Source organism: Lepidochelys kempii, chromosome 2 (assembly GCF_965140265.1).
Source record: "Lepidochelys kempii isolate rLepKem1 chromosome 2, rLepKem1.hap2, whole genome shotgun sequence".
NCBI lineage: Eukaryota > Metazoa > Chordata > Testudines > Cheloniidae > Lepidochelys > Lepidochelys kempii.
In genome coordinates this window covers 100,285,681-100,346,628 of record NC_133257.1, presented here as the reverse complement: position 1 = coordinate 100,346,628, position 60,948 = coordinate 100,285,681, and the positions used below count along the sequence as shown (strand labels likewise).

General features: G+C 44.1%; 1 protein-coding gene across 2 annotated transcripts; it reads left to right on the top strand.

Moving 5' to 3' along the window:
- Positions 1 to 3,113: 3,113 nt before the first annotated feature.
- Positions 3,114 to 31,625, top strand: CYB5A (cytochrome b5 type A). 2 transcript variants are annotated; one of them, XM_073331768.1, is made up of 5 exons: positions 3,116 to 3,330; positions 11,500 to 11,628; positions 25,123 to 25,152; positions 29,015 to 29,049; positions 30,308 to 30,471. In XM_073331768.1, exons 1-5 carry the CDS (start codon positions 3,196 to 3,198, stop codon positions 30,384 to 30,386), a joined length of 408 nt encoding a protein of 135 aa, XP_073187869.1. In that variant the 5' UTR covers positions 3,116 to 3,195; the 3' UTR covers positions 30,387 to 30,471. The 2 variants fall into 2 exon arrangements, with proteins under 2 accessions (XP_073187868.1, XP_073187869.1); XM_073331767.1 differs by lacking the exon at positions 29,015 to 29,049 and having other exon boundaries at positions 3,114 to 3,330; positions 30,308 to 31,625.
- The last annotated feature ends 29,323 nt before the right edge of the window (positions 31,626 to 60,948 follow it).

Below are 60,948 nucleotides of genomic sequence, written 5' to 3'. Positions count from 1 at the left end.
AACACTCACTTGTTCAGGAGTCACTTGCAAAGAGGAAAGCTCTGCCCTCACCGGACCTCCAAGGTGGCTCAGGGTTCACTGATGGAAGCTGTTTGGCAGCTTGAGAATGCCGTTCAAATACAGTTCAAACAACTGCTTAGTTTGCCCCAACTATTTAATTTCACCCCAGCTATTTCTTTCCCCAAATCCTTCTACAGGGGCGAAGACTGCCCCTCGCTGGCCACCACCCAGAGCAACTTCCAGCCCACAGGAGCAACGTTTGGGACGCTTTGCTTTGGACTTAGAGCATGAGGAAGGGGGGGCACCTGCTGAGAGATTTATCAGATGGGCTATTGATCCTCCCCTTTCTCCAAAGTGTGAATGGGGTTAGTTCGGGTGTGGGGGGGGAGGGTTGTTCCTCCCTCCCCCGGAATAAAGCTGCGGTAAGCAGCTTCCCTAGGGCTGAGGAGAAGGACCAAGCCGCCGGCCACTCCTGCTAGTGACAAGTGAATCGGGGGTGGTGGGGTGTCAAATGGAGGGGCAGGGACGGAAGCAGGCCAGGGCAGCCCCGAAACCCTGTCCCCACGCCGAACCTCGCCTCAGCGCTACTCTCCTGGGGGTGGGGGGGAGGGTACGACTCGGCGTTCTAACCGCGCGTGCCCACCTCCGGTCGCTTCGCGCCTTTCCTCCCGCGGCCTCCTCCCGCCTTCAGCGCGCGCGGCTTCGAGCAGCTCCGCCGAGGTGCGCGAGGCTGCTGCGTATGCGGGCGCTCGGGACTCGATGGACTAAGGAGCCTGGTGGGCGCGCGCGCCTGGGGGTGAGCGCCGAGCTGGCGCGGGCAGCTAAGCAGCGTCTAGGTAGAGGGTGGCTGCGAGGGGCGCCAGCAGCAGCAGCGTCCTGCTGGGTGATGGGGCCGGGTGTTAGCGCGAGGCGCTGAGTTCCCTCCCTATGCAAAGCATATACCGAATAGGGAGATGTGTATGGGGCCCAAACATGCGCCGTAGATATAGCCCAGCACATGACGAGAAAACCGGCCTCCTGCTAACAGCAAGCTGCTGCGGCTGTCACCTTGCGCCCCAGATCATTGCCGTGGCGCTTCGGAGCTCCGCCTCGCTGCTCTCCCGCCAATTTTCAAGATTTGAGTTTGCCCTCTCCTCGCCCAAGGCCGGGTACCAGGGCAATGCAGACCACACAGCGCCCCTGCAGTCTAAGCCGTCCCATGCCACACGGCATGTCTGGCAGGAAAGGAGGAATCACATTAAAGCCCCCCAATTTTTCCTGAAGGGCCACATTCTGCGTCAGACTGAAACGAAAGGCTGCCTGCACTATGCGCACAGTGCGACGGCCGGGCTTCCGGGGCACTGGTAAATCATCGCCACGTGGCTGAAACTATGAAATTTACAATCGCCGGATTCCCTTCAGGCCAGGTGTAGATAATAAGTTGGAGGTAAGGCCATTGCCATCCATTAGTGTTGCTGAAGTATAGCTTGAATTTAATTAATAGAAGTTGTCCAAATAAATTAGCAAAATGAGATAGGAGGGGAATTACATATTTCTGTGGCAATATTTTAGGATTACTGCATTTCCTCTTTTCATTGAAGCGTTGACTGCTAATTGATACTGAAGAGTTTTAACTTCACTGATTTGTGTAGGTGTGACAATCCCGCTACAGTTGTAAATGGCATAACCAGGGTCATAACGTGGTTACTGAATGGCTTGGAGGCAAGGAAAATGACATTTAAGGAGATGATCAAATCATCAGTACAGAATTCACAAGTCAGTGTAATGAAACGGATTTGCATGGCTAAAAATTTAAGTTTTGCCAAGCTAAACAGTTACAGATAGTTGGAAAAAATTGATGAAAAACAGACAAAAATGTTTTCATGTAATTTTACCCTCATTTTCAACCAGTTTCTTCAAGCTAGGGGCCCAGAATAGGACTTCATTTTAGGCAGTAGTATTCTGCACAACATGCCTATTTGGTGGTAACATCTATTTCTAAACTGGCAATAGGTTGCTGCCCCCATACTGAACTATTTATTCTGTTTTTTTCACTTCTTCTGAAGTTATGCTCATTTTTTCTCTATTTTTAATGTGAGATTTCTTGGTTTACAGATTTCATTGCGGAATTCCCTCCTTACATCACCGCTTGCCTTCTCTGGCTTCTCCTGTTAAGTGGGACTTCTCATACTTCAGGGGAATTTTTTTATGAATGCGGTGTATTGAACTGTTTGGCACAAACTGTCAGCATACCACACTGTACTGAACTGGTACACAAGGATGATTGGGATGTGGCCTTGGGAGATGAGAGATCAGCAAGGCCTATGGAAAAGGGAGCTTCAAGGGGAGCTCTAGCTCCAAAGCAGCCTGAGGAGTGAGGTGTCACCAAGAGCAATTGACAAGAGGAGACCACCTGTGGAGGGGGGTGGTCCTGGAGACAGGGATCCCATTAACAGTAGGTGGGATGCAGGGAACTGTTCCCCTAGGAAGCAGCAGCTCTCAGGGCCAGATCTTTTGCTGGAGGGTGGGGGCTGCGGAGGGGGCAGGGTGACCAGACGTCCCGATTTTATAGGGACAGTCCTGATTTTTGGGTCTTTTTCTTATATAGGCACCTGTTACCCCTCGCTCCAGTCCCGATTTTCCACATTTGCTCTCTGGTCTCCCCAGCGGAGGGGTCCTTTGGAGGAAGTGAAAAACAGGACTCTGCCGGACACAGCAGCGTGGGCAGGTGTCAGCTGGAAGTGGGGGGAAGGGCGGAATGGGAAGGGGGCGGGGCTCAGAGTCTTAGGTACTGCTTAGGGCGTTTCCCTCTCGCAGCCGCACGTGACCCCGAGGTCGATGACGGCCCGCTGCTGGGGGGAGGGGGGGGAGGGTTGGTCGGAGGGCGCGAGACTGTGTCCCTTCCCCGCCCCTGTTGTAACCAAACGGCGACGCAACAGTTTCTTAGAATTAAAGGAGAAAACAGCCCGTAGTACTGGGAAAAGCCTGTAATTCATCGTTCGACCAATGAGGGGCCGGCGGGGAAAGGCGGGGGAGACGGGCTCCGATAGGCCGGGCGCTGCCGGAGATCCAATCAGCTTGCGCGCGGGGTGACAAGACTGCCCCGAGACGGGCTGAGGGGGGGTGGGGGGAGAGTCACTCCGCCGCCGCCGAGGGCCGCTGCTAGGAGTTGGGGGGGCGCGCGCGCGCGCACGCTGCTGCTGCTGAGCAGGGGCGATGGCGGCGGGTGCCTGCGAGGCCTGGCGGGGCCGTTACTACCGGCTGGAGGAGATCCAGGCGCACAACCACAGCCAAAGCACCTGGATCCTCCTGCACCACCGCATCTACGACCTCACCAAGTTCCTGGAGGAGGCGAGTGCCGGATCCGGGGCGCGCTGGGATCGGCAGGCGGCGGCGCTCGCCCGGGCTGCTGGAGAGTTTAAATCCCGAGGCGGAGGGTGGGGTGCTGGGGGCGGGCTGGGCACTCGCAAGCCGGGGACGGGGGGTAGGGGCGAAACTTCTGACCACCTGTATCGTAACGTCCCGCTGACGCGTAGGCCTCTGGGGTCAGCGCCGGAGCAAAGATGGTTGCGTCCCCGCGTAGGGGGAAGGGTGCGGTCCCCCCGTTGGGAGCACGTGGGGATATCCCTTTACATCAGTTTGAAGAAGTACCCGGTGTGTGGAGGAGGATCAGGAGGGGCTAGACTGGGGCAGTTGCTGCTCAGCGTTGCTTTTGAGGCTGTTGGTTTGGACAAGTTAGGAGGGCTTGACAATTGCAGTTGGTTCTTGTGCAGCGTTTGCTAGAAAGCGTCTTCCCCTCTGAGGGGGAAAGGGCGATAGGTTTGTCGGCTCGCCGGGGTAGAGAGGTCAAAAACATAACCTTGCCTAATTCTTTGTGCAGTTAAGCGCATGCTCTCCGAAGCCCGGGACCGTGCTGGTTTCAACACACGAGTCCCCAAAACGTCACAGTCATTCTCCTGAAAACCTGACGTGTTGAAAACTTGATGTCTAGGGCATATGATATCCTCTGGTTTCACTCTGTGCGTTTTAATGCTGTCTGCCTTTTTTCCCTTTAAAAGTCCCTTTAAACAGCATGGAAAAGTTACATTTAAGAGAATGTTAATGTGATAAAGTTAATGCTCACTCACTAACTGCCAACAGTTAAGCCTGTAGGCTTGTGTTAGAGTAATCTTTAACTGCATGATCACTTTTCTTTTTTCAGGTTTCAGAGTAGCAGCCCTATTAGTCTGTATTTGCAAAAAGGAGGACTTGTGGCACCTTAGAGACTAACCAATTTATTTGAGCATAAACTTTCATGAGCTACAGCTCACTTCATCGGATGTAGCCATGAAAGCTTATGCTCAGATAAATTGGTTAGTCTTTCTAAGGTGCCACAAGTACTCCTTTTCTTTTTTCAGAGCCCCTGACTTATTTAGGAATGAATGTGATGGTGCATAATTGACATTGTTTCCAATAACTTAATAAAGCAGCAATGAAGAGAGCAATTGTGTACTGTACAAATTCCCTAACCAATTTTTTGAAAGAATCTTCTTAATTATGATTTTAAAATGAAATTATCTAATTTGGCAATGCATTCATCTTGTATCCTTGGTTCATTCACTGTGAAGTATTCAATTTATATATGATCAAAATTTTGCTCTGCTATTCAAAATATGTACAGGTGTGGCTTCAGTTAATTCAAGGGAGTTATTCCAAATTTACTGTAACTTTGAATAGACTTTGGCTCAGAATATGCGGGTCTGTAGAACTGAGGCCTCCAATTATTTCAAAACCCTGCTTTGGAATTTAAATTGCTTATGTCCTGAAGCACAAGTATTTAAAGCACGAGTACTCTAAGGTTTTGTCAGAACAAAGGTACCTGGTTTCAGAGTGTTAGCCCTGTTAGTCTGTATCAACAAAGTACCTGTAGCTTTAACTAACCGCTGGTGCAGCTTTACTGGTAGAAGCTGTAGCGTAGACAGAAGGTAGTTGTCTTCGCCACCATTTATGTGAAATGCTCAAGTCATATGTCTACAGTAGTGTCCACTGTATGAGTGATGCATTACTGGTGAGACACATACTAGTGTAGAGACAGCCATAGAGAACTCGGATTGTTATGATTTGAAACGTGGGGGCTTAAAAGACACTTAAGGACTATATAAAAGTATGTGACGCTTGCAAAGTAAAATGCTCAGGCTTACAAAAGTACAGGATTGAGTTCCATGTGTTCATTAGTAACCTTTAACAGAGTACTGAGTCATATTCTGTGTGAAGAAGGGTTTATCTGCTGTTGAAGGTAACATTTAAAATACTATCAACTAAAAGATTAGAGGAGAAAAAATTATCTGCTCTGCAATTTAGATGATACATAGAACCCAAGCCTTGTTAATCTACAAATCTTTGCCCCGTTGGGGATGGGGGTTGTATTAAAGTAGCATAAATCTGAATAGGCTTAGATGTGGTGAGTACATGAGACCTGCCTATAATGTAGCTACTGCTGTTGCTATCACAAGTGGAACTGCACCTGTGGTGAACGATGGCCATCATACTTGCTTGTGCAGACAAGGCCCATGTGTAACTGACGACAAAATGCTGTGGGTGAAGAGATTTCATGGAGCTACTGAAATTAGTAATATCAGATTTCAGAGAAGCAGCTGTGTTAGTCTGTATCCGCAAAAAGAAAAGGAGAACTTGTGGCACCTTGGAGTCTAACAAATTTATTTGAGCATAGGCGTTCGTGACCTACAGCTTTTCCACTGAATGCATCCGATGAAGTGAGCAGTAGCTCACGAAAGCTTATGCTCAGACAAATTTGTTAGTCTCTTAAGGTGCCACAAATCATCCTTTTCTTTTTTAGTAATATCAGAGCGGCGCGTTCCGAAGGACATGCTGGCTGCTGCTCTCCGCAGCCCCCATTGGCCTGGAACGGCGAACCATGGCCAGTGGGAGCCGCGATCTGCTGAACCTGCGGATGTGGCAGGTAAACAAACCAGCCCTGCCCGCCAGGGGGCTTACCCGAGCGGGCCACGTGCCAAAGATTGCTGATCCCTGCATTAAGCTATTAAGGTAAACTAAGAATTTTCACCCAACTTGGAAACTTGACTTTTGATGACTTTGTAATGGAAAAGTCATTTCTTTCAAGCCTAATCTCCATTGACTAGTTCTTACATTTCTCACTTTCATTTAAGAGGGTGTAGTACAGTATTATTTTTCTTTTTTTGTCTTCTACAGAGCACTGAGCACTTCAGTGGGGATGTTTGTAGGTATGTGAGTTTGTCCATTTAATGAGTAAGATAAATGGGAAGACCTTCACTGACATGTAAAGTTTTGAAACATCATTTATATTTAATAAATGTTTAGCAGGTCAAGGTACAAAGAAATCATTGGGTTGTGTATTTAGTCTACTGTATGGCTGGCAAGTATGTATGACTATCTGAAGTTTTGATTTACTGTTAAGTTTTACCAGCATAGCTGTCAGTAGTGTGAAAAAATTACAACCCTAATGGGGGTTGTCAAGGTTCCTTCCCCACTCTGAACGCTAGGGTACAGATGTGGGGACCTGCATGAAAACCTCCTAAGCTTATCTTTACCAGCTTAGGTCAAAAACTTCCCCAAGGTACAAAATATTCCACCCTTTGTCCTTGGATTGGCCGCTACCACCACCAAACAAATACTGGTTACTGGGGAAGAGCTGTTTGGAAATGTCTCCCCCCCCCCCAAATACTTCCCAAAACCTTGCACCCCACTTCCTGGACAAGGTTTGGTAAAAAGCCTCACCAATTTGCCTTGGTGACTACAGACCCAGACCCTTGGATCTTAAGAACAATGAACAATCCTCCCAACACTTGCACCCCCCCCCCTTTCTTGGGAAATGTTGGATAAAAAGCCTCACCAATTTGCATAGGTGACCACAGACCCAAACCCTTGTATCTGAGAACAATGAAAAAGCATTCAGTTTTCTTACAAGAAGACTCCTAATAGAAATAGGAGTAAATAGAAGTAAAGAAATCCCCTCTGTAAAATCAGGATGGTAGATACCTTACAGGGTAATTAGATTAAAAAACATAGAGAATCCCTCTAGGCAAAACCTTAAGTTACAAAAAAGATACACAGACAGAAATAGTTATTCTATTCAGCACAATTCTTTTCTCAGCCATTTAAAGAAATCATAATCTAACACATAACTAGCTAGATTACTTACTAAAAGTTCTAAGACTTCATTCTTGGTCTATCCCCAGCAAAAATAGCATATAGACAGACACAGACCCTTTGTTTCTCTCCCTCCTCCCAGCTTTTGAAAGTATCTTGTCTCCTCATTGGTCATTTTGGTCAGGTGCCAGTGAGGTTACCTTTAGCTTCTTAACCCTTTACAGGTGAGAGGAGTTTTCCTCTGGCCAGGAGGGATTTTAAAGGGGTTTACCCTTCCCTTTATGTTTATGACCGGGGTAGATGCAATTCTACTGGCAAAAAATTCCATTTGCTGGTGTAACTTATTACATTTGGGGAAGTGGCTCAAACTATACCAGCAAAAGAACTCTTTGGCTAGTATCAGCTGTCTCTCTACTAGGGAGGGCTGTTCCATTGTATCTGTATTGGCAAACCCTTTTAAATGTAGACAAGGCCTAAGTTACTTGCTGTGGATAAGAGATCCTACTTTTAGAGTCTAAGAAGTCTTTCCACTAACTTCAGCATGCTTTGGATCAGACCCGATGTGTGGATATAAATATACATGCTCCTAATTGGTTAAGAGCCAGCATATTTTCATTTCCTTTTATTATTTGGTGATATCTTGAGCAGATAATTAGTTTAATTGTTTCCTTCCCTCTTTCTCAAGAAAGCATGTATTCACTTAATGGCTGATATAATACTATTCATGTTTTCTGAAACAATGTTTGTCTGAAGTGGCTTTCTCTTCTATTTGGGGGCTATTTATTTCCAAGCATAGTATATGTAAAAATACTCAAAGCATTTCTTTAAAGCTGGATTAACCCTTTCTGAATACTTTTTTGTTATGCAAGTAACTTTGCTGTCCAACAGGTTCTGTTGATTCAGTTTGTTAAACATACTGTACATTTTAAAGGTAGTCAAGTTTAGTGCTCAATTAAGACCTTTGTCCTGGCCTTTCACCACATAGTTATCAAAACTGATTCATGGGCAGATTTGTAACGAGTGCCTCATCTGCCTTGTGTAATCTCTCTTCTGCATACCCTCTATTAACCTTTTTTGGCTCAGTTGCTAAGCGTAATCTTTACTCTTTGCACTTGTTTAGCCTCTCCCTCTTTTGCTTAGTCATTGTGGATAAGCATAGATCGGACTTAAAAGAACTTCTAAGGTTACACAATAAACATATTTAAAATAATGAGAATTAGTACAATTTATGGGCATTTTGGCACTGCCACGCTACTTGAAACTCTGGTAGCAGCAACTATTTCCTTGTGGTAAGAGTGAGCAGGGATTATTTTCTTAACTTCAGAAGATGGGCAGGGGCAGTAGGCTATAATGCCTGTACACACAGTTCAGAGCAGCTCAAGTGTGTAAACGGAGCTTTTTTTCCTGTGCTTCAACTATAGGGCCTTTCTGTCCATCGTGGCTCAGGCATGGCTGAACTTGGATAACAGGAGGAAACGTGTCTGCCACTAATTTTTATTAATTCATACTTATATATAATATACAATTATATCCCCGAATCTACATTAAAAACATTGTGCTTGCCAAGTAAAACGCTTGAAGGTTAGATTGCCTATGTAACTTTAATTTGGCTCCCTAGTGTGTTTGCATTATGGTACATGATTACATACTATTTTTTTCACAGCATCCCTGCCTCATTCTGTGACTGGCTTGTTATGCCATATTTCTGTCCTTCCCATTCAATGTTTGGCCTCCGGCTTTAATTAGTGCACATCACCTAAACTCTGCTGATTTCAAAAATAATTTCCTCATAGGCATTTTTCTGGTGCTCTGATCATAGGATCTGACTACTATGCAGACGTTAATTAAACTTCACAACACTTCAGTGAAATTAGATGTATTACCCCCATTTAATAGTTGGGGAACTAAGACATAAAGAGATTAAGGCTGAAATTGTCAATGTTCGCTAGTTTTGAGAGCCCAAATGACTCCTTGAGTCCAAGGGAGACTCCTTCTGTACTGCTGCTAGTGGCGGCGCTGCCTTCAGAGCTGGGCGGCCAGAGAGCAGCAACTGCTGGCTGGGAGCTCAGCTCTGAAGGCAGCGGCACAGAAGTAAGGATGGCATGATATGTTGTTGCTACCCTTACTTCTACACTGCTGCCTTCGAGGCTGGGCTCCTTGTCAGCAGCCACTGATCTCTCACCACCCAGCTCTGAAGGCAGTGCAGAAGTAAGGGTGGCAATACCCTGACTCCCCTACAATAACCTTGCAATCCCTGCACAAACCACTTTTGGGTCAGGACCCCCAGTTTGAGAAAAGCTGGTCTCCCCTGTGAAATCTGGTCTTTTTTTGTACTTTTACCTTATACTATACAGACTTCACTGGGGAGAACAGATTTCACGGTCTGTGATGTATTTTTCATGGCCGTAAATTTGGTAGGGCCCTAGTCCTAGATACTGGCTGGTTTAGGGGAGTGGTAATAGGATGAGGTTTTCAGTTAGTTTACTGCTTTATGATTTGGGTTCAGTGTAATTTAATTATCAATTACATACAAGTCCACTTGGCCATATCGGCAGAGAAGTGTTGAATGGATGTTGTGAGAACAGTTCTCCTCGTTCTCTTTCCAACCCTGTGGTACATCCAGTATAGTTCAAATGAAAAGTGAGAGGAAGCTTGTATTGCTTTTGGCTCTGCTACTTCTCTCTTATGAATAAGTAGAAGGCTTCATTCTCCTGTAACCTGTGGACATCTTACCGGAGCGCTGATTTTGCTTTTAAAACAGTGTCATCAATTGTGCATTTCAGATTAACGCTGCCTTGCTGTTCTTGGATTCTGTCAGCTGAAATCTCACTGGTCTGACTTGTACTGATTATAGTTCTCAGAAATAACGAAGAAGCGAATACTCTTCTCTTTTTCATGATTAGTGCATTTGATAGCTCTTATACACAGCAGTAGCAGATTTTTTTCATAAAGAAAATATGGCTGTGAAACCACATTCTCAGAGAGAATTGAGCAGATGTAATCATTTTGAATGCCAGCATTCCTTTGCGTTACATTATGTGTAGCTATAAGAGTTATTAGGTAACATTTTCAAAAGCAAGGTTTCTAGTTTTGGTTTACAGATACTAGGGAGACTCTAAAGATATATAAAGCTTTAATAAAATAAAAACTCATTTGTTGCCCTCATTATTGAAGTCCATATCATGTAGTATGGTAGGATTTGTTTCAGCTGTCATAAGAAGTGTAAATAATCCCTATGTAGGAAAAGTGTTGTAGCATTGTTTAAAGTTAATTTGCTTATGTATTTAACTTTCTGTCATGCCTTGACTAATTCTGTCAGGAATGTCAGATGCTGCTTCTAGCAATTGTAGTCCTCCAAGTGGAAGTTTTGAATGAAAAAATTATAGTTTAGAATGTAGGCAAGAAATCAGTTTTGCAAAAGGGAATTGGGGGGAAAAAATAAGGGAAAGGATTTTATTTTCACTGTGTGTAAACCATGGGGCTCTTTTTAAAATATTTAAGAAAACTGAATATCCTTTAGAACATGCCCAACACATTTTTTTTCATAATTAAAGTCTGGTTTTGTTACCCAGGGTTCTTTCAACCCAAAGCTCTTGGTAACTTTTACTCTGTGCGAGGTGGTGTCAGGAAATAAATCGGGGGAGACAGGGCCGTCCCACCGATAGATGGCTGGCACAAACAGGACAACACGAGTGCTTTCACTTAAAGCTAAACTTTACTTAGTCTCAAACACTTACACATGTCCTCAACAGGTTAGTAAAACACCCCCAACCCTTGATAATTAGCAAAGCTGAGTGTGCCTCTCAAGTGACACAGCGGCAGGCTTCCGGTGGCCAAATCTTCCGTCTGTCAGTGGGGCTGCAAGATGTATCCAGAGAGAGAGTCCAAAAAGAATTCAACTACCTCAAACTTTCTCCCCTTATTTATACATTAGTAATAGAATGACATGTCCCTTAAAGAAAACTTATTAAGTAAGCATTTTCAATGGTCAAGCAAGAGATTCCTTCTGATTATCGATTAACCAGAGTTTGCAGCCTTGAGGCCCCAATAGGCATCCCTGGGGCACATCCTGCTCTTCTAAAATGCATGTATCAGCAACTTCAACACAGTTCTTATCAGGAAGGACACGGGGTCAAGCTGCCTGTTCTGTGGCACCCAAAACCCCCTCCCCTCCTGCCTTGGTCAAACAGAGTGCTGAATGGCCAATTTACAGCTTGCTGACTTGGCTGCTTTTTAGCAATAATCCATAGTGGTTTCAGTCACTTTACTGCTTTGCCAAAGTCTCCCCGTTCAGTTTGACATCTGAAAAATCCTTCCACCTTCTGTGACTTCTGGAAAATACTAGATTTTCAGTAACGGTGTATGAGTTCTGAATTTTTTATTCTCTCACAGCATCCAGGTGGTGAAGAAGTCCTAAGGGAACAAGCTGGAGGAGATGCTACTGAAAGCTTTGAAGATGTCGGCCATTCCACAGATGCCAGAACACTGTCTGAGACATTCATTATAGGGGAGCTTCATCCTGTGAGTACATTATCAGTGTACAAATATTAATGTCACTGCAATTTTCAGTGTTTAGACATTTCTGTGATAAGCACACTAAAAATAGAGCTGGTAACCATCATGCTAGCAGACCTCCTTATTCCACCATAGCAGCTAACTTTGGGTGAAGCCAGACTGCTCTTTCGTGCTCAGGCAGAAGCTGAGAGTTGAGCACTCTGAAGTGCTCAGATAATGTGGTATCAAATCATGGTAAGGGTACAGTTTATATCTCCTCTTTGAAATACATTACAGCTGGAGTTTTAACTTAGGTTGACAAATAACACTACAGAACACTAAATCATACTGCACTCTCCAATCTGTACATCATGATCTCCCTAAAGATAAGATATAATTCTTTAAAATAGTATATCTGTGAATTTGTGTAAATCTTTTATATCTACTGTACTGAAGGAAGTATTCAATTTTCATTAACCTCTTGCAGAGGATATATAAACTGAAATTGGACAGGGTCTTGTGTAGTCCATATCTGTGCCATTATTCATTGGAACAGAAGTGAATTTCAGAATCTATGCTTCGTTACTTTGGTTGTCAAGATAATATTGAAAACATGAGGAGACTATAAATGATTAAACTGTTAAAACAGAGTTCTAAATCTTCACCTCCAGCTTCTTTTTTTGATCACCATGAAAAACACTGCCATCCGATCTGTCACTCGGGCCTATAACCTGGGCATCATCTTTGATTTAGACCTCTAATTAGTTCCTTGCATCCAGGCTATCTTTAAGTTTTGCTGATTCTTTTACATAACATCTCTAAGGGTATGTCTACACTACGAAATTAGGTCGATTTTTAGAAATTGATTTTATACAGTCGATTGTGTATGTCCCCCCAAGCGTATTAAGTCAGAGTGCGTCCTCAATGCTGTGGACTTACGGAGCGGTGCACTGTGGGTAGCTATCCCACAGTTCCTGCAGTCTCCGCAGCCCGTTGGAATTCTGGGTTAAGCTCCGAATGCCTGGGCAAAAACATTGTTGAGGGTGGTTTTGGGTACATGTAGTCAGTCGCCCCTCCCTCCGTAAAAGCAACGGCAGACAATCGTTTCGTGCCTCTTTTCCTGAGTTACCTGTGCAGACGCCATAGCACAGCAAGCATGGAGCCCGCTCAGCTCACCACTGCTGTTGTGAGCATTGTAAACACCTTGCGCATTATCCTGGAGTATGTGCAGTTCTGGGCTAAGAGACGCCAGCATGAGGACGATTGTGAGGAGGACATGGACACACGTTCCTGAAAGCATGGGCTGTGGCAAGTAGGACATCATGGTGGCAGTGGGGCTGGTTGATACAGTGGAATGCTGATTCTGGGCCCGGCAAACAAGCACAGACTGGTGGGATCTCATAGTGTTGCAGGTATGGGATGATTCCCAGTGGCTGCGAAGTTTCGCATGCGTAAGGCCACTTTTCTTGATCTTTGTGAGTTGCTTTTCCGCACCCTGAAGCACAGGAATACCAAGATGAGAGCTGCCCTGACCGTTGAGAAGCAAGTGGCGATAGCCCTGTGGAAGCTTGTCAGTCGGGAATCAATTTGGAGTGGGCAAATCTACTGTGGGGACTGCTGTGATCCAAGTAGCCAATGCAATCACTGATATTCTGCTATCAAGGGTAGTGACTCTGGGAAATGTGCAGGTCATAGTGGATGGCTTGCTGCAGTGGGGTTCCCTAACGGTGGTGGGGTGATAGATGGAACGCATATCCTTATCTTGGCACCAGACCACCTTGCCAACCAGTATGATAACGGCAAGGGGTACTTCTCACTGGTGCTGCAAGCACTGGTGGATCACAAGGGGGGTTTCACCAACATCGATGTGGGATGGCCGTGCATGGCACTCGCATCTTAGGAACTCAGGGCTGTTTGAACAGTTGCGAGAAGGGACTTACTCCAGTAACCGCTGGGGATGTTGAAATGCCAATAGTTATCCTTGGGGTCCCAGCCTACCCCTTAATGCCATGGCTCATGAAGCTGTACACAGGCAGCCTGGACAGTAGTAAGGAGCAGTTCAACTATAGTCTGAGCAAGTACAGAATGGTGGTAGAATGTGCCTTTGGATGTTTAAAAGCTCACTAGCGCTGTTTGCTGACTAGGTTAGACTTCAGAGCAACCAACATTCCCATTGTTATTGCTGCTTGCTGTATGCTCCTTAATATCTGTGAGTAAGGGGGAGATGTTTATGGCGGGGTGGGAGGTTGAGGCAAATCACCTGGTGGCCAATTTTGAGCAGCCAGACACCAAGACTATTAGAAGAGCGCAGCTAGGCGCGCTGTGCATCAGAGAGGCTTTGAAAACCAGTTTCATGACTGGCCAGGCTACGGTGTGACAGCTGTATGTGTGTCGTTGCTGCAAACCGGCCCCCTTTGTTGATTTTAATTCCCTGTAAGCCAACCACCCTCCCCCTTTGATCACAGCTGGCAAAGGAAATAAAGTAACTATTGTTTTGAAACCATGCAATAATTTCTTTATTAATTAAAAAAAAGTGAGATTCGTGACAAGGTAGTTCGGGTGGGCTGGGGTGCAGGAGGAGGGAATGACAAGGCCACATGGTTTATTGTAGCCACACTACAAATCAAAACAGTTCAAATGACAGCCTTCTGTTGCTTGGGCCCTCCTCTGGAGTGGATTGGCTGGGTGCTTGGAGCCTCCCACCCCCACGTTCTTGGGCATCTGGGTGAGAAGGATATGGAAGTTGGGGAGGAGGGCAGGCAGTTATATAATGGATGCAGCGGGGGTCTGTGCTTTTGTTGGCTTTCCTGCAGCTCCAACAGACGCTTCATCATGTCCATTTGCTCCCCCATTAGCCTCAGTATTGCCTCCTGCCTCTGCTCTTTGTGCTCACTTAATGCTTTACTGGTCTCTGCCACTGCATGCCTCCATGCGTTAAGCTGTGCCCTGTCAGTGTAGGAGGACTGCATGAGCTCTGAAAACATGTCATTACACGTGCTTTTTTTTCACCTTCTGATCTGCGATAACCTCAGGGTTGGAGATGGTAGGGGGAGCATAGAAAAATTTGCACTTGGGGGGAGATAAAAAGGGAGAGTAAAATTTAATGTGATACCTTTCTGAGAACAAAAGGGAGACTTTCACAGTGAATCAAGCAATTCACAGCACATGTGCTTTAGGTACAAGGTCACATTTTGCCTTTTATATTGAGTGCCTGCTGGTATGGTGGCACATCACACACGGCTGGGCAACAGAATTCAATTTCTAGGCAGCCATGGTAAGCCTTTTGGTATACGGGGTTGGCTTCTTCCACCTTCATAACATGTGGGAATGGTTTCAAACAGTACCGCCATCCTTTCCCATAGCAAACAATGCTGCTTGGGTTTCACATTTAAAAGGAGGGGCTATGGTTTTGGGGTGGATGTGCAGCACACCCCTCCCCCTCCCCCTGCCGCGTGGCTATTCTCCAGGATGAGCCCTTCACCCCTCCCCCTGCCGCGTGGCTATTCTCCGGGATGAGCCCTTTTAGCCAATCGCAAACAACCCAACATGAACAGGGTCCTTTTACTGTTCCTTTACAAAAACTCTCCTATTTCAACCAGGTGACCATGAATGACATCACTCTCCTGAGGCTAACACAGAAAGATAAAGACCAAATGTTGCTTGAATGTGACCAAATCCCAGGACCATTCGCTGCCATGCTTTGTGCTGCAGTGATTCCAGACTACTTGCTACTGGCTTGGCATGGTAAAGTGTCCTACCATGGAGGACGAAATAAGGCAGCCCTCTCCAGAAACATTCTGCAAAGGCTTTCTGAGTACCTCCAGGAGAGTTTCATGAAGATGTCCCTAGAGGATTCCCGCTCCGTCCCCAGACACGTTAACAGACCTTTCCAGTAGCTGTACTGGCTGCAAATGCATCCCAATTCTTCAGGGCAAAGCAAATATTAAACACTATTGCTTTTAAACCCTGTACTGTAGTTACAAATATGCACTCAGAAGTGCCTTCTCTGGCTTCAGTGTTGGGGATCCCGCCTTGGGAGGGTATTGGCTCCAGGGTGAGGAAAAGGTTCTGGCTGCCGGGGAGAATGGATTCACGGCTTGCCTGCTGCACATTCTTCTCCTCCTCCTCTTCCTCATCCACAAAATCCTCCTCCCTGTTGCGTGAGAATCCCCCCCCCTTGCCGGTGTCCACGGACAGGTGGTGGGGTAGTGGTAGGGTCCCCCCCTAGAATGCCATGCAGCTGATCATAGAAGCAGCATGTGTGGGGCTCTGACCCAGAGTGACCATTTGCCTCCTTTTGCCTTTTAGTAGGCTTGCTTGAGCGCCTTAACTTTCATGAAGCACTGCTGTGTGTCCCTGTTGTAGCCTCTCTCCACCATGCCCTGTGCGATTTTTGGCGTATATGTTTACATTTCTTTTTTAATCAGGGTTTGGCCTGCACAGATTCTTCCCCCCATACAGCAATCAGATCCATTGTCTCCCTTTTGGTCCATGCTGGAGCTTGTTTGCGATTCTGGGGGGACTGCATGGTCACGTGTGGTGCTGAGCTCGCCACTCTGACCAAACAAGAAATTAAATTCAAAATTTCCCAGGGCTTTTCCTGTGTATCTGGCTAGTGCTTCAGAGTTCAAAGCGCTATCCAGAGTGGTCACACTGGAGGACTCTGGGATAGCTCCCGGATGCCAATACCATCGAATTGTGTCTGCACTATCCCAAATTCGACCCAGCAAGGTCAATTTTAGTGCTACTCCCCTCGCCACGGGGGAGTACAGAAGTTGATTTTAAGAGCCCTTTAGGTTGATGGAAGAGGGTTGGTTGTGTGGACGCACTCATTTTAAAATCGACCTAATGCGGCTAAATTTGACCTAACCCCGTAGTGTAGACCAGGGCTAAGATACAACCGTTCCTGTTTATCCACTCAGCTAAAATTCCTCCAGACTCTTATCAACTCATGTCTCCGTTACTGAATACAATCTTTTTCTCTGGCCCAGACAAATGTAATCGTGCCCCATTCATATCCATTCAGAAGCTGCTGCAAAGGTCATTTTCCTAGCCCACTGTCTCTTTGACCATCTCACCCTGTTTACATCCCTCCACTGACTCCCTTTTCTCTTTCACATCAAACATAAGTTACTTTCAAGGCCCTTCATTGCCTATCCTAACTCTCCTTTGCTCTGATGCCTAGAAAAATTGGTCAGTGTTCAGGTTCGCTGGTGTGTTGATGCCACTGCCTATTGTGTTGACCAGTATTGTTTCCTTGTAATCCCCCTTTTATCTGTAGCCATCTCGTGTCTCTCTTAATTTACTTTGGAGTTGAGAGCCTTCTTTTTTGTTCTGCTTCTACTTGTACATCACCTAGTACAATGAGGTTCTGGTCCATAACTAGGCTCCTAGTTTCTATGGTAATACTACTACTAAAATGATCCGATGTCTCCCTGAGGCTGGAGAAAATTTGGAAAAACAAATCTAAGGTGAGCTGCCACACTAACTCATACTGAAGATTCTGAAACAAAGATGACAATATCAACATTAATTATTTTATGTTTGGGTATTATAGTAGAAATATGCAGCCAGTGTGCTAACCCTAAACTGCTTCACCATGTCACATAAAAGACCCAGCTGTCCTTCACTTAACTACCAATCTCCAGCTTCTGTTGACTTGACAACGTCTGTGATTCTGTTATGCATACAGTTATCTGCGGTATAACAAACACTGGCTTCATACTGTGTGTGGTTCATAATTTATGCATTTATAAACTGCCTTTTAAAAACTTAACCTGACTGTCACAGACTTCATCTGTTGCCTTAGGGTGCTATAGAATTCAAGGCCATTGCAACAGAATGCCACAAAGCACATGGGACCTTGATTAGTTTGCTTCTATGTATTGTTCATGTGTGAATGGTGGAAGGGGCTATCAGATCAGGGTAATTGTTCAGTTTGTTACAGTCTACTAAAGGAATGTGTATCTTTTAGGAACATAGGAAATATGAATCTGCTCGTGATGGAATTTTGAAATGCATTGGAGAGTTGCATTCAGTTGAATAAGGAAACATTCTGGAAATTATTTATAAGCAAATGATGTTGTTATCGTCATCACCGCTCCCATAACTGCATTGGTCATTGGGGCACCATCATTGATGAGCAATCAACTAATTGTCTCCACCCCTAACGATTGTGTGTCAGTGCTTGAGGTCTCCACAAAGTCCATTCCTGTCCACTCTTTTATGTTGTCAGTCCATCTCTTCTTCAGTCTCCCTCTTCTTCTCTTCCCCTGTACTGTTCCTTGAAGGATGATCTCGGATAGGCCAGATCTTGTTACATGGCTGTACCACTTCAGCTTGCACTTCATGTTCACCAGGAGGTCTTCAAATGATCCAGTGCATTGGGTGATGATGTTGCAGACCTCTTAGTGATGTGGTCAAAGTAGGAGATGCCCAGGATTTTACCAAAGTATCTCATCTCTACTATCTGTATTTTCCATTCAGGTTCTTCTGTAAGGCTCCATGTCTCACATCCATACAGAAAAATGGAGATGACCAATGCATGCAGCAGTTTCAGTTTGGATTCCAGGGCGGTGTTCTTATTCCTCCAAATTGGCTTTAGCTTTCTCAGTGCTGCTGCTGTTTGCACAGTTCTTGCCAGAATTTCGGCCTTTGATCATTCATCAGTGTTTCTCCCGAAATACTTGAACTATTTCACTGTCTCCAGCTCTTGTCCACTGAGTTTTTTCGCCCCCTCAATACTGACTCTGCATATGTGATCTTCTAGGGCATCAGTCATAATGCACTCCAAATAGATGTTGAACAGTGTGTGCAAAAGAAGGCAACCTTGCTGGACTCCAGCAGTGGTGCGAAACCACTCTCCTATTGTGCCATTGAGAACTGCACTGCTGGCCTTGGCATACAGTTCTTTAATGAAAAAAGAAAAGGAGTACTTGTGGCACCTTAGAGACTAACCAATTTATTTGAGTATAAGCTTTCGTGAGCTACAGCTCACTTCATCGGATGCATACTGTGGAAAGTGTAGAAGATCTTTTATACACACAAAGCATGAAAAAATACCTCCCCCCCACCCCACTCTCCTGCTGGCAATAGCTTATCTAAAGTGATCACTCTCCTTACAATGTGTTTGATAATCAAGGTGGGCCATTTCCAGCACAAATCCAGGGTTGAACAAGAACGTCTGGGGGGGAGGGGGGGTTAGGAAAAAACAAGGGGAAATAGGTTACCTTGCATAATGACTTAGCCACTCCCAGTCTCTATTCAAGCCTAAGTTAATTGTATCCAATTTGCAAATGAATTCCAATTCAACAGTTTCTCGCTGGAGTCTGGATTTGAAGTTTTTTTGTTGAAGAATTGCAACTTTCATGTCTGTAATCGCGTGACCAGAGAGATTGAAGTGTTCTCCGACTGGTTTATGAATGTTAGAATTCTTGACGTCTGATTTGTGTCCATTTTATTCTTTTACGTAGAGACTGTCCAGTTTGACCAATGTACATGGCAGAGGGGCATTGCTGGCACATGATGGCCTATATCACATTGGTGGATGTGCAGGTGAACGAGCCTCTGATAGTGTGGCTGATGTTATTAGGCCCTGTGATGGTGTCCCCTGAATAGATATGTGGGCACAGTTGGCAACAGGCTTTGTTGCAAGGATAGGTTCCTGGGTTAGTGGTTCTGTTGTGTGGTTGCTGGTGAGTATTTGCTTCAGTTTGGGGGGCTGTCTGTAGGCAAGGACTGGCCTGTCTCCCAGGATTTGTGAGAGTGTTGGGTCATCCTTCAGGATAGGTTGTAGATCCTTAATAATATGTTGGAGGGGTTTTAGTTGGGGGCTGAAGGTGACTGCTAGTGGCGTTCTGTTATTTTCTTTGTTAGGCCTGTCCTGTAGTAGGAGACTTCTGGGAACTCTTCTGGCTCTGTCAATCTGTTTCTTCACTTCAGCAGGTGGGTATTGTAGTTGTAAGAATGCTTGATAGAGCTCTTGTAGGTGTTTGTCTCTGTCTGAGGGGTTGGAGCAAATGCGGTTGTATCGCAGAGCTTGGCTGTAGACGATGGATCGTGTGGTGTGGTCAGGGTGAAAGCTGGAGGCATGTAGGTAGGAATAGCGGTCAGTAGGTTTCCGGTATAGGGTGGTGTTTATGTGACCATCATTTATTAGCACTGTAGTGTCCAGGAAGTGGATCTCTTGTGTGGACTGGTCCAGGCTGAGGTTGATGGTGGGAATACCGACTAACACGGCTGTTACTCTGAAACCTGTCATTATGCAAGGCACTGCATTTAGCCGTATGGAGTGGAAATCTATCAGCTGCATGAAAAAACTTGTATAGATACAGACAGACATCTTCCTTTCCAAATGCAAACAGATGGACATCGTATCAAAAGGACTGAAGGTAAAAAATCCATTACAATCTACATACCACACAGACTATGCTGACAGCTTGTGCCACACGCTCTCAAAGAAACTGAAGAATCACCTGATCAACATCCTCTACAGCAAACAGGGAAAGATTAAGAATGAGCTCTCGAAAACGGATACTCATAAAAAAAAAACCAAGCTTCCACACAAACTTCCCCGGGGCTGGACTTTACTAAAACTAGACAAGCCATTTACAACACACACTTTGCTTCTCTACAAAAGAAAAAGGACACTAAACTTTCTAAACTACTACATGCCACAAGGGGCCACAGCAATGGTTCCCTCAACCCACCCAGCAATATTGTTAACCTATCCAACTATACTCTCAACCCAGCAGAAGCAGCTGTCCTATCTCGGGGCCTCTCCTTCTGCCCCTCCACCCCCACGAACATGATACAGTTCTGTGGTGACCTAGAATCCTATTTTCGATGTCTCCGACTCAAGGAATATTTCCAACATACCTCTGAACAACATACTAATCCACAGAGACCTCCCTACCAACACTACAAAAAGAAGGATTCTAGGTGGACTCCTCCTGAAGGTTGAAACAGCAGACTGGACTTCTACATAGAGTGCTTCCGCCGACGTGCACGGGCTGAAATTGTGGAAAAGCAGCATCACTTGCCCCATAACCTCAGCTGTGCGGAACACAATGCCATCCACAGCCTCAGAAACAATTCTGACATCATAATCAAAAAGGCTGACAAAGGAGGTGCTGTTGTCATCATGAATAGGTCAGAATATGAACAAGAGGCTGCTTGGCAGCTCTCCAACACCACTTTCTACAAGCAATTACCCTCTGATCCCACTGAGAGTTACCAAAAGAAACTACAGAATTTGCTCAAGAAACTCCCTGAAAAAGCACAAGATCAAATCCGCACAGATACACCCCTGGAACCCCGACCTGGGATATTCTATCTACTACCCAAGATCCATAAACCTGGAAATCCTGGGCGCACCATCATCTCAGGCATTGGCACCCTGACAGCAGGATTGTCTGGCTATGTAGACTCCCTCCTCAGGCCCTACGCTACCAGCCCTCCCAGCTACCTTCGAGACACCACTGACTTCCTGAGGAAACTACAATCCATCGGTGATCTTCCTGAAAACACCATCCTGGCCACTATGGATGTAGAAGCCCTCTACACCAACATTCCACACAAAGATGGACTACAAGCCGTCAAGAACACTATCCGCGATAATGTCACAGCTAACCTGGTGGCTGAACTTTGTGACTTTGTCCTCACCCATAACTGTTTCACATTTGGGGACAATGTATACCTTCAGATCAGCGGCACTGCTATGGGTACCCACATGGCCCCACGGTATGCCAACATTTTTATGGCTGACTTAGAACAACGCTTCCTCAGCTCTCGTCCCCTAATGCCCCGACTCTACTTACACTATATTGATGACACCTTCATCATCTGGACCCATGGAAAAGAAGCCCTTGAGGAATTCCACCATGATTTCAACGATTTCCATCCCACCATCAACCTCAGCCTGGTCCAGTCCACACAAGAGATCTACTTCCTGGACACTACAGTGCTAATAAACGATGGTCACGTAAACACCACCCTATACCAGAAACATACTGACTGCTATTCCTACCTACATGTCTCCAGCTTTCACCCTGACCACACCACACGATCCATCGTCTACAGCCAAGCTCTGCGATACAACCGCATTTGCTCCAACCCCTCAGACAGAGACAAACACCTACAAGAGCTCTATCAAACATTCTTACAACTACAATACCCACCTGCTGAAGTGAAGAAACAGATTGATAGAGCCAGAAGAGTTCCCAGAAGTCTCCTACTACAAGACAGGCCTAAAAAAGAAAATAACGCCACTAGCCGTCACCTTCAGCCCCCAACTAAAACCCCTTCAAATCATTAAGGATCTACAACCTATCTTGAAGGATGACCCAACACTCTCTCAAATCCTGGGAGACAGGCCAGTCCTTGCCTACAGACAGCCCCCGAAACTGAAGCAAATACTCACCAGCAACCACATACCACACAACAGAACCACTAACCCAGGAACCTATCCTTGCAACAAAGCCTGTTGCCAACTGTGCCCACATATCTATTCAGGGGACACCATCACAGGGCCTAATAACATCAGCCACACTATCAGAGGCTCGTTCACCTGCACATCCACCAATGTGATATATGCCATCATGTGCCAGCAATGCCCCTCTGCCATGTACATTGGTCAGACTGGACAGTCTCTACGTAAAAGAATAAATGGACACAAATCAGACGTCAAGAATTCTAACATTCATAAACCAGTCGGAGAACACTTCAATCTCTCTGGTCACGCGATTACAGACATGAAAGTTGCAATTCTTCAACAAAAAAACTTCAAATCCAGACTCCAGCGAGAAACTGTTGAATTGGAATTCATTTGCAAATTGGATACAATTAACTTAGCCACTCCCAGTCTCTATTTAAGCCGAAGTTATTATGCAAGGTAACCTATTTCCCCTTGTTTTTTCCTAACCCCCCCTCCCCCCCAGACGTTCTTGTTCAACCCTGAATTTGTGCTGGAAATGGCCCATCTTGATTATCATACACATTGTAAGGAGAGTGATCACTTTAGATAAGCTATTGTCAGCAGGAGAGTGGGGTGGGGGGAGGTATTTTTTCATGCTTTGTGTGTATAAAAGATCTTCTACACTTTCCACAGTATGCATCCGATGAAGTGAGCTGTAGCTCATGAAAGCTTATGCTCAAATAAATTGGTTAGTCTCTAAGGTGCCACAAGTACTCCTTTTCTTTTTGCGAATACAGACTAACACGGCTGTTACTCTGAAACCAGTTCTTTAATGGTAACAATAAGCTTATGACAAACATTGTACTACTTCATGGTTGCTCAGAGCTTCATGCCATACTCTGTCAAACGCTGTATTGAGGTAATCAAAGATGTGGTAAATGTCCTGTTAGTGTTGTAAGTGCTTATCACATTGAACATGAAGGTTGAAACCTGTTCTGTGGTGGTACTTCTGGCACAAAAGCTAGCCAGCGATGATATTCCCTGAGTGTGGCTTCAGTCTGTTCAATGACTTTCAACATCACTTTGCTGGGGTGGCTAATTAAACTTATGGTCTGGTAATTTTGACACAATTGCAGGTTGTCTTTCTTTGTCAGAGTGATTAGTGACTGTGTCCATGTGGAGGGCCACTCACTGGTCTGCCAGATCTTGTTGCAGATCTTGGTGAGTACATCTTACTATTTCTCCTCCAAATTTCATCAGTGCAGCTGGGATGTTGTCAATACCTATAGCTTTTCCGTTCTTGAGTGATTTCACAGCATCTGCACTTCTTCATGTTGTATTGGAAAGTTCTCCTCCTCTGTTGAATCTGGGCTGTCTAGGACACTAAGATCTCCACTTGTCTTGTGGTTGCATAGATCAGAGCAGTAGTTTGTCCACCTATTGATGATGTCCCTTTCTTCTGTTCCCTTCTTTGTCTTGAATTGTTAGCTTTGGTCCATCTTTTCTTCGTCAGATCTTTTACAACCTGGAAGGCTTGTTTGCTATTTTTATTATTGATACTCTTCAATTTTAGAGCATTGTTTTTCAATCCATATCTCCTTGTCCACCTTCATTACTTTCTTGATCTTTCTGCTAATCGCTCTGTATTTATCAGCTTTCCTCAGTGCTGTTCTTGTGTCTCAAGTTCTCTTCTGATGTCACACATGTAGTGTTTCATTTATGACCCATCGGTTTGTCTTACGATGTTTCCCAAGGATGTCCATTGCTGCCTCATTCATTAGTGTTGAAATTGTTGGTCGTTGCTTCTACGTCGTCCTCTAGAGCAAGCAGCAGGGCAAATTTTCTGCTGATCATTGGAATGACTCTGCAATGTTTCAGTCTGAGTCTTTCCAAGTCAAACTTGGTTCTGGTGAATTTTGGCCCGAATTTCCTTAGCCGCAGCCAAAAACTTAGCATCACAAGGTTGTGATCACTTCCAGTATCAGCACTGGGGAAGCTCTTTGTTTTAGCTCTGTTAATCCCAGAACTAAATCAGTTTTGCACCATGTTGTAGTCGATCTGGCTGTGATTTAGACCATTAGGTGTGTGCCATGTTGATTGCCTGCATGCTTTATGTGCTCCTAATGTTTGCCAGAACCAGATGATTATAGCTGACAAACTCAAAAAGCCTCAATCCTGTCTCATTGGTGGTTGCATTACGGGAAGGGCCACAATCTCACCAGTCTGCCTGTGCAGCAGTACCTACTTTAGCGTTCCAATCTCCCTGTACAATCAGGATATCTTTCTTGTGTACCGTATCAATGATGTCTTGGAACTGATTGTAAAAATTTTCAGTTTGCTCATCATCATACTGATGTAGGGGCGTAGACTTGTACCACTGTGATATTAAATGGCACTGACTTTAGAAGGATGGAAATAAGCCTGGTGGACATTGGGCGGCATCCTAATACTGAATTCTTGATATCTTTATGCACAAATCCTACATTGTTGCCATGTTTGTCCTCTCCACTGTAATAGAGTACGTGGCCTTCTTCCGTTAGTGCCTCTCCACAGTTCTTCCATCAGACCTCAGAGATTCCTAGGAGGTGCCAGGTGTATTGTTCCATTTCATATGTGAGTTCTTTCAATCTCCCTATTTGTCTGAATGTCCCTACATTCCATGTGACTATGGTGGCGATATCTCTTCCACGGATCCTCTTGGTTGGGGTTACGCCAGTAGTATGCTTGTCGTGTCCACCCTGGTGGGAGACTGATGGTGTGGTCATTATTAACCCAGGGTGTGATCAATCCAGTATGTACATGGTTGACTTGCTTATCATATGTTTGTGTCTTGGGCTCCGCCAGGTTAGAAATTTGCCTGTCTCTCTCCAGGCAGCCCCCTTTTAGTTGCCTCTTACGAGATGCAGGAGGAGCAGTGGGCCTATTCTGTTGCCAGACCCACAGCCTACTAGATAACTTAAGATCATGCAGCTGCCTTCCACTACCATAAGTCTCTACTGTGAAAAAAATTAGTGGCACAGCATTAACTGAAACTAGTGACCTTCTCAGAAATCCTGTTTGATACACTTAATTCTTGTCTAACCTTTTTTCCCTTTATTTTCTTGCAGGATGACAGAGACAAAATTAAGAAACCAGTGGTAAGTGTCATCACTCTGAAATCTCAAATCCAGTGTTTCATCTGGACACTGAGGCTTTTTGCACACAGTGTACCTACTTAAAGACAAAAGGACATGAAGATCAAGTTTAAACTACTTTAAGGTTTTATTTTTCAAGTAAAGTACTGTACTTGCCCTGAGACTTGCTGTCAATCTGTGTGGCTTTACAGTAACCCTTTCCTCTTGACTAAATGTTTTCTTCTGTTCTTGCCAAAACAAAAATCCTCCCAAACAAAATAGGAAATTAATTCCAGTCTCTGTTTCGCTATATAGAAAGTGCCACCAAATGTACAAATTAACTATTTTTTTCTAGATTTTATATAAAAATAATCTTGTGTTAAGTGTAAAAGTTAAACTTTTAGGAAAAGTTTATTAAGTTGTCTGTTTAAGTTTTGTATGAACAGTTGGGGACAAAGCTGAAGGGTTTCTAATTACCTCAACTTTTGCAGTATAGCTCTTGGCAAAATGGACACAATTCACAAATATTACAAGCATGACAGTTACCACACCTCTAAACAATTAAGTTGAAGCTAGAATATAATTGCGTCAAGTCTGAGTTACTATACTTTTCTATCAACCCCTGAAACATTTTAGATTAGGTAAACACAGAATATTACCACCACGGATTTTTTTTTTAGTACTACTTTATTTACAGGACATACATCCAAAAGCATCTGTTATGGATGCATCTATAATTAAAATAAAGCCACAGGAATTAGTAGAAGTGGTCCAGCAAGTTGGAAGTAAGCAGCAAATTATGAGGGCCAGGGTTTGTTTAGATTCTGATGCTAGTACACCTGTAGTAGGTGCAGCAGAATGCCCAGTAGGCAATTAGATTAAACTGCGTAATCTTGCTTGATAATTATCTGTTCCAAAATTTAGTTTCCTGCAGACTTACCACCCAGTCAGGGATGTCTTGCTGCTATTATAAAGAGAGCATTAACTTTGAGAGCCCCCCCCCCCCCCCCATTTGCTTTGAAAAAGTATACATTTCCTCTTACTCCCTAAAAATTTTAAAAGTACTTTAGTAACATTAGCTCACCCCTGTTCTATATGTTTAACAATTAAATCATGTATTCTATACAACAAGATTCCAGGATTGTCACTTTGTGTCACTCTGAAGCCTATTATGTCTCTAGAGTCAGCTTGAAGCTCTGGAAACAGCAAGAAACATAATCGGAGGATATTTTTGTTCAGACTATCACTAGGTTTTACGATCTGTTACCCTCCAGTTTTTAAATTTTCCATCATTTTGACTTTACAGATTACAGCCACGTGGTGCATAGCTACAGTAAGGCACTATCTATGCCATGTCAAGAGTCCTAGAGCAGGCATTCTCAACCTTTTTTCTTTGAGGCCATCCCAACATGCTATAAAAACTCAGGGCTTCAGCTGGGAGAAGTGGGGAGGGGGGCAAGCTTGGGGTTCTGGGCTTCAGCTGCCCAGCAGTGGGGAGACCTTGGGGCTTCAGCCCAACAGGGCACCTGGGGCTTTGTGTGACCCTCACTTTAGAAATGCTTTCCTAGAGTATCCTGATATCTAAGTTAATGTACAGTTAATTTGCATACAGCCATTTCAATGGTTGTATGGGGGAGACTGTACAGATAGTGGATTACTTATCCCAACTGCCTCCTGCACAAAGCAATACAAATCTCCCAGTACAATCCTCCCAGACAAAAATCAATGCAACTGCCCACACAACAATCAGCAGACACAACAATCTAGACTCTCAGCCCCTCATGGCATCACAAACCCCTCATTCACCACAAATCTATACTACTCTCCCATAGACAAATCAGCACAACCACCCACAGGAAAACAACCAGCATACACAATCCTAAATATCTCTCTGAAGTCTAAAATGTCTGAGTTAGTGTGAAGTGATGGAAACCGTTACAAGCCTAGTTGAGACCTTTTTGTTTAGAATATCACCAGTTTTCAATCATCACTGGGATTCATGGTCTGTTACCATCCAATTTTTAAGTTCTCAGTGGCTTTTAGACACATGGCTTTACGAATTACCTTTGCGCAACCACTCAAACTTTCAGGTACTAGTAGTTTAATTCATAAACTAACGGCTACACTGAGCAGCTTTTAATGAGAACATTAACTTTATTTTCTGACTTTCTGTTGAAATGTGCAACTTTGGCATTGCAGTTCTTTTTGTTTTTAAAAACAAGATACTAAAACACAAACTGCCAATGCAAGTTAGCATTTTAAATGATTAAGTCTTGAAGTCCAGATGTCCCTGAGATAAATGGGATGGTGGATAAGTGAGTTCTCACAATTACTCCTGTTTGGCTGGAGGAACTGTTAAGGGCTGGGTTAACAGGGCAGCAGCACACTTGAAAAATGTCATCAAAGAATATAAACACTGAAGATGTGTATTCTGTGCATACAGGTTTGTGGGACCAAGCTTTGTGTTTCTGAAGGATTTACAGAGAGTTCACTCTTTCAATAAGAATTGGTATTCCTTTTGTGAACAGCCCCAGCATCCTGTGTTTTAGTTGAAGGAGGAAGACTAGCAATTTGTACTTGTTTCCTAATTGTTAATGGGATTTCAGTTTTCCTTAAATTTTCTATCAGGAAGTTTCACATTTTAGATCTATGCTGAACGACAAGTCCGGGAGCTCGTTGTTTCCTGTGAGAACAACACAAAATTGATAAGCAAATAGTACAGGCTATCTTTACAACCAACACTATCTTCTGATGTGTTGCACTTACCATAAATCAAGAAAACGGAAATGTTTTGACCAGACTATACTCCTCCATTAGGAGTTGCTGTTTGAAGTCACTGGGATTTGTGCTCCAAAGTCACTTAAGTGTTTTTCGAAATCTCACCCTTACGTGCCTATCCAGGGGTTATAGGAGCCTAAGTTTAAGCTCCGGATTTCAAAATCACAGTAACTTTGTTAATGTATTGAAGCCTAAATATCTAACACTAAAGCAGTGTGCTTTTGACATGACACCAATCTAATGTCACTAATGAAGTTGTTGAATACAATGTTAACCATTGATGTTGTGAATACTTATGCACATGCTTAACTTCAAGCACATTGGTAGTTCCATTACTGTTAATAGGGCTACTCATGTGAGTAAAGCTATATACCTGCTATATGTTCAATATTTTGTTTTTGCCTGTAGCAGTGTTTGTTTGAATAAGACATACTAACAGTAGTGGCATTTAAAAAAAATTAATTTATTGACTTTAAAGTTGCAGTAGCACAAAACTTCAAATTAGTTTCACAAAGCTTCAATATGATGTAAATTAATCAAGTGAATTAATCACTCCACCCTTGTTCTCAATAAGAAGTATTTATGTACAAATTTGGAGTATTTAGTTTGAATTATTGGCAACCAAAAAGTCTTGGTCTTAAAATGATTGTTTTTCCACTGCAATAATTAAACCTTTGAAATGTTTACCTGAGATTGAAACCAAGCATGGAAAGTTTAGGCCACAAAGAATATGTAAACAGTCTTGATATAACCTTAACTACAGACGTTAATGCAACCACTAATTAGTAAGAGAGGGACATAAAAAATGACTTGGCAACAATTTTAGGTAACCATTTTGTTATAAGTGAGGTATAAATTGCAGCAGGAAACATGGGATCAGAATGTTCTCTGATTAGCAAATTACTACTGAAGCTTTTAACTATAAGGCTGACTTCATCCAGGCATGAAAGCTGCATTTGTGGCTTGCTTTGGCTAGTTGTTGGGAAAAGATATAAATAAGTGTTATGGTGAATCCATTTCCTTTAGCCAGCCCCCTGTGGGGAAGTGGGGAGGGGGGGGGGAAATTGCCACTCATGTTCAGTATCTTAGTTATGACTTTGTTTTTCAGGAAACACTTCTTACCACTGTGGACTCTAATTCCAGGTATAGTATGGCTTGTAATGCCATAAATTTAAAAGACTGGTGCTTCGTTGAATTAGGGAAGGGTAACCATGAAGTGGGGGGAAAAAATACTGATCCGTTCAAACTACTAGCAAATAAGATGGTCGATTTTAGGGGCTTATCAATGCTAGGAAGTTAATTTGGAGTAAGATAAGGAGTGAATTTAAAGCAGGAAAGCATTCCTGATGAACTCCCTCTGTGAAAGCTCTTTATTTTAGAATGTGTCCACACAGGGAATAACTAGGAATAACTTCCCATGGAGTCAGACCCTAGGAATGGATGACATGTGAAGGTTGTTGCCATATGTAAATCCCAGGTTTGCTCTCAGCACTCTCCAGGGCATGTTGTAGTCTTACCATGCAGATTTTACACTTCATCTTGAAGTTAAGTTTACCTTCTTCTAGAGAAGATCTGGTATGCTACTAATGCAAGAGATGCTTGGTGATCTTACTCACTAGTGCTGCTGCTGTCGCTAGCTACTCTGGCTGCCTTATTGATAAGCATCAACTCAGAAAAGTCTGTCCTGCTGCATCTAAGTTAAATATAAGGAGGATTCTGGGATAAACATAGAGCAGCACATATACCCTGTACCCTTGCTAGAACGCAGGATTTGGGATCCATGTGCGGTACTGCTTTAAAATGAATTGCAATTAAAGTAATTAAATTGGGATCCATGGCTGTGTCCGCGTTATATGCGAATTCGTGCTATATAGACATGCGTTCTAGTGAGGGTCCAATGTAGTAAAATTTTAAAATGTGCACAGATGTTCACATTTCAACACAATCCAGCCAGAACTTCATGCATTAATACTGTTCATTACCTAGAAGAATCCTGTGATTCAAGAATCTTCGATATCACTTCCCACAGAGGAACTGAAGTACCAAAAGTTTTATTGGGAAAGCTCACCTGTATCTTCTCTTCAGTGAATGGCACTGTTCTGTTGCGACAAGCCATGGCTTTAAGTTTGGCTGGAATTTTATTCTCCAATCAGCAAACTTTGTTTCAAAGTCTAAGTTTTTATAACTGTACATGCAGTCATGTTGGCTGGCAAGAGCATATTACCAGCATTTGGTTCTAGACCATCCTAAACACTCCCCCAGTCAAAGGCTCTCTTGTCCTTAACTGAAGAGTGGAAAAGAATTACAAAGTAAACTTTTTTTATAACAAGTAAAATCTCCTCTGTAATTTAGCAACTGTTAGACATTGCATGAAAATAATTCTCACTGTGATTCCTTCTAGTTGGTGGACCAGTTGGGTGATCCCAGCAATAGCAGCAATTATTGTGGCCCTGATGTATCATTTCTACATGTCAGAGTAAGCATGCTACTGAGAACCAATAAAAGGAGAGACGAATTTGGGAAAGAAAACAGAAGCCATCTTAACTCACTACACTTCCTGACAAAAGCATAATAGCTGAAAAGAAATTTTTTAAATTGAACTTTTCCAGGAAACTTTCTGCTGTGCACTTTCTTCTTAATTCTACCTTTTACTCACTGCTTAAGTGCTAAAGGTAGTGTTTATCTTTTGTATAACACTGTTTTATTCTCTAATGAACCATTTGAGATAATGCTGTTTTCTGTATTACAACAGATGTTATGTATGTACCTGCCTGAAACTTGTAACTTTGCTTCTTTAATGTTTGTTAAGGCTGTCTGTCTGAATTTAATATGAATCCTTCAGCCCTAAATAACTATGAAAATTGGTGGGCATGTGTCTATGAAAACAATGTTCATTTTACCTTTTACCCATAATCTTATATTCTTTGCTTTCAGTCTAGCACTGCTTTCAAATTGTTTTTTCTTTCTACATAAAGAAACAAATTCAAATTTTTTACTTTTTATTTAAAAATAAAATGGAGAAAGTTCTGTGGTGGTAGGTCTAAGGGTCAGTAACGCTTGTAAATGTATGTAAAGTGTAGCCTATACAATGCGTGGATCTACATGTCAGGCTGTACAATGGCCTGCTTCAAAGACCTTCCTGACACCTAGGACTAGTACAGAGTGCTACCCTAAAAAAGCCAGCGTGCTTAATTCAGTTGCTTATTGGAAAAGCATCATTGAAGCATAGTGAAATTAAACTTAAGGAAACAATTAGGATATCTCATATAAACATTATCCTGTCTAGTTTGAAAAAACATACAACTCAAAAGCTCTTTTATTGGTTCTGCTTTTTAGGGGGGAAATATTTTATGTAAATTCCACAACAGGTAACTTTTCTAAGTAGAGCAAAATATTACTTTTAGCAACCACAACTCTGAACTGATGTGACTGTAACTTATCCTACAACTTGAGCTAAAGCTTTAGGAAATCTTCAACCTAAAGCTATGGTTCCTAGTAAGTGAAACTGATTATCTAACTACTGTACTGAGTTTACTGTGCTGATTCTTAGTACTAAGGAAAAAAGGAACATACAACTTGTACTTATCATGAAATAACTCTTCAGGAGAGGAATCTTGCTGTTTGCATTTTCTAGGGTGATGTTTTTAACTTGTGCTATTCGTATGTACAATATCATGAATAAAAGCACATCCCTAGTGTCTTTCCACATTCCTATAAAATTGGATTTTCTGTCTCTCAAATGTATTAATTCCAACTCAGCAGAAAAATCTACACAGCACCATAAGCCTCTGATTAGTGGGCTTAAGTCAGCTGACTTGTGTCAGAACCCAGGACTAGTGTGTCTACACTGGTTAACTTAGGTTAAGGATTTTCTGACCTGTGCTTGAATCTGGGGCTCTGGTATCCACACTACAGTGTACAGACCTCAATCAAAATAACCCTATCCTGTACCCCCAGTGTTGACACTTCAGCCTTACAGAGGTGTTGCATTGTGGGAAAACTGCCCACCCTGTTTTCTAACTGGTGGTACTGTTGATGGGACTCAGGTGCTAATAAGGAGCACATAAACTGCATAATTAGCTCTTTTTTGTGGCGGTCTCAGTAGAATGAATGCAGTTTGAGAAGACTTTATGCTGACCTGCCATCTAATCTGAGAATTGGATTCTTCACTAGGCTGAGTCACATTGACAGGATGTGCACCTGTTCTGAGGATAATTAGGACATCACTATCCAGGGCTGTCCAACTATTACAATGAAACTTTGCAATTCTTCATTTTTAAAATGGGATGTGCACTGAAGGTTTTTGTTTGGTTTTTAATTTATTTTTGTCTGTTTTTAAGTTTGACATAAATTGAAATTTCCCAGGAAAAAAACACACTCCAGCCTGGCTGTTCCTGGCTACCATGAATCCCTAGGCCTTGGAGTGTAGTGTGCTCCAGCACTCCCCAGGGCTCCCTTATCCCTCTGAGACAGCGGAAGAGGGGCCAAGCAGCTGTCCTAAAGGAAGTGTGAACAGCAGACCTACTGGCTCAGAACAGCTGCTGGAGAGATGACTGTGGACATCCTGGCAGTCAGGAGCCACCTGTCAACTTTTCTTCCTATTTTGGCCAAGCTGCACAGCAGCAAGGAGGAACTAGAGCTGCCACTGGGAGGCTGTGGGGAAGTTTTGGGGCTAGCCCCTACTCACTACCCTCATAGTGCACGCTGCCTGGTCACCCCTGCCAATGCAGCCCCAGGGAAGGCAGTGGGGGCCAGAGAGTGGAGCGGGACCAACTTGCTGCCCTGCAGAGAGGGGAAGCAGCCAGGCTGCTTTGGATCATCCCTTCCCTCGCTGTACTGAGCTGGGGACTCTGCCATTACCCCACGCTGCAGGGTAGCTGCTTGGTCCCACTCCACTCTCACCCCTAGGTCCCCCCTGCTCTTCCTGGGGCCGTTTGTGCAGGGTTCCTGGGCAGTGAAGAGGGACCAGCCCCAAAATCTGCAGCCTTATGTGATGGTGATGGCTCTAGTTTCTCAATGTGGTGAGGTTTTGGGGTTAGCTCCTACTCCATGCCCTGATAGTTCATGCTGTCGAGCTGTGCTTGCCTGGGAGCAATGGCCAGAGAGTAGATCAGGACCAAGTGCCTGCCCTGCAGGGAGTAGGAGCAGCAGAGCTCATGACTCAGCACAGCCAGGGCAGATATGACCTCCCCACCCCCCAATGGCCTGGCAGGTGGGAGCTGCTTTCTTCCTGTCAGCATTGCTCCCTTCTCTGGACAAGCTCTGTGCCACAGTGAGGAAGAGGATTTTGGGGACCCAAGTCAAGCTGGGACTGTGCACACAGGAAAGCAATCAGGCTTGGATCCTCCAGCCATAAGTTAGCACAATTGGTGTGTGAACGCAGGACAGGTTAGGCTTATGTTGCTGTGCAGGCATATTGGAAGTCTTTAAAAGATAATATAGTGTGTGAGCTCCCCCTGGCAGGGATAGCGAGTTCTTCCAGCCCTGGGGTTGTGGTGAGGGCATAGAACTTCTCTGGCCCTAGTGCCAGAGGCGGTGTCTCTCTCGCTGCCATGGCCCTGACTCTGTGACCCCGCCAAATGTATCCAAGAACTTGTGGATACATTTATTCAGATAGCTCGACAGTGCAGAGATTTTCATTGAAATGATGTGTCCTGCTGTTTATGTATATGATGTGTGTGTTTGTTTAATGTGCCTCTCCAAAAGCGGTCAAACTTAAATTCCTGCATCACGCCCCTGCCCATCCAGAAAAACCTGTATGAAAGGGCTTTGGGAAAAGAAACATTTGGAGATCTGCTACTGGAAGTTACCCCATTTCATTGGTGCCTGGGGAAGGGCTACAGTGCTTGCCCTCTAATGTGGCATATATGCAGGAGCCCAAGCCTATAGTCTGTGTCCCTGGTAGTTCAGCTGGATTCGAGTAATGCAGTAAACAGTTGCCCCCAGGTTAGTTCTACAGAAGAGATAATATAGTCCTAGGCTGTATTTTCAAATAAGCAACAGAGGGCTAATGCATGTTTCCCAAGTTCCTAGCCCCTTACGATACAGGCCAGTTGAGGGCAGGGTGCTGCATAAGTGGAGAGATTCTTCAACAGATCTAAAGGGGACAGTCAGGGCCCGAGTGTCAATTATTCTTAAAGCTGAGGTGTTGTGCATATGGTTTACAGTATGTGGTAAGTTTCAGAGTAACAGCAGTGTTAGTCTGTATTCGCAAAAAGAAAAGGAGTACTTGTGGCACCTTAGAGACTAACCAATTTATTTGAGCATAAGCTTTTGTGAGCTACAGCTCACTTGCTCATGAAAGCTCATGCTCAAATAAATTGGTTAGTCTCTAAGGTGCCACAAGTACTCCTTTTCAGTATGTGGTAATATCCCTTTTATTTGAAAGCTTATTGTCTTTGTGGTATCAATATAAACTGCAATTGAAAATAGATCCTTGTGAAAATGCCCCCTCTCAAAAAAAAAAAAATCTAGAAATTCAAAGTCATTAAATATTTTTGGGTTGCAGTTTTTTTTTTAAATGAACATATTGTGTATTCTGTAGAGGGTGGTTTTTAAGCTTAATCTCCTATATGGAGTCTAAATTAAGCAATCAACATTAAGTGCCAAATATTACTGCTAACTCAAATATTTACTGTGTCTGAGCTAAGTTCTATGTGCAAATTTAGGGGGAACAGGTCACACTTTACACACACTAAATTTAAAAACATTTTAGAAAGCTTAAAACAAATAGAAACGGAGACATTAAGTTTTGATGCATTTTAACCCTTCTTTGCACTGTTCTGTGAAAATTACACATATCTGTGGTATGGAGTATAAATTGTCCCTCTATAGAAGCAGAGTTGAAAATTTTTGTTGTACAAGGTGAGATGCAAAAAGTAAACAGAATAATAGAAGTGTTTTTTGGGTAGACCTGTATAGATGATGTGTCAGAATTTTTACCTGTCTTTCTTTTTGAATCTATATCTAAAGGGTTTATGGAAGAAAAACAATGGCAATCTTAATTAAATTCTGACTTTTAGAAACTACCCGGTAAGGAATGACTACTCAGCTATCATAGAATTAGCCAAGAAAGTAAAATTGCAGGTGAATAAAGTAGGGCATGTTCAGTCTGGAATCAAGAGCAAATGTGATAGTCTTTAGACCATCTGCGCTGATTAGGCCTCAACTGGAGTATTGTGTTCAGTTCTGGGCGCCACATTTCAGAAATGATTTGGACTAATTGGAGAGAGTCCAGAGAAGAGGGACAGAAATGATTAAAAGTCTAGAAAACATAACCTATGAGGGAAGATTGAAAAAATTGGGTTTGTTTAGTCTGAAAAAGAGAAGACTGAGGGGGGACATTACCGTTTTAAGAAAGTACAAAGAAGGTTGTTACAAGGAAGGAGGAGAGAGAAACATTGTTTTTCTTAACCTCTGAGGATAGGACAAAAAGCAACGGGCTTAAATTGCAGCAAGGGAGGTTTAGGTTGGACATTAGGAAAAACTTCCTAACTGTCAGGGTGGTTAAGCACTGGAATAAATTGCCTAGGGAGGTTGTGGAATATCCATCATTGGGGATTTTTAAGAGCAGGTTAGACAAATACCAGGGGACAGGACTAGATGAACTCTCAAGGTCCCTTCCAGTCCTATGATTCTATCTGTAAAAAAGTGCAGGAGAATGAAAGGAAGCTGATCTTTAATGGAAATCAGAGTTGAGCACCTGAACCCTTTAAGCCCTTCTGAAAATCCCTGCCCTAGTCTTCTGACAGTTTCATTTTAACCGTTGGTACCAATTTTTGCTTGCAGGGACTTTTCAGTGGTGCACAGCTAAAAATCAAAGGTAATTTTTTTGCATTTGTTTACAGGGCCGGCCTGCTGCCCTGACAGCTCCAAATTTTTTTCACTGAATGCATTATTCCTCATGATTTGCTCTGTTTGCAATTTGAATCTGAAGTGGTGAATTTGGAGATTTTGTACCACATCCTTACTCTCTTGTCTGGCCCCTTTGCATCGCTCAGGTAGTGCAAAGTGGCCAGGAGCTCTCCTAAAAGAACTGAGGTTTCCTAGGGAATCCTAGGGTGGCATAAAGCCAAAACAACTTGTTCTACCCTCCTCCCGTTTTGCATGAATCCCAGCAGTACACACAGGAATTTGTATAGTGTTGGGGAGGGATCAATGCCACCAGAGTTCCCCTTTTGTGAGGAGGAGAGATGTGTGTGGAGGATATCACCATGCACAGATCCAAAGAGGCATGATCTAGTCCACTTGCTAATAATCTCCATTTTACTCTTGTCCTTTCTGGAAAGGCACTCAGTCTAGAGCTTTGTAGGCAGGGCCCTAGAGTGTAAACAACTGTTCTTTGGGACATAGTCATGAGGAATAGTAAGCAGTTAGAAATTGATCTTGTGAGGTGCTGAGCTCCCTCCACTCCCACTGAAGCCAAAAGGATAGCCTTTTGCAGGATGAAACCTCCTTTCTTACCTTACATATTTGCTTTGGAAAGAAGAATTCTGAAGGTCACCTAATCAAGATTTTTCAGTAACCTAATATATATTTCTCCCTGTACACTTTTTAAAACTACTGATTATGTAGCAAACCATTAATCATCCCAGCATACCAATGCTTTCTTACTAGAACTTGCATCTATTTAGAATTATTTTTTTAAAGTGTCAAATAGAAGACAATTCAGTTACTAATTTATAATCTTCCATTAGAGGTTCTAACAAGTAGTCTTGTTAAAATCTAGGCACATCTGTGCTAACGTGAATTTTGTGACTCCTAGTTATACTTTAATATTCTGGTAATTGGAACAAAACCAGCATAGCTAAACCCTCTTAAGTTGAAAGTCAGTCAGTTTTGTTCATTGTACTGCTCCTTTTTCCTCTCATCTTCAGATTTTTTTTTCCTTGCCATCTGGCATGTTGAGATTCTCATTAAATTCCCTTTTGACTCCTATGCATGTTATTTCTTCCTTGTTGTCAGTGTCTTTAGTTAGGATCCTATTTCATTAATATAAATAGAGCCTTCTGAGATTTTACTGTAGTTTTTCTCCAACAGGATCAAAGGCTAAGAAAATACAGTAGAACCTCAGAGTTACAGACATCTTGGGAATGGAGGTTGTCCATAACTCTGAAATGTTCGTAACTCTGAACAAAATGCAGCTCCAGCTCCAGAAGTTCACACTTCAGGCCAGGTTCCAGAGGCAGCTAGGCAGTTTCCTTGCAGGCAGCTTCTTTCCTGGGTTAGGCAAGCTTGTCCCCCTCCCTGCATGGGTGGGGAGTGTAAGAGGGGATGGTGGTGAAAACAGCTCCCCCTCTTCCTGGCCAGAGCAGCGGGAGTGAAAACCACCCACGACTTACAGGAAAGCAGTGCAGACTCCAATGCTGCTGCTCCAGCTGCCTTGGGCTAGCAGTGGGGGGCTTACACCTTTGCCTGCGAATCTCAGTGTCTTCAACGCCTAGCTATAAGTGGGTACCCTGTGCACGGGAGTAGGGGTGGGAATAGGCAGCCCAGCTGTGCCTACCTTTAAGATGCAATACTGGCCGGGTTTTGGGGGGGAGGGGGGAAGGGGCGGGTCTCTGCTGCTGCCTATTTGGTTACTTCCGGTTTCACATGGTGTCCAGTTGACCAGTCAGTCTGTAACTCTGGTGCTCACATATTTGAGGTTCTGCTGTAGAAGAGTGGGGTGGGACTAAGGGTCAAAGTTTTGCAAAATGTGATACAGTAGTGCAGGAAAAAATGAAGGCGATAAAAAATATGATCAGATTATTTTCTGAATGTTATAAAATGCCCTCTTGAAGATGAGGCATAAATAAATGGCAGTCATTTCTTGGGCTTGACAAACAAGGCCATTGCCTTCCAGTTCACAATACTTTCTACTAGTCTTTTGTTCCAAGGATTAGGGTTGAAGATTATTAAATCCGTAGTCCATTGTAAATGAATTCCTGGTGTATTATGGAGAGCAGTATCTTGAATTTAAAGGCGTTTCAGAAGCAAAAGTGAAGGGGTAGTGCTCATGTTTCTAGCATGGACAAGACCTGAAGCAAGACCTGAGCACTGCAGAAATAGGCCTGTCTTTCATATTATATTACATTAGTTTTCATTCCTATTATATTACACATTCAGTCTTTGAATGACCCTCTCCTTGTGTTGGTGAAACAGCCAACTTCTCTTTATTCAGAAGTATTTGGTACTCAGTTCACAATAGGAATTTAATGTACAATTTTCTGTTCACTCTGAGCACTGGCCAGACCTGTTCTTAATCCTCCATTTAACAATTTCACTGTAATAAGACTTGAGAGTTTCTTAATCTTTCCATCTTTTTTTCTACAGCTGGAAAACATAAGTAGATTAGAACCATTAGTCTTCAGGGACATCCAAATAATAAAATACAGCGTTCATCATTTGAGGCTGTGCCCGGAATAACAACAGTCCCTGCCTCGAGAATTAATATTATTATCCTTTGTTGTGTCATTTCTTTGCCTGAGCCATGTGGTTTTGCTGTACTCATGCACACAATGTAGCCAAAAAAGCTCATCTTTGTTTTGTCTGCTGTGAGAAAATTGGAAAATGCAAACCACTGCAAGGTAAAAAGGCTGTACAGGGCAAAACTAGGACGGAGCATTGGTGTAAGTAGGCACAGCACCACAGAAATCTCTGGAGTAGTCCAACAAAGTCAATGGGAATTGCTCAGTTCCTAAAATAACCAGCCACCTCTTCCAGTGGTGCTGATCAATACCTCTGGCTGAGTGGCTGATTGCTTTTAACACGAGCAGGTACAGCTCCAATGACCTCAGTAGATTTGTACCTGCTTTTGTAAGAGCTGAATTTGGCTCTATGTTATTTTTGAACTGACTAGGTTACATTTCTATAGCTTTGGGAAGATAACTCTTAAACTTAAACTCTTAAATGAACCCCTTAGAAAAATAGGAAGAAGTAGTGAGTGCACAGAAGTAAGCAGTGAAGAGAGAAGAAGTTTTTCTTGACTGTCATTCCTTCAAACTCAGCCAGCACTCCACAATTTAAGATGGAGTCTTCTCTTTTCACATGTAATCAGCATTAATAAAGACTGTCCAGGCCAAATTATGCCCTCAGATACACCTGCACAACTCGAGTAGACAGGACGGGTTCTAGGCACCAGCAAAGCAAGCACGTGCATTCCGGCCACCATTTTTTTTTATTTTATTTTTTTTTGCTTGGGCAGTTGCGCTCTTGGAGCTTGGGGTGGCAAAAAGTCTAGAGCTGGCCCTGCTAGTAGATGAGAATCAGGCTTCTGCAGGTGAAACTGAGAGCATAATCAGGCCTGTGGAATCCTTATTCTAGGGATGGTGGGCAGGAAGGAAAGAATTACTCTAGCTTGACTCTTGGAGCTCAGAAGCAGTTTGTAGGGCTCATAATGAGTAAAAATATCTTTATTTGTAAATGTAGTAAATCTAGAATGCCAACATACCATTTTTCTAGAGTCTCTTTTCAAAGTTGAACTGTACTTCAAAGTAAAATATCCTGCATTAATGTTAAAAGAAAAAAGAACAACATGAATAAATGAACTTTTGGTAATAAAGGGTAGCTGGTACTCAGGCAGCCATGGCCCACAGAGTTTGGTGAGTGGAAAGATCTTATGTGTTTTTAGCTATTTCAAACTACAGAACTAACTTCAGATCAAAAGCATACGTGGCCCACAATGGTAAATAGGTTGAGAACAGCCGCTCTAGAGCACCTCCACGACTTGAGTCTGTGTGCATCACTTCCTGCTTGAAGCCTCTCGTTTCTTTTCAGAACAGAATTAAAGTGGTTTTTATTCACTTGCATCAATTGTGATAACGGATAGAAAAGAACTTCTGGGACTCTTGACAGAACATTCTGTGACTCTTGACAGAACAGTCTAGTGGCTTCACAAATACAGAACTAATGGCCTCATCCCAAGCAATGCACAGTGCAGCTTAAAAGGGGTGTGTCTGAAGCTGCCTTTAAGTCCCCTTTATGCTCTTCCCACCTAAGTTAGAAGCTGCTTTGAATAACGCTGGAAGCCAGTGGCCAGATGGGGAGTAACAGGAGTCAGACATTGATGGGATGCAGCGGAGTATGGATGACACCCCCTGCACATCCCATATGATGTGTGGTTTAAGAGTAGCTATGCTGGTTTTATGCCATCTGAGAATCCCTTTATGTTGGGATCATCCTCCTGTGACAAGCTCTGACATTTTTAGGGTCCCAGTGTGCCACTAGGGCAGTGCAAAGTGGCTGTAATTAAGGGGTGAATATAGTCCTGAGAAGAGGCCTCTCCGGATGTCCAGATGCCATCCACGCCTGAAGCCCTTCAGGTGGCCAGGGATGTTATGTCCATGCCGGTGCCCGGAGCGCTATTGATGTTGGCCCCACGCTCCAGAGGCAAGCCGCTGCTCGGATCTCCGCAGTCGCCTCCGGCCCAGTACCAGTCTCGGTTGATGGAACGTTCCTGACACTGTTCACCGCCCAGTGACCGTTCGGGACAGAGTCCATGTGGATCGCCCTCGACGCCAACTAGACTGTCTGGCTAGGTTCCGGCCGTCCGGGACTCTCGGCACAGCAGGTGCAGTGGCACCGTGTGTCATGGCTGGCCCAACAGTACCAGTGGGCAACATGGCCTCCGGCACAGCCCCCAGTGGGAGCTCGCTCAGTGGCTGGAGCTTCAGAAGCACCGTCGGCCTCCCGCTCCAGACCCCCAAGAAAGGAGTTGGTGGGACGTATGTCCTTGGCACCGTGCCTGGAGTCCGACCAGGTGGTGGACCCTCTGGTGCCAGCCAATACCCACAGCACTGCACCGGCCTCCTCTCCCCAGCCGGAGGAGGCGCTTGCGGCCCCTCCCCCTTCCGCCCCGCAGGAGGACTTCAGGGCCCATCAAGAACTCTTAAAGATGGTGGCAGCAAGCCTCCACCTCCAGGCAGAGGAGATGGAGGAGCCCTCAGAATCCTGGTTTAACCTGCTGTCCCGTCGGCACCGGGTAGGGTGGCCTTGCCTCTCCATGAAAGGGTGGCTAAGATTTCAAATGCCCTGTGGCAAACACTGGCCTCATTGGCCCCCATCTCTCAAAAGGCAGAATGCAAGTATTTTGTACCCACTAAGGGGCATGAGTACTTGTATACCCACCCGGCACCCAACTCCCTGGTAGTTGAGTCAGTCAACCACAGGGAATGGCAGGTTCAGCCAGCCACGACCCCAAAGAACAAACACTCTCAGAGACTGGACTCTTTCGGAAGGAAAATTTATTCGTCTTTGAGCTTCCAGTTACGAGTGGCAAACCATCAGGCTCTCTTGGGCCAGTACGAATTCAATCTTTGGGGCTCTCTGCCCAAGTTTGAGGACTCCCTCCAGGAGCACGATAGGAAGGAGTTCAAGGCACTTGTGGAGGAAGGGGCAGCCGCCACTAGGGCGTCCTTGCAGGCAGCCTCGGATGCTGCAGACACGGCCGCACGATCCTTGGCCTCCGCGGTGTCTATGAGATGGGCATCAAGGCTTCTGCTCTCTGGGCTGTCCAGTGAGGCGCAGTCTTCCATGAAGGATCTCCCGTTTGACGGGAAAGCTCTGTTTGCGGCAGAAACAGATTCAAGGCTGAATGGCATGATAGACTCCCGCACGACCCTCCAGACTCTGGGCCTCTATGTCCCGGTTCTGGCCGCAGCAGACTCCCACCCAGGCCGCCCTCCCGAAGTATGAGGCCGTCAATAGGAAGCAGCAGGACTATAAGAGATGCCCTCAGAGACAGTCTTGGCCTGCCCCCCAGCCTGGATCCTCCAAGGGCAAGCAGGTGGGGAAAAGGTGCTTTTTATGGGACGCTTGGGGGCATCCCACCAGTCTTCATCAGGGATCCACCCCCAATAAAGCTCCCCTTCTCCAACCGGTTGTGTGCTTTCCTCTCGGAATGGTCGCGACTAACCTCAGACAGATGGGTCCTCAACACCATCTCCTGTTTACTTCCTCCCCACCCAACCACCCCCTTCCCCATCCCTCTTGGGGGACCCCTCGCACGAAGCTCTGCTCAAGCAGGAGGTGGGGCGGCTCCTAGGACTGGGAGTGATAGAGGCAGTGCCTGAGGAGTTCTTGGGCAAAGGGTATTACTCCTGTTATTTCCTTATCCTGAAGGCCAAAGGCGGGCTCAGGCCCATCCTGGACCTGTGAGGTCTGAACCAGTACATAGTGAGGCTCAAGTTCTGCATGGTTTCGCTGGCCTCCATCATCCCCTCCGTGGATCCCGGGGACTGGTACGCTGCCTTCTGTCTACAGGACGCATACTTTCACATCCACATATTCGAGGGGCACAGGCGCTTCTTCCGTTTCGTGGTGGGACAGAATCACTACCAATTCACGGTCCTCCTATTTGGTCTGTCCCCTCCCCCCAGGGTGTTTACAAAATGCATGTTGGTGGTAGCGGCCTACATCAGACGGCGAGGGGTCCAGATTTTTCCTTATCTGGACGATTGGCTTGTCGAGGGCACCTCCCGTTTGCAGGTGAGGGATCACGTGGCGCTCCTCCTGTCCATGTGCACCGCCTTGGGCCTGTTGGTAAACAACACCAAGTCCACATTAGTCCTGGTCCAATGCATAGAGTTTATTGGGGTGCTCCTGGATGCAATGTTGGCCAGGGCCTCTCTCCCACCAGACAGATTAGAGACCCTGAAAGGTCTCATCAACTCAGTCACAAGGTTCCCGGTGACAACAGCCAGGGTTTGCCTGCAGCTCTTGGGTCACATGTTGGCGTGCACGTACGTGGTCCATCACGCCAGACTCAGGATGAGAACCCTCCAGCTCTGGTTGGCCTCGAAGTTCTCCCAGGCTATGGACAAGATGGACAAGGTCCTCACCGTGCCGGACTCTGTGATCATCTCCCTATGGTGGTGGTCTGCCCCAAACAACATGCTCCAAGTTGGAGTTGTCTGGCAAGAAGGAACTCACGGTGTGGGGAGCACGCAGCTCCCTTTATACCACACCAGGCAGGCGCCACTCCAGGGGTCACGGGGGGGCGCTCCCCCCCTATGGGTACTGCTAGAGGAAAAACTTCTGGCACCGGTGCACATGGCGAGCACGCATACCTGTTGTGGAATAGACATGAGCAACACATCTCGAAGAACACCAGTTACAGAAAACGGTCTTGTCTTGCCTAACCACAAGTTTCTCCTCACTTAAAAACTACTTGCTTACAAAATCAGACATAAAAATACAAAAGTGTCACAGCACACTATGACTGAAAATTTGCCTGCTTTCTCATTTTTACCATATAATTATACAATAAATCAATTGGAATATAAATATTACACTGTACTTACATTTCAGTATATAGAACAGTATCAACAAGTCATTGTATGAAATTTTTGTTTGTACTGGTTTCACTGATTTCCTGTTGTAAAACTAGGCAGATATCTAGATGAGTTGATGTACCCCCTGGAAGACCTCTGAGTATCCCCAGGGGTACGTGTACCCCTGGTTTAGAACCACTGCTCTAAGACACATTGGCAGGGCAGTCTATGTGGACAGCTTGCAAGTTGCTGGCCAGACTGTTTCTGTTCTGTGGCCGTCAGTCGTGGAGATGAATCTGACACCTCTTAAACAATGAATTTGCTTAAAAGTATAGCAATGTATTTGTATTGTGCCTTTCCTCCTAAAGAATCACAAGGCACTTTATAAATACCATATTCTATAGGGATTTCTTAGTCATATGGTGTAGAGACAAAGCTATTCAGCATTAGCAAAATAATAATGTCCTTAAAAAAATAATTTATCATTTCAAGACCAGCAGTCAAGAATGCTATAACCAACTGACATGCCAAGAGAATTTTAGCTAGGAAGCATGTTGTGTTTGAATATGGCCAAGACTCTTCACATCTCTACAAGTGCCATAGAATATTTTTCATGACTGAGTGATCAGGACCTGATCTTATGTCTGCTCTGAAAGACAAATGGAGGGCATATTTATATATTGCAAGAGATCTTTCAAACCACAGCATTAGGAATACTGAACTTTGAAGGCAAAAATGTTACTTTGATTTCTATGGACGTAATTTTTTTCTGTCATCAAAAGTTCAGTGATCAGAATTGTCACAATAAAGCAATGAAGTGTTATCCATAAATCAGAACTAGTGTGCTGGTTTAGAGAGAGATTCATCCAGAGTTCTGTAAATTGTTGAGAAGCCAAAGGAAAAATGAAGGCAGGTGAACTTCAGCTTAATAAGGGAGTTAAACTTGGAAAATAAAAACTAACATATTTGCTTTTGACAGATAGCTGATATCTAAAAGTGGTCATGTGTAGAGCTGCCAAGACTGTGAGAAAATCTGAAAAACAGTGTTCCATCTTTGATGCTCATCTTTTGGATGTTGGGCAAAACCTAGTTCTTGGTCCTTTTCAGAATAGGAGGGTTGTTAGCATTGAAGTGATGGTCCTGTTTGGATAGCTACATTCTGCCTACCAAAGGTCTCCCTTTCTTTTCAACTGGACACAATGGCCCTTTCATTATGGCCACATACATTATTACATCATCATACAGGAGCTGTAAGAGCCCCTTAAGTGGCCAGGGAGAATAATCCCAGTGCATTCACTTCATAGGTGGCCTATTGTAAGTCCTGGTGTAGAGGGCATGACAGGAGTAGGGTTGAGGTGTGTTGAGCCATTCTGGGCAGCTCCAGGTTGCAAGGCTGTGATAACTTAAGACTGATCTTCACTTGAAAGTTACGCTGGTATAATTATCCTGATTAGGGGGTGTAATTATATCGATATAAGCCCCAATGTGGAGACAGTTATACTGGTACAGTTTATTTTGATATAACTGTATCCACACTAGGAGTATTGACCTAGTCTACACTTAAAAGTTTTCCAGCATAGCAATATATCAGTTAGGAATGTGCAAAATCACACACCTAACTTAAAAAGAAAAGGAGTACTTTTGGCATCTTAGAGACTAACCAATTTATTTGAGCATAAGCTTTCGTGAGCTACAGCTCACTTCATCGGATGTATTGAGCTGTAGCTCACGAAAGCTTATGCTCAAATAAATTGGTTAGTCTCTAAGGTGCCACAAGTACTCCTTTTCTTTTTGCGAATACAGACTAACACGGCTGTTACTCTGACACCTAACTTACATAGCTATGTTGGCAAAAAGCCCCAGTATAGCACTGCTATATTGGCAAAAAAGCCCCTTTGCCAGTATAGCTTATTTTGTTTGCAGAACTGGTATAGGCTATACCAGCAAAAGACATCTTTTTCCAGTGCAAGCTGTGTCTTCACTAGGAGAGTCTGCTGGTGTGTAGCTCTACTAGAAAAGCCTTTCTAGTGTAGACAAGGCTAACTACACTGATTTAGCTAATGCTGTTCAACTTTCTAGTGTAGACAAGAACATAGAGAAGCATCCTAGGCTGTCTAAGACAAGATCTACACTTATAAACTTTTGCTGGCATAGTTTTGTTGGTCAGGTGACTGAAGAGGTGTGGTTCGCAATGGATAATGCTGAACCCGCAGAAGTCCCTAGTGTAGACGCAGTTACCCAGTCTCAGTGCGATTTTGCACTTCAGCCAGTTTAGTTTATTTCACTTTTGGAGGGGCGGAAGGGGAGGGTGGAATAAGCTATACTGGCAAAAGTACAGTTTTGCCTATATAAGCTGTACCCACACAAGGAGCACTTTGCTAGTACAGTCTGACAGTCCAGGGTGCTTAAAGCCACTTTTGGCACCTGCAACCCTGGATTGCTCCTGTATGTGCCACTGCACTCTCAGAAGGCACAGCACATAATCTCAGCCAGTATTCGTCTTCACTTCTTGCTTCACAATATGCTAATGTGCTGCAGCAGAGCTGTGCGCTGTTAAAGAGCCGCTGTGTTTCACCTGGCTGAACTTCAGTTGTGGGCAAAGTTGAAGTCACTGGGAATACACGTGTACTTAACATTAAGCACAAATTTAAGGGTTTTTCTGGATTGGGACCAAACTGTTCTTGCCGGTTTGAGCTCTATATGCAGAATTAACATCAATGCAATGTTAAGAGTGTGAAACTCTTAGTTAAGGCTGAGGAGTTAAGGTTCTGCAGCACTGTCAGCTCAGGTGTATGGCACATTCTGTAGTTAATGGATACCAGATTATGGGATGAAGAATGCATTAAAATGCATATTCTAAAATGATTACAGGAACAGAAAATGTTACATGTGGGCAATAAGGCTGAATTAAGGATGTGGCTAGAAACCTTAACTCTGGAACTTCATGTGTTTTGTTCTCTTAGCCTTAACACTGCATTAGTACTTTTTGAATTTAATTTCCTTGTTTGTTTATTAAACTCATTTGTTGAGAGAGTACAGCCAAATTATCTCCGGCATTTTAGTGTGTCTAAATAACTTCAGAGGCACTTTGGTGCAGCCAGTCTGCTGGTGTGGCACAGCCATAAATGAAACGCCATTTTAATCAGTTAGACCCTGATTCAACAAAACAATGCTTAGTGTTAATCACATGCTTTTTAATTATGCATGTGTGGATGCAGTGTTTACAAATTCATAACTTTAAAATTCCTTAATTTTTGTTCTTTAAATTGTGATTAAATTCCTTCTTCAGTGACATGCAGCATTTTGTCAAACTTGGAATTTTAATTTTTTTTAGTTATGTGAATGCAAAATTTAATTTGTAAATCTGGGGAGAAATGTTCTGTCTCTGTCTTGCTTAACTCAAAATTGGTTGAAGCAATTTTGCTTATACACCTCCCCCCAAAGTATCTTTTTTCAGAGATCAAGCATCTCAAAAGGAATTGGAGGACATGGGAAGTGATTTAAAAAAGGGAGACAAGGGAGTTTTGGAAGGAAACCACTTCTAAGGCTTGACTATGAAATAGTTATTGATTTTAATGGTCTAGTCATTCATGTTTTATGCAAAACTCCTATTGACTTCAGTGGGGATACAATCCATAGTTTTAAACTCAATTTTAAATCAATCCTTCAAGATGGAAGACATTATATGAGTGCATGTGTGAGGTATGTAAATATATGTAATATTATTTTAAATGCAGCTAAATTTGGTAAACACTAGAGCTAAGCAACTAAGGGAGAGCTTTCTCTCTGGTGGCGTTGGGCACCTAAATCTTTTTTGTGCCTTTGAAAATTCCAGCTCAAAATATTACATAAGAAAGAGTAGGTTTCTTTTCTTTTCTTTTTCCGAAGTCTCTAATATCTTGCACTGAGTGGTGAACTTGGGTTTGGATTTTGTAATTTTGCCAAAACTCAGGACTGAGAAGGGTGGAACCACAGATTATAAAATGGAAAACAGAATACTTCTCTTGCCCAAATAGTTATTGATAAAGGAACAAAATGTCTTCTGTGGGATAGAGGTTGAACCAGTTCTTGCCTTCTTTGTTAAAATAGAATTACAGCAGTGTATTTGTTATGTTGGTCAACCCGAGTTTCAGAAGCTCTATTTCAGTGTTCTCTCACTTTAGGCCTAATTTACAGAGTTGCTGATCACTTGTGTTTCCTATGGAGAGTGGATGCAGGGAAATTAATTGAACCATAAAGATCAGTCTTATCCGTGTTTCTATTTTTTATTTTAATTCCAAAGTTTTGAACAGAGAGTAGCAAACTATTTCATTGCACTTTTAAATCTTTTGGATCAAATCCAACACAGCCTCACTGACTTTGGTGGAGGTGCACAGGCTATAAAAGTCAGGGAGGAGGGTTGGTCCCTGCGTGTTAGACTTGACACATTGGGGAGTAGAAGGGTATTGTGATTAGGACTATATAATTAGCACATTATCTGTTTAATATACTATTCCTTGGAGGATTATTTTAATGTATTCAAGATTAAGAATAGGGAGAAATTCTGCAAACCCACAATAAAAAAGCGCATCTAAAATGTATGCATATTTTGTCACTGCTTTTCAGGGCTGGTCTGTCTGCTCATTCAAAACAGCTGCTGTCTCACAGTGTGGCCAGTGGTGTAACTAGCTATAGGTTAGAATCCTCCATATGAATGGTTCGTGCAGTCTGAAGGTGGGGTGGGTTTCAATCATGCAAATTTCAGGAGTATGAATCAATCCCCAACCCCCTCCCTCTTGCAACCATGCTTGTGTGGGATGGCTCACAGGCAGATCCGAATACCACTACAGTACTAGTAAGATCTCAGTATCTCTCTGAAGCGATGTGCCAGAGTGCAACTCTCTTGAAGGAGCATCAGTGTGTAACCATGTCAAACATGTATATGCAAAGGAAAGCAAACTCAAACATCTTGAAAGCAGGGGCATCGGAAGACAGAGGGGCAGCATTTGTCTGGATCTGCAGGAACCTTTACATTTGATAGTTGGCAAAGAGGGGCTCTACAATTAAAATGCATGTACTTATATCAAGATGTGGGATAGAGAGGCAAGGTGAGCCCATTGACTCTCCATTGTTAATTGAGATCTTGGGGGAAGAGAGTGCTTTATGTTCTCTAGAAGATTTATTTTATTGGGGAATTGGAAGTGGAAGGAGAGGAACAAAGAAACACAGACTTTTTTAGAGTAATAAAGCAGCAGTAATTTGTTCAGTACATGAAACTGGGAGCAGAAGAGAAGGTGTTAGATTTTTAGGCTTAGCCAACACCATCTACAACTCTAACAAAGAAAGGAACCACAAGAGTGCCATGCACCGCTATTCCTGGGGAGTCTCTCTACCACAGACTTCATACGGACAGTAAAGTTCACATAAATCTGAATGAGAGGCCAAGACTGAGCTCCTGATTTTGCTGCTGCTGGCTGGTGTCACTGCAGAACCTTAATAAAAGCCCATGTTCCTTCCCCACAACTGAAGAGCACCCTGTCACAACCGAGTGAAAACCCTATTGAGATTCCAAGCCAACTTCTTGTATCTCCACCCTCTCCCCCATGCCACTCTTGTACAGTTTTGTTTATTTATACTTTGATTGTTGTCTCCTGAAGCTTGTCGAGAGAATACGAGGGGTGCAGAGTCCATTCCGATGGGAGCTGACCCTGTCACAAAGGTGGAGGTTGCAAGCATGAACTCTCCCTTCAGGCATCCCAATTATTTGAATTACCGTAGCACCTAGAAGCCCCGGTCATGGACCGGAACCCCATTGTGCTCAGCGTTGTGTAAACACAGAACAAAAATATGGTCCCTGCCCCAGAGATCTTACAATCTAAATATAAAACTAAAGATAACAGGACGACACAGGCTGAGAGGTGGAGCACAAGGAAACAATGAGACAAAGAATTGTTGAGCATACGTCTTTGAACATAAATTGACTCCATTTAATTCATGCTTTGCTTTGTTTGGGGGCTTTGAGTCAACACAGACAGTCTGGAGTAATGCTACATAGCGTGATTCCAACCCCATTAAGTCAGTAGGAACCTTTCCACTGACATCAAGGAGCTTTGGATCAAGATTGTAATTGCCTCTTTGTTTCTGGAGGCATCCACTAATTCTGGAATGTCAGTACTGTAGGATGGTAAGAAATATGACCATAGGACTTCTATCTACAGGTGCATATTTTGAGGCAGCTCTGTATAATCAGTTTGTTTGTTGTAGTTTATAATCACCTATAAAACTAACTTCTGTTTTAGGCCCAAATCTTGAAAGCTCTTCCACACATGCTTAATTTTACACATGTGAGTATTCCCTTTGGCTTCAAGTTAAGCTTTTGCTTAAGTATTCGCAGGATGGGAGCCTTAGGCCTGGATCCACAAAGGGATTGAGACATTGCAATGTTGAGTGTCCCAGGGCCTAATTTTTAGGTGCCTAGAAAATCACTGGAGTTCCACGGAGATCCATAAAGCCTGAGTTAGGTGTCCAGGCACACTCTACAATAAATGGGTAGAGATAGGTGCCATAGAATGGGACGCACATTAGGTGCAGAGCCGCCTAAACTAGCCAGTGGGAGATGCCAGTGACATAAGTCCTAAGCCTCTTTCCCTGTCTTGGAGATAGGTGCCTCCCTGCAGCGCAGATCTAGGCACCTATTTCTGCTTAGTTACCCATAAGTGATCCATTGCCAGGAGCCAAGTGGCTTAGGGCTCTCTTGCAGGAATGAGTTAGATGCCTGCCTCACTCCACACAAAATGGCTGGAGGTGGAGCTGTTGGTGCCACTCATTCATATAATGACAGTTCCACTGTGGAAAAATACGTAATAGTCATTGAGTGACAGAAGGACAGAGAGAGAATGACTCTGTAGTTCAGTAGCTGGGGCACCTACTTGGGAGGTGGGAGACTCAGGGTCCAGTCTCCTTGCTCCAATGACCCTTTAATTATTTACCCACCGTGGAACAGCTTCAACAGGAGAGAATGAGGGAGCCCCAAACCAGAATATCCCATAGCTCAGTGGTTAAAGTGTTCTTCTAAGAGGTGGGAGTTTCTGGTGCAACTCCTTTCTCCTCCAGCAGACAGAGGGGAATTGAACCTGGCTCTCCCACATCCTGGGTGAGTGCTCTACCTACTGGTCTAAAAGTTATAAAGTGGGTGGCACCACCAACTCCTCCGGTGATAGTAGCCAGATGTTGAATGGGACTTGATCGGCTACATGGCCTCTGAGACACCTCCTAGATTGGGCCCTACACGCTATTTAGGCGGATGCATGCCTGTCTTCCCCTAGTTTGTGAATTGCTCTGGGGCTTAGGTGAAAGGTAGGTGTTCAGATGACTAGATGGAGGCAGCAGTACATGTGCCCTGAGGCAGAAACTTAGGCACCAAGGAAACTTCTACCCTGAAAACCTAGGTGCCTACAGGGGTACGGTAGGAGTTTTCTGGATTGCGGTGGAGCCAAAACTGGGACTTAGGTGCAGGGCCAGCCCTAGACTAAATGGCGCCCCAGGCAAGGAGCATCTTCCATTTGAATAAACTTTTGAGCACCCCAAGCCTGGGTACCTGCCTCCAAATCCGTCCCTGCATAGGTACCAAAGAAGAGCTAGTTACTCTATGAGCTTTTTCCACCCAGTTCTGCCAATGCCTCCTTCTTGTCTTGCAACATGGCTGCCATTCCTGTCCTGGGATCCTCAGAAGTAGACACTGCCAAATATATGACATGGTTTAGTGTTCTTATGATGTGGATGGATGTCAATTGGAAACTAGACTGAGGGCTTCTCTACACGGGGTGTTTAAACCAGACTAAACCGAGTTAATACAGTTTGAAATGGTTGTATGTACACGGGAAAAAATCATTGTAGTGCATGGACTCTGAAATCCTGTTTCAAAGTGAACTAACTTTGTCCTGAAGTAAGATAATCCAGTCTATTGTTCATGTGCATGCAATGCTGCTTAAAACTACTTTGGTACTCTTCCAATGGCTATCCCACAATGCTTTGCAGGCAACTGTTACTGACCTATCTGTTGACCTGTGTGTCCTCCCCTGCTCTGGGATCCAGTTGATGTCTCCTCCCCCGTTTTAAAGTAGGTGCATAATCAGATTTTGTCCATATGCTCTTGAACTGCAGTTTATCACAGTAGCTGTAGTAATACTCCAAAGTCTTTTGACACGCCTTGAGCAGCTGCTTGGAGCTGCGCTGAGACCCTGGAGCTGATCACCATCTGGAATGAAGCATTGGTGCAGTAATTTTATGTGGCCAGCCAGAGGAATAAAGACCTTTTTGTGGACATTGGTAGGCAGATGTCTACAAGGGGCCATGATTGGGACACCAAATGGTGCTGGAGAAAGAGCAAACAGCTCAGGAGCACCTACATTAAAATGAGGGATAACAGGAAATAATCTGGCAGGGGACATGTAACCTGCCATTTTTTGAGGAGTTGGATAGGATTTTACCTAACTACATGATCGCTCAATCCAAGAAGCTTGTGGAGCCTGCTGGCTGCTCTCTCTGTCCTCTTCCCCCAGCCTCTGCCCAAGGATGACCAGCAAGGCTCATTGGAGAAGGAACACAAGGAGGACACTGAAGAGATCTTCCATTCCACTGTCCACTCCCAGGATCTCTTTGGGACTCAGGACCCTGATGCCAGCCAGGTAGAAGGCAAGCCCGATTCCTGCTCTGCAGCAACCAATGCTGATTCCCAGTCAGCAGCCCAGGCCAGTATGGAGGGAACCTCAGCATGTAAGTCTTTTTACACATTTAAAAGAATCTAATATTTACTTTTTAATGAATTGTTATTGTGTTTTACTGCCATGCTTCATGGCTGCAGCCACGGTAGGTAGAGGAAAGCTAGAAGTCTTTCCAAGTCACAGGTCCCTGCCTCCCTCCCTCGAGTAGCCCATGCTGTCTGTTTGTCCCTCTGGTATGCCTTTCCAAAATGGTGGCTACTCTGGCTAGGCAATCAGCCTCCATCTCATGCTAAAGCCCTGACTACTGACTGTTTTCAGGCCCGTGGCATGGAAGGCACATGCCCAAGTACCTGTTTCCCTTTCCTCTTCCTTCAGCTATCCTGCCCAGGGAACACTGTCCAGTCCCCCTTCCCTCCCCAGTCCCCATTCACCACCTCAAAATGGCAGTCACAACTAGGGTTGCCAGGTGTCCGGTTTTCGACTGGAACACCCAGTTGAAAAGGGACCCTGGCAGCTCCGGTCAGCACTGCTGGCCAACTGGACAGCACTGCTGTCTGGTTGGCAGCGCAGTGGGCTAAAGCAGGCTCCCTGGTGTGGAAAGGGGATGGTGTAAAAGGCTGTAACTAGGTCCGCGCAGCTCCCAGAAGCAGCAGCATGTCCCTCTCTGACTCCTATGCGTAGGGGCAGCCAGGGGACTCTGCGCGCTGCCCCCGCCCCAAGTGCCGACTCTGCAGCTCCCATTGGCCGGGAACCATGGCTCGCCTCTGCATAGGAGCTGGAGGAGGACATGCCACTGCTTCTGGGAACTGCTTGAGGTAAGTGCCACCTGGAGCCTGCACCCCAACCCCCACCCATGCCCCAATCCTCTGCCCCAGCCCTGATCCCCCTCCTGCCCTCCGAACTCCTCGGTCCCAACCTGGAGCTCCCTCCTGAACCGCAAGCCCCTCATCCCCAGCCCCACCCCAGTGTTTCCACCCCCAGCTGGAGCCCTCACACCCCCACACACCCCAACCCCGTCCCAGCCCAGAGTTCCCCCCTGAACTCTGAACCCATCAGCCTCATCCCAGAGCCCCTTCCTGTACCCCAAATCCCTCATGCCTGGCCCCACAGCATAGGCTGCACCCCAGCCCCCAAGCCAACCTGGTGAAAATGAGTGAGTGAGTGAGGGTGGGGAGAGCGAGTGACAGAGGGAGGGGTGATGGAATGAGCCGGCGGGTGGGGCCTCAGAGAAGGGGCAGGGCAGGGGCGGGGCCTCAGAGGAGGGGAGGGAAAGGGGGCGGGGCAAGGGTGTTAGATTTTCTGCGAGTAGAAAGTTGGCAACCCTAGTTACAGCCTTTACTCCATCCCCCTTCCACAGCAGATTTGAATGAGGAAACCATTGTTTTGTGTGAAATGCAATAGTTTATTGAGACAGCCATTACAAGAAAAGAAGTTTGGTTCATGTTCTCACTTCACGTGACGTAAACACATGGGTATTGCATGTCCGTAAAGCTACAAAGAGTAAAGCTCCCCTGTCACACGCATCTTTGCAGGCTGGTAACCATGAATGCTTCAGGTCATCATTTCAGAGCCATGGTTTTTTTTCTGCACTTTCAATGTGTCTGCAGGTGAGATAAAGCAAAAATCTAAGGCTGAGAAATTGATCAGTTTTTGTTTAGAGATTATGAGGAATAGCTGCACAGTCTTCCCTGCTGGTATAGCTTGCAATGCCCTTCCACTCCTCAACACTTCTGGGGGGCTATTTTGGTGAATAACTTCACAGCTTATCTTGCTGGTCTGCCCTTTGTCATTTTAAAAAAGGTCATTCTCTGCCTCCTAATCACCCACCTCATCTTAAGGTCATCCCGAGTCAGGACAGCCTACAGGGAATTACTACAGAGCTTGTCCGCACATTCACCCCACTAAACCCTCCGACAACATGTAAGCACCTCCCAGGTACAGCAACACTGCAAAGCCAGACAACCCGGGCCTGAACATCTATGCTGTTATTTTTAGTCCTGAAACGTGAGTCCCACAAAGCAGGGGCAGTTGATCTGGTCTCTAAGACTTGCTGTCACAGGGATTTTTTTGGCTGAGTAGACATACTCTAAGCAACTTCCCCAACATAAGAGAGGAAGTTTGGGTCAGAACAGGGAATTGAACCCTCTTCTGAGTCTTAACCTGGTGTTCTAACCACTGATCCATCCTGCCTTTTTAAGGCATCCAACCATTAACCAACAAGAGTGAATCTGACCTTAGGGAACCCTTACTTCACTGACTACTTGTGTGATCTATAGCACCTTAGCTGGCATGAAAAATGTCAGCTTATGCTAAAATAATAAAAAAACGTGCAGTAAAACAAAAGGGAACAAAAGGCAGCACACCCTCAAGGTTTTAGAAACACATCAGAGATGCTTTGTAAACCCAGCTGGATTGGGAATTCATGACTAAGTTGTGTTGTAGCTTTTCAAAAATATAATAAACCCAGACCAGAAAATAAATGGGGACACTGGCAACAGGTTTTGATCCTTTCCCTGCCTTCAATCAGGTCTTTGCCAATAATTTATGCTATTGTTGATGCCATTGATATTATTAATACCATCCTCCTGAATAACATGACTAATTTAGTTCCAGAACTTTTGATATCTTTAGCAATACACTGCACTATACATCCTGATTTCCAGGGCACCTATTATTTTGGTATCTAAGTATCAGAGTCCATAACAAAATTGTTACTTTTTGGTTTCCCAAAGCGTGTGTGAGTTATGGTTGATTTCTTTGTGTTTGGTTGAGGTCAATTGCTTATAGGCACTGGTTCTCAAAAAGGCTTGTCTTCCACTATGACCTAAACACAGCCAGGCATGGGCTCATGTGGAGCTGTCCTGGAAAAGAGTCCCATTGCTAAAGCATTGCCACATACCACATCATCCTGCACCTCAGCATCTAAACCTGGGCCTTTCCAGATGCTTTGTCCCAGTATAGTCATAGAATCATAGAAATGTAGGCTGGAAGGGTACTCAATAGGTCATCAAGTCCAGTCCCTTGCACTGAGGCAGGACTAAGTATTATCTAGACGAGTGGTTCTCAAAGCCTGTCCGCCGCTTGTTCAGGGAAAGCCCCTGGCGCATCAGACTGGTTTGTTTACCTGCCGTGTCCGCAGGTTCGGCTGATCACGGCTCCCACGGGCCACAGTTCGCTGCTGGCCGCCCTTCTCGCAGCCCCCATTGGCCTGGAGCAGCAAACCGCAGCCAGTGGGAGCCGCGATCGGCCAAACCTGAGGACGCTGCAGGTAAACAAACCGGTCTGGCGCGCCAGGGGCTTTCCTTGAACAGGCAGCAGACCAGCTTTGAGAACCACTGATCTAGACCATCCCTGACAGGTGTTTGTCTAGCTTGTTCTGAAAAACCTCCAATGACAAAGATTCCACAGCCTTCCAGGTAATTTGTTCCAGTGCTTAACTATCCGACAGTTAGGATTTTTTTCCTAATGTCTTACCTAAATCTCTCTTGCTGCGATTTAATCCCATTACTTCTTGTCCTGTCCTCAGTGGATAAGGAGAACAATTTATCACCTGTCTCTTTATAACAATCTTTAATGTACTTGAAGACTGTTATCACGTCCCCCCTGAGTCTTCTCTTCTCCAGACTAAACAAACCCATTTTTTTCAATCTTTCTTCATAGGTCATATTTTCTATACCTTTAATCATTTTTGTTGTTCTCCTCTGGACTTTCTCCAGTTTATCCACATCTTTCCCAAAGTGTGGTTCCTAGAACTGGACACAGTACTCGAGTTGAAGCCTTATCAGTACTGAGAAGAGTGGAAGAATTACTTCTCGTATCTTCCTTACAACACTCCTGCTAATATATCCCAGAATAATGTTTTCTTTTTTTGCAATAGTATTACATTGTTGACTCATATTTAGTTTGTGATCCACTATAACCCACAGATCCTTTTCTGCAGTACTCCTTCCTAGGCAGTCATTTCCTGTTTTGTATTTGTGCAACTGATTATTCCTTCCTAAGTGTAGTACTTTGCATTTCTCCTTTTATCCTACCGGTTTCAGACCATTTCTCCAGTTTGATAAGATCATCGTGAATTCTAATCCTATTCTCCAAAGCGCTTGCAACCCCTCTCAGGTTGGTATCATTGCAAACTGTATAAATGTACTCTCTATGCCATTATCCAAATCATTTATGAAGATATAGAATAGAACTGGACTCAGGACAGATCTTTGCAGGACCCCACTTAATATACTTTTACAGTTTGACTGTGAACCATTGATAGCTATTCTTTGAGTACGGTTTTTCAATCAGTTGTACACCCACCTTTTAGTTGGTTCATCTACGCTATATTTCCCTAGTTTGCTCATGAGATGGTCATGTGAGACAGTAGCAAAAGCCTTACTAAAGATATATCACATCTATTGCTTCTTCCCTATCCACAAGGCTTGTTACCCTGTCAAAGAAGAATACTGGGTTGATTTGATATGATTTTGTTTTTGACAAATCCATGTTGACTGGTACTTATCACCTTATTATCTTCTAGGTGCTTACAAATTGATTGATTATTTGCTCCATTACCTTTCCAGGTACTGAAGTTAAGCTGACTGGTCTATAATTCCCTGACCTATCTTTATTCCCCTTTTTATAGGTAGGTACTGTATTTGCCCTTTTCCAATCCTCTGGGATTTCTCCTGTCCTCCACAAGTTCTGAAGGATAACTGCTAATGGCTCAGGTCTTTTCAACCAGTTCCTTAAGTATCTACAGTGTATTTCCATCAGGCCCTATTGACTTGAAAACAATTAACTTGTCCACTATGTCTACACTAGAGAGCTTACAGTGGCACAGCTGTACTGATGCAACTGTGCTGCTGTAAGATCACTCATGTAGCTGCTCTATGCCAACGGAAGAGAGCTCTCTCATTGACATAATTAAACCACCTCCAATTAGTGCTGGTAACTATGTCAGCAGGAGAAGCTCTCCCACCAACATAGCGCTGTCCACATCAGTCCTTATGTCAGTGTAACTTATGACACTTGGGGTGTGTGTTTTTCCAACATAAATTATACCAACATAAGTTATACCAACATACATGGTAGTGTAGACATAACCTAAGTCATTCTTAACTTGCTCTTTCCCTATTTTAGACTCAGATCCTACTCCATTTATGCTGATGGTCACTACGTTAGTCATCTGATCACTGCTAACCTTTTTAGTGAAAACTGAAAGAAAAGAGGCATATAACACTTTGACCATTGCTGTGTTTTCTGTTGTTGTCTTTCCCTCTTCATTGAGTAATGGGCCTACTCTGTCTTTGGTCTTCTTCTTGCTTCTAATGTATTTGTAAAATGTTCTCTAGTTACCAATATCCCAGCTATTTTAATTTTGTTTTGTGCCTTGGCCTTTCTAGTTTTGTTCCTACATATTTGTCTTGTTTTTTTATATTCATCCTTCATAATTTGACTTAGTTTCCATTTTTTGTAGGCCTCTTTTTTGAGTTTCAGGTTGTTGAAGATCTCCTGGTTAAGCCAGCATGGTCTCCTGCCATACTTCCTATCTTTCCTACACATTGGGATAGTTTGCACTTGTGCCCTTATTAATGTCTCTTTAAAAAACTGCCAACTCTTCTGAACTCTCTTTTCTCCTTACACTTGTTTCCCGTGGGATCTTACCAACCAGTTCGCTGAGTTTGCTTCAGTCAGCATTCTTGAAAAGCTTTGTTTTTATTCTGCTGTTTTCCCTCTTCCCGTCTTTTTAGAATCATGAACTCTATCATTTCATGATCACTTTCACCCAAGCGGCCTTCCCCTTTCAAATTCTCAACCAGTTCCTCCCTATTTGTCGGAATCAAATCTAGAACAACCTCTCTCCTAGTTGCTTTCTCCACCTTCTGTGATAAAAATTTGTTTCCAATGCATTCCAAGACCTTGTTGGATAATCTGTGCCCTGCTGTATTACTTTCCCAACAGATGTCTGGGTAGCTGAAGTCCTTTCGCCCTCACTCCCCGTCCCCAGTCCTGTGCTTTGGATAATTTTGTTAGCTGTTTAAAAAAAGCTTCATCCACCTCTTCTTCCTGGGTAAGTGGTCTATATAAGTCTCCTACCATGACATCATCCTTGTTTTTACCCCTTTCTATCCATACCAGAGACTTCCAACAGATCTGCCTCTTGAAGCTTTCTTGGTAGTTAAGGCTGTCTCCACAGCAGCTGCAACCTAAAACTGCTAAGGATTTAAGGATGGGGCTTTAAATTCTGTTCTGAAGTTGATGTGATCCACTTTTATGCATGCTATACCATCCGCAGCCTCTGTCGTGGTTTCACTCTGCCTGATCTAGTCAGATTTGCAGTAACGTAACATAACCTTGAAGTGATGAAAGAATAGATCCCATGCCTACGTCCATGCCTGAAAAGAGGGGGCACCATTTCCTGTAAAAGATATAACAAAGCAATTTATGGCTAATGTGTCAATCTGCATGGCCATGAACTAGAGCATGGATGATTTCAGGACAGTCTCTATGCTTTGAACCACCTGCTTGAACAAACTGCTGTTCATTCAGCTGCTGAATTGTACCAAGCAGCAAACATTTTAGTGATGGCGGAGACTGTTGCTAGAGGAAATCACTCACATACTGGCATCATTCACATATTGATGACACACGACTGAGTCCATGGCATCTCAGGGCCTCTATCTTCCTGAGTGTTCTCATGGAAGGGTCAGATAGCTCTCTCACTGATTCTGGTGAATTCCTTTCTTCCTTATTTTTTCTCCCTGTCAGTCTGCCTTTTTCCTATGTGTTCTCTCTTCACCTTTCCTCTGGTTCTTTCCTTGACTTAGTTACCATATTAATATTAATTAGCCTTTAAGGTCACGCAGCAGGTTAGTGGAAGAGCCAGGAACATGTCACATTTCTGTTACCTTTGGGATCTGGAGCCTATAAAAAAGGATTATCTGTATTAATTTCTTTTAAAATGATTTGAAGTAAACCACTTGTTTTTAAAATCTGTCCAATAACCTTGAATTCCTTATTCCAGTCAGTCACATCTGTTTTTCTTTTCCTAGAAGAGCTAATTATGGATACTGTTAATCAACAGTGACAATGACCTTAAACCCCACAGCAATCATGGTTGCATGATGACTACAAATTAAGTAGCAAATCAAGGACCATTATCTAGAACAGTACATTACAAGTTGCCCTTCCACATTCCATGAATCACAAATGTAAGCAAAGTCAGGATGAGCTCCACCCTGACATCTGGTGCTGAGTTGTGGCAAGTTGTGGAAAAGAACTTGAGGGGCTGATCTCATTTGCATAGGCACACCCACCCCGCCTAGCATGAGCCCATAGCTGCCCAAATGGTCACTTTGGCTGCTGTGGGATCCCCAGTTTCTCTGTTATTGGGGCAGGAAGAATAAATTGTTATTGTCCTGATTATGTGAATCAAGGACAGTGGAACTGTACTTGGCCTTTTGTTATGATGGAGGGACTCGCCATCAACTAAGTAGCACTCGCTAAGCAGGGGACGTGGGTTCCAAAACTCAGTGAATTGAGAGAGGCTGGGAACAGGTGGTAATACCTGGTGGTATGGGTCCCCTTGTGAAGGCCCTACATGCTAATTGCACTGCCTTCTCTCTCCACTGTGAAATATCAGAGCTAATTTTGATTCTATTAGGAGTTTAGTTACAGGCTGTTGAGCTGAGTTCACTTTGGGCCAATCGTGCACCAGCACTGAGGCTCCCCTACTACAAGCTGAAATCACAAAAGAGCTAAACTTACTAAGAGCTGAAATCACTGAGTGTTGTGTTAAGTATTGGGGGGGCCTGAAGATATATTGTGGAGCAGTTTGCGGGGATGGCTGGAGTGGCTCATGGGACGGCTGGCAGAGCAGAAAGAAAAGGAGTACTAGTGGCACCTTAGAGACTAACCAATTTATTTGAGCATAAGCTTTCGTGAGCTACAGCTCACTTCATCGGATGCATTCAGTGCAAAATACAGTGAGGAGATTTATATACATACAGAACATGAAAAAATGGGTGTTATCATACACACTGTAAGGAGAGTGATTACTTAAGATGAGCTATTACCAGCAGGAGAGCAGGGGAGCGGAAGGGGGAAGAAAACCTTTTGTAGTGATAATGAAGATGGGCCATTTCCAGCAGTTAACAGGAACATCTGAGGAGCGGGGTGCGGGGGGAAATAGACATGGGGAAATAGTTTTACTTTGTGTAATGACACATCCACTCCCAGTCTCTATTCAAGCCTAAGTTAATTGTATCCAGTTTGCAAATTAATTCCAATTCAGCTGTCTCTCGTTGGAGTCTGTTTTTGAAGTCTTTTTGTTGTAATATTGCGACCTTTAGGTCTGTAATCGAGTCACCAGAGAGATTGAAGTCTTCTCTGACTGGATTATGAATGTTATAATTCTTGACATCTGATTTGTATCCATTTATTCTTTTATGTAGAGACTGTCCAGTTTGACCAATGTACATGGCAGAGGGGCATTGCTGGCACATGATGGCATATATCACATTGGTAGATGTGCAGGTGAACAAGCCTCTGATAGTGTGGCTGATGTGATTAGGCCCTATGATGGTGTCCCCTGAATAGATATGTGGACTCAGTTGGCAACAGGCTTTGTTGCAAGGATAGGTTCCTGGGTTAGTGGTTCTGTTGAGTGGTGTGTGGTTGCTGGTGAGTATTTGCTTCAGGTTGGGGGGCTGTCTATAGGCAAGGATTGGCCTTTCTCCCAAGATTTGTGAGAGTGATGGGTCGTCCTTCAGAATAGGTTGTAGATCCTTGATGATGAGTTGGAGATGGGGCTGAAGGTGACGGCTAGTGGCGTTCTGTTATTTCCTTTGTTGGGCCTGTCCTGTAGTAGGTGACTTCTGGGTACTCTTCTGGCAATGTCAATTTGTTTCTTCACTTCAGCAGGTGGGTACTGTAGCTGTAAGAATGCTTGATAGCGATCTTGTAGGTGTTTGTCTCTGTCTGAGGGGTTGGAGCAAATTCGGATGTATCATAGAGGTTGGCTATAGATGATGGATTGTGTGGTGTGGTCTGGGTGAAAGCTGGAGGCATGTAGGTAGGAATAGCAGTCAGTATGTTTCCGG

Coding starts and splice junctions, on each gene's coding strand:
- CYB5A (XM_073331767.1), top strand. CDS start 3,196: ATGGCGGCGGGTGCCTGCGAGGCCTGGCGGGGCCGTTACTACCGGCTG. Junction 3,331..11,499: donor TCACCAAGTTCCTGGAGGAG/GCGAGTGCCGGA, acceptor ATTCTCTCACAG/CATCCAGGTGGTGAAGAAGT. Junction 11,629..25,122: donor TTATAGGGGAGCTTCATCCT/GTGAGTACATTA, acceptor ATTTTCTTGCAG/GATGACAGAGACAAAATTAA.